Source organism: Astatotilapia calliptera, chromosome 7 (assembly GCF_900246225.1).
Source record: "Astatotilapia calliptera chromosome 7, fAstCal1.2, whole genome shotgun sequence".
Lineage (NCBI taxonomy): Eukaryota > Metazoa > Chordata > Actinopteri > Cichliformes > Cichlidae > Astatotilapia > Astatotilapia calliptera.
Genome location: NC_039308.1, coordinates 12,343,900 through 12,415,525, shown reverse-complemented (window position 1 = coordinate 12,415,525; position 71,626 = coordinate 12,343,900). Strand labels below are relative to the sequence as shown.

The following is a 71,626-nucleotide window of genomic DNA, read 5'->3' as shown; positions in this document are numbered from 1 at the left end:
CCTTTTTAAAGAGTTTATGGTGTGTGAATATCATACATGGATACACATTTAGTTTTAAGCAGATGCATGTTTGTGTGCGTGGTGTGAGTTTTTATGCATATATTTAATTGAATTACTGTGCACTATAATAGTGCACAGGCCTGCAGTGTGTAACCATGGCTTAAGTCCTTTTGCGATGCTGCAGTAACAGAAAATATTGTCAAGGCGAGCTGTGTGGTAGATGGTGAGCAGACCTGAAATGCAGAAACCCTCAAATAAAAGTAAACTCAAAGTGCAGCTTTTTTCTTTTTTTTATACTTAAGATGAATTATTCTTGAATGAAGATATTGATCTGACACATTTGTTTCTGCATTTTGCTTGTCAAGTTTCTTGCATCTGTTCTGCACTTCCTCTAATTTTGCTTGTTTTTCTTCAAGCTATATATATATATATATATATATATGTACAGGAACATCTGTGCCGAGTACAACCTGGAAGTCCCGAGGTCAAAATGGGAGATGCCCCCAAGGGTGGTGGAGAATGACCGAGCTAAGATCCTGTGGGACTTCCAGATACAGACGGACAAAATGGTGGTGGCTAACCAACCGGACATAGTGGGGGTAGACAAACAGAAGAAGGCGGCCGTAGTGATCGATGTAGCGGTTCCGAATGACAGCAATATCAGGAAGAAGGAACACGAGAAGCTGGAGAAATACCAAGGGCTCAGAGAAGAGCTCGAGAGGATGTGGAGGGTGAAGGTAACGGTGGTCCCCGTGGTAATCGGAGCACTAGGTGCGGTGACTCCCAAGCTAGGCGAGTGGCTCCAGCAGATCCCGGGAACAACATCGGAAATCTCTGTCCAGAAGAGCGCAGTCCTGGGAACAGCTAAGATACTGCGCAGGACCCTCAAGCTCCCAGGCCTCTGGTAGAGGACCCAAGCTTGAAGGATAAACCGCCCGCAGGGGCGTGCTGGGTGTTTTTTTTATATATACATATATATATATATATATACATATATACTTGTATATATATATATATATATATATATATATACACAAGTCACCATCATGTGCGGGATCTACCAAGGAGATGCTCTGTCCCCACTGCTGTTCTGCATAGGCCTGAACCCCCTCAGTGAGATCCTGCGGGCGGTTTATCCTTCAAGCTCGGGTCCTCTACCAGAGGCCTGGGAGCTTGAGGGTCCTGCGCAGTATCTTATATATCCTTTCACATATTTGCATTGCACATTGAATGTCACCTCTCCGGTGGGGAGGGAGCCTGAGATTGTGTAAATTGGAGTCTGTTTTATACCAAATGCAGAAAAAAATGTTTTAAGAAAGCAATTAAGTTCATGTTCCAAAAAATATGATTGTTTGCTTGCAGGACACCGGGAGAGATGAGTCCTCCGTCACAGATGGTGTGGTCAGTGAACACTCTAAGAAATGATACATTGATGTTGCTAGCATTATGTAAACGTTTTATGTTAAAATTAATGTCACAATTGATTTTTAACTCCAAACACAAGGATATTGTTTTGATTTTAATTAATAACACTGTTTCTACTCTGGTCGAAAGAATCCATGCTCCGTACTGATGTCCACAATTCTTTTATTCCTCTCACAATCATGGAGCACCGTGAAAACTAGAAACAAGTAAAATAATATCAATAGCACATATGATATTCATCTCAGCCACTTATTTCCTTTCACAAGGTGCACAAGTGTTAAACAAATAACAGCATAATGAATTTTTACCGTGTACGCCTTGTAAAACCAGCAGTAGAAAAGTTGTATATTCCGAAAAGTCCGCCGTGTTAACGTTCTGTCTTGTCTCTCCCGCGCACAACTTCCGGTTCCCGCAACTCACAGGAAGTGACTACTTCACAATAATATTTTAACAGAAACATTTCTTATAAGCAGGATATATCACTGGATTCATAGATTACCTTTCCTACTGCAAATGTACACAAGCATGAGAAGCAAATAAAGAAAACAAATAGAAAACAATAACGATCTCAGATTCACTTTGGTGTTGTCATGACAACCCACACAAACATTTCAGCGTCAGCTACAAACACAATATTTCAATACAACAAAATGCAGTACATTTAATCCAACGTAAAAAGTTCATTTAAAATGAACAGCACTTTAATTTGAAGAGGATTGTCCTAACAGGCTCTCCGTACTTCTCAGTTTGCACATGTGCAGTGTGGAAGTTTGAACAACCGCCATTTTCAACCGAAACTTGCATCATGCTCAGAAGCCTGGATAAAATCCATTGCCATTTGAGGATTATTTGGTAAGTACAACCATTTAAGGATGACATATTTGGTTAATGTGTACTAAATGATAAACATCCGACATTTTCGGGAGTACTTCTGTATGTTTTATTTTAAAACAAATGATGTCTGGTAAAAAAAATTTTTTAGCATTCTAGCTTGTATGCCTCTCACAGGTGTTATTAGTCAGGCATTTAACAAATATTATTGGGCCCACTTCGGTGTAATTTCCCAAAATGTTTTACGATTCATGTTAAGCTGCAACTTGCCTACTAAGAACTGCAGCTTTAAAATTACTCCCAACATCTACCGCGCATGCTCCCTGGTGTCAGTAATGAGCACCAGGAGCGCCAGCGATCCTATCCGTTTGAAGAATGAAATACAGTGGGGCAAAAAAGTATTTAGTCAGCCACCGATTGTGCAAGTTCCCCCACCTAAAATGATGACAGAGGTCAGTAATTTGCACCAGAGGTACACTTCAACTGTGAGAGACAGAATGTGAAAAAAAAATCCATGAATCCACATGGTAGGATTTGTAAAGAATTTATTCGTAAATCAGGGTGGAAAATAAGTATTTGGTCAATAACAAAAATACAACTCAATACTTTGTAACATAACCTTTGTTGGCAATAACAGAGGTCAAACGTTTACTATAGGTCTTTACCAGGTTTGCACACACAGTAGCTGGTATTTTGGCCCATTCCTCCATGCAGATCTTCTCGAGAGCAGTGATGTTTTGGGGCTGTCGCCGAGCAACACGGACTTTCAACTCCCGCCACAGATTTTCTATGGGGTTAAGGTCTGGAGACTGGCTAGGCCACTCCAGGACTTTCAAATGCTTCTTACGGAGCCACTCCTTTGTTGCCCGGGCGGTGTGTTTTGGATCATTGTCATGTTGGAAGACCCAGCCTCGTTTCATCTTCAAAGTTCTCACTGATGGAAGGAGGTTTTGGCTCCAAATCTCACGATACATGGCCCCATTCATTCTGTCCTTAACACGGATCAGTCGTCCTGTCCCCTTGGCAGAAAAACAGCCCCATAGCATGATGTTTCCACCCCCATGCTTCACAGTAGGTATGGTGTTCTTGGGATGCAACTCAGTATTCTTCTTCCTCCAAACACGACGAGTTGAGTTTATACCAAAAAGTTCTACTTTGGTTTCATCTGACCACATGACATTCTCCCAATCCTCTGCTGTATCATCCATGTGCTCTCTGGCAAACTTCAGACGGGCCTGGACATGCACTGGCTTCAGCAGCGGAACACGTCTGGCACTGCGGGATTTGATTCCCTGCCGTTGTAGTGTGTTACTGATGGTGACCTTTGTTACTTTGGTCCCAGCTCTCTGCAGGTCATTCACCAGGTCCCCCCGTGTGGTTCTGGGATCTTTGCTCACCGTTCTCATGATCATTTTGACCCCACGGGATGAGATCTTGCGTGGAGCCCCAGATCGAGGGAGATTATCAGTGGTCTTGTATGTCTTCCATTTTCTGATGATTGCTCCCACAGTTGATTTTTTCACACCAAGCTGCTTGCCTGTTGTAGATTCACTCTTCCCAGTCTGGTGCAGGTCTACAATACTTTTCCTGGTGTCCTTCCAAAGCTCTTTGGTCTTGGCCATGGCGGCGTTTGGAGTCTGACTGTTTGAGGCTGTGGACAGGTGTCTTTTATACAGATGATGAGTTCAAACAGGTGCCATTCATACAGGTAACGAGTGGGGGACAGAAAAGCTTCTTACAGAAGACGTTACAGGTCTGTGAGAGCCAGAGATTTTCCTTGTTTGAGGTGACCAAATACTTATTTTCCACCCTGATTTACGAATAAATTCTTTACAAATCCTACCATGTGAATTCATGGATTTTTTTTTCACATTCTGTCTCTCACAGTTGAAGTGTACCTCTGGTGCAAATTACTGACCTCTGTCATCATTTTAAGTGGGGGAACTTGCACAATCGGTGGCTGACTAAATACTTTTTTGCCCCACTGTATATGTATAGTGTATTTTAGAAACATGCATCAAATAAGTTGCTACATTGTTTGAAGGAATTCTACCCCGTGTTGATATCTGGTTTAGTGTTAATATCAGTGATTAAAGTGTAAGACATGCATTTATCTTGTGTCATTAAAATGCAGCATTATGTGTAATACAGCTATATGTAATGCATTTAACTCCTTGTATCAGTTCCATTGATTATCAAAGTGACAATTTGTGTGTTCCCCCCTTCATTTTATGTTGGTCAGCTAGTTCTGTCTGTCAGTAGATGCAACAAAAGTGGCTCAGATGTGATTGTGGTTACTGTTATCTTTTATTGTAACTCTTGTTATCGTAATAAATACCAGAAAATATTGTGATAGGATTTTGAATCCATATTGCCGAGTTCTAATCTTCTATTTCATTTTAACATTTTTAGGGGTACAATTAATAATTATATTGTTGAACAGTCTAGAATTGATTAAAGCAAAAGTGAAAGCTTTCATGTATTGTCAAAATTGAAAAGCTTCTAGTTTTGTGTTCATATATTTGTTGATCTGACTCAGAAGAGTCAGTGCCTAACCAATCATTAACCTCACTGAATGTCACTAATGTGAGTTGTCAAACATTGTTTAATTACTCATCGCTAATCACTCATCTGTTAATATTTTTGACTTTGGTTTGGGAAGAGGTGGAAAAGAACCAAAATCTTGTCTCACATTGAGTTCTTATCTCCACCAGAATATCAGCATTGATGTTCGACGGGAATGCGTCCTAAAAACTATCTGTGTCTACTTAAATAAAAAGCCAGATGACCTGTTCAAGGAATTCTTGGTAAGTTAGAAAAGGGGAAAGATCAGTTTGTTTGTTTGTTTTTTTTAATTTGGGATAGTAAATTGAAGGTGGGCTCATTTGTTCATATGTATCTATATGCAAGTAACTTCCCCCCCCCCCCCCCCCCCCCCCCCCTTGTTTTCATTTTAAGGATGTGGATCTTAGTGCAAGAAGAGAAACGGAGCAGCTGACTTTAGGAGTCTGCGTTGTCAGACATGAAGGAGCAGACTCTGAAGATACACCTGAGGACATTGGTGTCATCATAGAAGGATACACTGTGCTGAAGGCTCTTAGTGATGTGGCAAAGGGGTGTGCCCTCCTGCTTGGACTAATCTACAGTCTAAATCTGAGGTACCCAAAGCACCTGAAATACATACTTGAATTTCTTCAGAAGGTGCTGATGGAGTTGGATGGGAACAACCTATCCATGAATGTGCAAGTTCTGAAAAACAAACTGCTTGAGTGAAACAGCCTGCACTGAACTATAGAGGGCACTGAACTGGTTACAAGATTCTCAAACCCATCTCCTTGCACTTTATAAACTGTTCAGTTTGAATTCCGCAAGAACTTCTGCAAGGCCTCATACTTTTTGGCATGCTTTGTTCATGTTGAACTTTTACCACCATCCAGCTACATTGAACAAGACTGCTCCTAAGTTTGGACTTCATTTTAAGTTTTGGGGGAAAAAAAAGGTTTTTTAAATATGGACAAAAATGCCACTAAAGTCATTTCTACTTGTTGTTTATAGGACTGTATTGTGAGTTTTCCATTGTACCCGAAGCAAGTTTAAATTAAGTCATGTTAATGTTAAAAATGTTGGAATCACAACACTTTCCGGTTTTAATAACTTGATTTTAACATTCTGCATTATGTCTTCCTGTACTTAATATGCACTTGCATATATGTGAAGATATTTTTGTTTAGGAAAAAGGCATTGATCTAGAATTTTGAACAGCTCAAAGTTTGCTTCAGCACATTTTACACCAAGTGTTATTAAAGTTGGGTTAACTGAATAAAATTGTGTTTGATTTATTCAATTTACTTTATTTTATTTTTTTTTATTTTTTATTTTTTCTTGTTTCTTCTTGCGCAGCAATAACTTTAAGTAATGGTTTTCTGTGTGACTCTCATATGGTTGTTTGCTCTTTTTTAAAAGATTCCTTCAGTTCATTGAGGTTTGTGGACATTTTCTTTAATGCACACCTCTCTTATGGTTTCACTGCAACATATATAATGAGTTGAGGTCTGTTTAACGCAATTAACCCATCTCAAAATCCCTGAAATGTCTCTGTCAATGCATTTCGGGCAGTTTGTCCAAAGTTTGTCCATTCTGCACTCCAGATTGAGTTAAATGCGTTAAAACAAATTTTTATTGCATAAATCTAACATGTTAACATTGACAGCCCTACTTAAAGTAGAGAGGTTGTCTGTCTCCTGAGTCAAAACTGAAGTGCTGTGGTTTATTCTGATTCAAACCTTTAGAATTCAAATTCTTTGCAAACCTGGGCTGTTTCCTCCTGGGAAACAAGCCATACATGAAACAAGCCATACTTGTTTAGTCTTTTTCCATTTGCATTGTCATGACATTTAATATGTAACAGACTGACAGAGTCTGAGATATCGCTCTTGGGTTCTTTGCAGTCTCTCTCAGCATTGCATGGTCTACCATTGGGGTCAGTTTGCTGGGACATCCATTCCTGGAAAGACTGTGGCATTGTGTTAACACACACCTGAATTGTGCTGCTTTTATTGAGGCGCTGACATTTATTGACGGCTAATTAATGAAGAAAATCAGATGATCCGCACCTGGCTGCTACTTACCATCCTAATTCCTACAGAATCAGTATGGGTGTACTTGGTCTTTCACAGGACTAGATAGAGTTTTGCAAAAGCTTCATATTTTTTTTTTTTTTTTTTTTTTTTTTTTTATTTATTTTTTTTTTGCCTGTCCCGTTTGGCTCTTTTGCCATCAGAATTGTTGTCTAAAGGCAAAGAAAGATGCCCAACGGATTTACTTAACCAAATTGACCATCCCAGCCTTGCCGTAATGGTCCATTTGATTCACCTTTTATTGTTTCTTTTATTTTCACTTACTGAATACGGGACAGACTTGACTGGGGGAAAGAAGGGGAGAAAGAAAGAGGGAAAGAGAAACAGCTGAGAAGAGGGACGGGGAGAAGGGCAAAAGACAAAAACCAACAGAACGGGCAGAGAAAAAAAATGCATATATCAATCACCTGGATCACCTGCTGAGAAAGAAAAAAGAAAACAAGCAGAAGAGAACAAGAGCAACAGAACAAACAACATCACAATGATATATGGGAATATGACAGCAAATACCAAATATTAAACATCATTGTGCAGCACATAAGATCAACAGAACACAGTGTGCTTTGAGGTAGGAGCCAAAAAGGGTGTAGTTTGTGGGTGTGATCACCCGTGTGTACACCTGTGAGCATGGACGCGCTTGTTTTTTGTTTTTTAAAAGGTTCCTTCTTGTAATAATCTGCTAGAGGGTGTGGGGGGGCCACAGCCCCGTCCTCCAGGGCATGAAGCAGGTATGGAGGAGATCAAAACTCCAGACATCCAGAGGCCCCCAGAACACAAGAGACCAAGGAAGACCAACAGAGGGGCAGCCGCGCCACTGTCCCAGAAAGAGCTGAGGAGAGTCCCAGATGAGGGCTCACTCAGCAGCCGCGGAGCAGAAGCCAGGGGGAGTTGCAGTGACGCGCCCGTGAGCTCCGCCGGCAGCCAGCCGCGCCTGAGTGACCGAGCCCCAGGCCGAGAGGCCGGGGGCACCCCACTCAATTTACTTTAAATAGAGTAAGTAATTTAATCCTATAGTTTCAGTAGAGCTCGTTTAGGGTTAGTCAATTTATCAGATGTACTTAAAATTTGTTGTTCAAATTAAATGTGTCATACATTTTAGATTTCACTAACCCAGTTGTGTGGAACCGGTTGACATAACTGGGTGGAGTAAATGCAACATCTTATTTTATAGAGTAAGTAGGGCTTGTTTTGGTTGAGTAGATTTTATTTAGTGTTGTCAATTTAAGTCAACATGTTAGTTAGATCAACATTATGATATTTAGTTAATACAACACCATTCTTGTGATTTGCATTTAATTAGCCAAAGCTTGACAGATGTACTTAAAATTTGTTGTTCAAATTAAGTGTATCATACATTTTATATTTCACTAACCCAGTTATGTGGAACCGGTTGACATAACTGGGTGGAGTAAATGCAACATTTTATAGAGTGAAGATGGTCGCCTGCAGGTTCAAGCTCATTGCATCTCCAACCCACATCCACTGCCACTGTACTTAAGGGAAGTTAAAGACTTTCTTCTGCACCTACATTTGGATCACCTCGATCCATGATAGTCATTCAGGCAGTAATGCCTGGATTCGAAACAAGCCATCCATAAAATATTACAACATTCCAGCTCATGTGTTGGAATACAAAGCAAATGTGTTGTTTAAATCAGAGACTGCACTTGTGAACAATAAATATTTTATTTTGATTATATAAGTAAGTACAAAACAAACTTGTGGTAGGCCTAAACTTATTTTCAGAATAATTACATCTGAGACTTTGTTTCATTGTAAGATAACAGTGATGGCAATATAACTGTTTGTTGTTCAGCAGAACAGTGTCCAGTATGTTGGCTGTTATACTTTGTTGTGTTTGAAAATAAAAGTTGGGCTCATTTTAACATCCTTACAAAAAGTGTTGTTAATTGTTTTTAATCATATTCAGGTTACCACAAATAGTGTATAAGTTGTCCTAACAGTCATCTTAAGTAAGCTTTACTTGTTTTTTTTTTGAGGCAATGAGTTTCCTTAATTTTTTTGAGTTCTGGGAACTCACAAGGCTTTACAGTGTACTCAAAATGAGTAAGTTGCCCTAACTTGGTCAACTTACGTAAACTTGATCCAATTTTCTTGAGTTCTGGGAACAAATGAGCTTGTACAGAGTACTCAAAATAAATAAGTTGTCCTAATTTAGTCATTTTTAGCTAAGCTTTACTCAATTTTTTTGAGGCAACGAGTTTCCTCAATTTTTTCGAGTTCTGGGAACTAATTAGATTGTTAAATTTAAAGAAAAGAATAAGGACAAACATTTTATTGTTTTTGATTTAATAATAGTGGATGTGGAGGTTAATTTAACTTTATAAAACACAGAAAAAGTGGTTGATACAAAACTAAAAACAAAAACTATTATACCTTTTCTTTTCCAGGGAAATAACAGTTTAGGTTATTTTACATTATATTCCAAACTTGGTCCAGTCATGCACTGCTTTGCTAAGAATAATCACATACGATCTCATAAATATGAGATGGATGTCCATGTGGCCAGGGTCACTGGGTAAAGTTAGAAAGTTCTCACAAAGGCAATGAGTCATGGGTGTCCTCAAAAGCTGAAGGGTGTATTCATGCTAGAAATGGAATAGATACGTGATCTATGTGCACAAGTAGCAGCTGGGCTATTCAGACCAGAAGTGAAATTTCTACATGGTCTAGTAGTCAGTTCACAATAACCCAAGGAGTCTGTATTTCCAGTGGCCTTCCACAGCTGAGGCAACATCCTCCCATACCAGTTTTCTCTCATTTGTCTTTGCAGTTTCCAAGAACCAGTTTCCAATCTTCTATTTAGCCATTTTACAGTTGACAGAAAAAATACACAAAGAATAAATTGGATGTATTATTTTGAAAACGACTCTGGTTAAAATGACAGGTATTTTGAATTGTTTTATGTCACAAAGAGCAGTATACATGGAAATGTTGACTGTTGACTCATTTAGTAACAATGTCAACCTTTCAAAGAGATGCACAAATATTGCTGTGGGAGGTTTGCAAAAAAAGAAAAAAAACTGGGACATATGGTTGGAGAGCGCTTGTGCAAAAACATGAAGTAGATGGGAGAAAGATAAATGAGACAAATGTTGCAAGGGGGTTTTGTTGCATGTCATCATCTTTCCAAGTAGAGCTGCACTATGCTGAGGATCCCTCTTTATTAAAAAAAAAAAAAAAAAGAATGAGGCCGGTGAACTGTGAAGGGACTCTGGAGATTCCTGCAAGACGGCTTTCCCTCCCACTCCTGCATGCCTCACACATCAATAAACCATTGTATGACTCACAGCTGGGAAGTCCTCGGGTGTTGAATCTGGCTGTGACTGTATATCTTTACTTCAGCACTTTCTTCAGCTGAAAGGTTAAATGCATGAACACATAGACTCCCTTAACAAACTGCTATTAGTTGTAAAAGCTAAGAATGTAGCCCTATTAGTTTCCATCTGGGTTGGGGAATACCATTAGGACTCCTCTTGCTGTATTTAGTGTGTAGATAATGTTCTCCAGAACCCACTGCAGCCATTACTGTCCCAGTATAATCATCCACGCCTTTAGCTTCATAATCACACAAATGAGCACACTATCAGGTGATTGGATGGTGTGTGTGTGTGGTGGGGGGGGATTACAACCAAGAGGTCTTTTAAATGTAGGAAAGTCTAAAAAGTTTAAGTTAGGACAGCTGCAACCAGCCATACAATTTCAGCAGTGCTCCAAATCATTATCCACCTAACCATTTCATATCTGACCTCACACAAAAAAAAATCAACATTTTATCCATTTAGTCCTGGATTCAAGTCCGATTTTTGAAGAGAGAGTCTATTTAAATAGCAAACAAATGCTGCCCACAATATTTCATGACTAATGCTTCGACTGCCAACTGTTTAGAGAGGGTCATAGAAAAAAATCTATGCTACAGAAGCAGCAAGAAGGCAGAGGCCTTTTTGTGTGGAGCTTGCATGTTCTCTCTGTGTCTGTGTCCAAACCTTTGCCTGTTAGGTTAACTGGTCATTTTAAATTGGACATCTTTTTTTTTTTTTTTTAGCTCTGTGACTATAGACTGTTGACCTGTCCAGCATGTACCAGTTCCAGTTATTGCAGAGTCTACTATCACCCTGCAACTACTGGCATAGGCTGCTAGTAAGTAATCAGAAAATAAGTGGGGAAAATAGCTGGTTTGGATGAACTAAGAGTGACGTGGGAGGGAGCTATATGTAATGGAGACCGTATGAAACAGGTGTGTGGATGAGTAGTGTTGGTTAGAAGTCAGTGTCTTGCTCTATATAACTACAAAGTGAGCACTATTTGAAATTGCTGGTTCTATTAGCATTCCAGCAACTTTATCAGCATCCAAATGAGCTTGACAGAGCATTTTAACATCTTTTTTTCCCCCTGAGTCATCTCTTTTAATATATGAAAACTTTCTATAGTGATGTGAGTGATCTCCTCCAGGATGACAATACCTCCTTCAGCAGGACTTCTTTGAATTATTTGATGAGCACAAAAATGTTGTGAATCATACAATCTTGTGAAAAAGGTTTTACATGTGCAAAGTTGCATGTGATCAAATCATAAGACTTCAGGAATAATGTCTTTTGGATATATGAGACCAATGTATGAGATAGATGAGACCACAACCGCTTTGGGTGGTGATTTGAGCTTGTTTTACACACCGGACATCTTGCAGTCAGAATGAACAACAAAGTCCTCTGTATGCTAAAGTATTCTAAATTCTTCCACAAAAATGTGAGAGATGGATAAAGTTCTAAAATTATTGCTTGAAGTTACTTAAGATGGTCCTATTAGCTATTGAATCACTGGATGAACATAACCCTGAGAAAAACATTTTTTTGCACATCACTATGTGCCAAGGCGTTCACAGTCACTAAATCTAAAAACTGAATGAAGAACTACTAGGGTCTGGGAATCTGATTTTCCTTTGATTTGTCACCCAATTTAAGTGTTTTAAAATGGAGGAGATGAAGCGTTTTTACCAGGCTGGGTTCAAACATTCCTTGGATACTCACTGTATGATTGTTACTATTACTCTTCATCTATGGTGCAAACAATAACTGTATTTACAGATTCATGTCTATGCTGTTAACAATCTTGCACAGTGTTGTGAAGCTGTCGACTGGTTCCCTTTGGGCTATTTGCCTCAGTCTTTTATGTTATTTAAACCTGAAACTATCTCTCTGTGCACTGAATAACAGCCTGCAGATCACAGTATTTTTAGACTACTTGGTAAACACAGCACAGAGTAAGAAACTATTAAATAATACTCAGATACTCCATATAAAATTGCAGTGTTGAGATAATATGGTTCTTTATTGCTCTTCTTTTTTCCCCTTTTTCTGACTGAACTAAAGATCTCTAAAGGCAGACTTCATATTCAGCAGCTCCACCTCAGATGCCTCTTTCTCATAAGCTATCAACAGCCTTTTGAAGGTTAAGAAGCATCTTCAGTATAGACTCATGTAAACGATTTAGCAGATATTCAGACTGAATATGGATGGGGTGGAATTTTCAGGCAACTTTCTTTTTGTCAGTTAGTCAGCACAGATCTGTAAAATCAACAGCTCAGTCATAATATGAATATTATTATATTAACACTTCATATATGTATTAATATATATTAATACTAATAATACTCCCATCCTCTGTCACTGCGACAACAAGTGCTACAAACACTGTTTTTCTAAGACCTAGCCTTCTATTTGAATACAAAATGAGAGAAGGACACCTAGCTCATGTTTGCAACAGCAATCCATCTTATGTAAGAGGTACTCCTGCTGTGGTGCATTAAACCAGACTCATAAATAATTTCAAGCTCACTCATGCTTTACCTTTTTGAATTATTTAAAGATTCATCTGCTTTTTACTGTTTAACATGTAAGCCAATAAACTAATTATTTACAGGCACGGTCAATCCTGGATTAAAAATGAATGCCTTTCTTTTATTTAAATGTGGTTTGTTTTGAAACATTTGCTATTTAATAAATAGGCATTAAAGTCATCTTGTGGCTACAGCTGGCTATTGTCTCTAAGTGGGTTTGACTCTGCTTGACTCAGAGCCATTGAAATCTGTACTGTCTGTCATTTCAATAGGCATGTACAAGGCCCATTTACAAAGGCTGGAGATAGTAAAACTGAGGGGCCAGCAGTTTTTTGTGGTTGTTTGGACATGCAAATTGTTATGATCGGTACTCTGTATGGAAACATAGCTAGCATTAGCAAATAAAGTCCAGCAAGCAAGTAAGGATCAGATTGGCTGTGGTGTTTATGCTCATTTGGTACTAAGGGGCTGTCGCAGCAGGAACCAAGATCCATCAAATCAGGCAACTTTTTTTTTTAATTCTCCAATTTTGGTGAGCCCATTTGAGCCAGGCTCCTTTTGTTAGTTACGAGGAGTGGCACTGATGTGTTCTTCATCTGCTGTAGCCCATCTGCTTCAAAGTGAAAAGTGTTTTCTTCAGATATGCTCTTCTGCATACCTTGGTTGTAATAAATGGTCATTAAGTGTGCCTATGCCAAAAGGCATACTTATTACTATTGCTCGGATTTATTATTATTTGAGTTACTGTTGCTTTCCTATTAGTACATTCTCCTCTGACCTCTGGCCTCAACAAGGCACTGTCTCCCAGCTCACTCACTGCTCACTGGATAATTTCTTTCTGTCTTTTTGTAATACCAGTAGATCTACAGAAATAATTTGGTTGACCAAATATAAGTTTAACCAGCTGTTTTCCTAATACAAAACCTTTTTTCATCCCCCTTTTTAATTAAGCCTACACACAATTTTATAGAATATGATGCTCTACTGTAGACCCCATAGTCTCTGTGGGGGGTTTGTTTGTTTGTTTTGTTTTGTTCAGGGTTTTTTTGTTTGTTTGTTTGTTTGTTTTTGAAGCTATAAAGATTGTCTACATACCAGTTGTCAGAAAATTCCTTTGCTTTTATAACTGCTATAACTGTTAAACCTCTGCAGCACTCCATCTCAAGCATGCCATCTGACACTGGATAAAGCTGACATATATGGATTGTGAAAAATGTATAGCATATATGTCTGTATACAACTCTCCGTGAGCTGAAGATTCTTTTAATTGGGTACAATTAAAAAAATATTTAAAATAGTTCAAATCAGACAGCTGTCAAAGTTACATCCCTTTTATTGTGAGTATCATGTGTTTTGCCTGATAATAATGGTGCTGCTGGTAATTTGAGAAAGGATACCTTGGCTTTGAAATAAATATTAACTGACAATTTTAAGCCATTGCAAGTCTGTTATGCTTAAGTATGAAGTGTATCGTTTAAAAATGGTTAGGCTATAAAGTTTTTTTCTGTACAAATTTAGTACAGACCATTTTAGTGATTAGACTGCCTGGTCAGAAAGTTTTCAGTGAGAATTCTCCATTCTCACTGTCATAAAAAATGAAGGATGTTCTGAAAGGCCAGACATTTAATATAAATAAAATTTTACTTATCATCTCCAAAGGATATGATCACTCTTCTTGAGTGATCAATCTGCATCTTTTGCTATCCACAGTTTAGAACAGTTAAGACTTGAAGATAAATGGTGATCCTAGTCTTTATTAAGGGTGGCTGTAGCTCAGGAGGTAGAACAGATCACCTACTAATTGGAAGATTGAGGAGGCTGCATGACAGATGTCAGTGGGCAAAACACTAACCCAACGTTGTTCTCCGTGCATCCATCAGAGTGTGAATACTTGAAAGAAAGCGCAACATAGGAACCCGTCCACTTACTATTATGTGTTGGATATTGAAGTTTTCATCAATGATTGTTATTTTTGTTTCTCTGCAGCACCGACAGAAACTATGGCCTGTTTTTCCAGACCTCCTGCACTCCCCCAGTTTGGCACTCTTATGGGCTTGTCTGTTTGATGTGCGCAGTATTTCTCTGCCGTGTAAGTGGGGAGCCATTTTCACTCATGCGGATGACAATTATAATTCGACTAGAAAGAGAAACTGCTGAGTTGGCAAAGCCTGCCTGCCTTGGGAAGGTCAAAGCATTCCTGTGTCACTGACAAATGAGCTATATTTCAGGCCACTGCTTGCTACCGTTCTGCTCTGTTGTCTTTAAAATAGGAATGGCATGAGGAGGGGACACAACCACATGTGCTGGCATAGTGTAAAAAATGTACTCTGTTTATGTTCCTCGTTCTCGGTATTCAGTGCTTTACTCAGACATGCTGCATCCTTAATAGACAACATGCAGATTGATACCTAAAAATATTTCTCTTTATGTTAAGTCATATCAAATCAAATAACCAATGAAATTTGATTAAACAAGTTTATCAAATGAAAATGTTTTTCTTTCGGACAACATTTGATTATTGATGGGTTTAGATTTTATTATTGTCATTTGTATTAGGAAACATTTAACCATATATGCTTAGAGGTGTATAATCAATTGTGTAGTGATAGGATGTGTGATCTTTAGCAGGCTACAAAGGCTTGGTGTGTATTCCACACTGGAATGCACACCTACATCCTAGGAGCATGAGAGAGGTCGTACCTTGTTTTATTGTTTTATGGTAGGATTAACGTAGCTACGTCTGTTCTAGTCTAAGTGCTTTTTGTTTAGATGAACTGCTGGACTTCTTCACCATGTTATCTAGGGTGAACCATCTAGGGTGAGGGGGAGGCTACCTTCTTCCTGACCAAGGATGTTTGCTTTTGTGCTTTCATGTTATATGACCCTTTGATCAGCAGTACCACACACACACACACACACACACACACACACACACACACACACACACACACACACACACACACACAGTATTCTTTGTTCACATGTATACGTATGCAAGATGCTATATGTTAATGACCCTATGCATATTCATGTAACCACAATAAAAGGAGTGCTATGGGGAACCTGGCTGAGAGTCTGACAGAGGTCAAGTGGTGGGACAACAGTTAGCTCCAGGCAGGTCTCCCTCATGCATGAGTAAACCAGAGAACTTTGGTGCCTTGTCTCTTGCTTTTTGCTGCGTAGCAAATTGTCCTTAACGTTCCAGCGAATAGGTTCAAGCTACAAACCTATCATTTATCTTTGATAAAAGTCACACAATTGACATTAACAACCCCAAAAGGAATGTTACCGGTACATAGATGTTTTGTCATTTATTCAAGAAAATGATCAATATATGTATTATTCTTCTATGGGAGACGCAAGTACTCCCTTGACATCAATTCAGTTCAATTTTATTTATTTATACAGTACCAAATCACAACAGTCACCTCAAGGCGCTTTATATTTTAAGGTAGACCCTACAATAATACATACAGAGAAAAACCCAACAAACTGAACTATGTCACTTTCAGCATTATAGATGGTCTGTAACCACATGTTTCATTGTATCTTGATACTGTTTTTCTTACTGGTTTGAGTAAAATGCTTTATATTTATAAATGTTAGCATTACATTTATGTGGTCTATGTAACTGTTCAGTTCAGGACTAAAATGGTATGTGGGGCCTAAAATAAGATTTTGAGGAACAACCTCTGATCTTTTGTTGCTTTATTTCTTCCACAAGCAAAAAAATCAATCCAAACTCACTCTTTCTTTGCCTCTTTTCCGTATTTAAAGAAGAGATGCCAACTCTGTCCCCATGTAGGTTAAAACAAACCAAGTAAAAGATGGCCTTGATTTAAACATGTCATCTGTCATAACTGATCAAAATATTTTTGCAAACTTTTGTTCCTTTCATTAATATAAAAACATTCAATCAAATTCTTGGCTTGAATTTTTTTCCTTCTTTTGTAGCTAATTCATTTCTTTAAACTCTCTTAGCTTTAACAACACTTAGTTAAACTTAGTAAATTAGTCAGCAGCAAAACAGTAGGCAGCAAGTGGTAAATAACAGGAGGCAAATAGGCATCTCCATCTCACATGAGTAATCATGCTTCTCACGTGAAATAGCGCGACGGCTGGGATACTGCCATGCTTATTACAGCACCTGTGAAAGAGTGTCTCCACTGCGAGGTTTCACACAGTTCAGTGGCTCAGTGTATCCTCTCACAGGAGTCAAGCTTGATTCTGTAAATCAATTATGGAAAGGGCTTAGTAACTGTGGTTTGACAAAGTACGTTAATGAGTGACTGCAGGTGTGAAAGACTGAATGTGTGTGTCATGCCACCTCGGGCTTTTGGTTGGATTATCAAACAATGAGCCCGAGGGCACAGACCACTAATTATTATGAAAATACAGCATCTGGATCAAGCAATTTACTGCACTAAATCACTTTCGTCATTGCTTTCCTCTAATGCACGCTGTATTCTTTTTTTATTTCATATCTAATTTATAGATTAAACAAAAAAGGCTTATTTATAGTGCAATATGTGCAATAGTGCTGTATTTCCTTAGTATAGGGGAAATAGGCAGAGCTGATAAGGAGATGTTGAACATATACCCTACTTAACCAAACTACCACACTGCCTTCTACTGGTCTCACCTAGCAAAGACAGGTGCTTTCCTCCAATTGAAATTGGCTTCTTTAGTTCAGTATAAACTTCTTCAAAAAGTCCATTTACACACTTACTCATAAACAGCTCAACAATGAGGTTGTATTTTAATGCTTTAAACCCTTGATATACTAATTTTGTATTTTTAAAAAATCCTTTACAACTCCAGTTAAAGTTACAGTTAAAATCATAAAGAGTTCATTTGCAGGCCCCTTCAACATTATTACTAATAAACAGTTGTGTTTTACTGCTATTAAGCAATGCACAGCTGGATTTGAATGGTGCTATATAAACATCAAATTATAGTAATTATGATTATTTCACTTGTGACAGTATATTTACTGCTTTACTACATAATGGCATGTGTTTCAATTATTTTACCCACCATAATTTAAATATTTTTGATGGGACAGCATTTAACAGCCACCCTCCAACTAACTTTGACCAGACACACAATGCTGTGAGCCAGAGGGAATAAATAAGAGAATAGCAAAAGTAGAGCAACAGCGAAACTTATAAGCACAACCAATTGACCAAAGGAGGCCAACATAGTGTGGAGCGTTTTCATATAGATCTTCAGCTCTCCCGTGAGGCCATTCTTGCAGATGTTAGAGCAGAACTCTGACTAGACACATAAACTAGAAACAGACTGTAGCAGAGGGTGGCCACTAACTGCTCCAGACTTCAGACTTGATAAATAATACCATTCAGATTTCACACAGCTTCTGGTAAAACTCTCACTGACTTCCAGGAAGTAAACAATGAATTTCAGTATCTTTACATAAGTCTTTGATGTCACCTGACATTTAAAAGTGATTTTCTAAGTACATGAAAAGTTCTGGTCTTAAAGAGCTTTGTGCTTTAAACAACCTAACATATGTAATTTAAAAAAGTATGCAAAGCCCTAAAACTGCAAAAGCTCAAACTTAATTTTCTGCATGTAGCAATCTGAAAAACCATGGAAGCCCTTTATGGACTTGAACTTACCCCACCTTCCCTTCATATGCTTTATACAACATCTCATGCACCAGTTTGTTTGTTTTTTCCCCAACAATTAACTGCTTTTCATCTCACCAATCTGGAGCAACTCATGGTTCAGTATCTTCTCCAAGTAAACATTGGCATACAGACTGAAGCAGCCAAGGTTTGAACTACCAACTTTCCAACTAGCACATGGCCTGCTCAACCTCCTGAGCCACAGTCACAGTCACCAAAGCTACAGTACAGTTTACTACAGTACAAATGTCATACCTTAAACATAATGACTCAGACATGTCAAAACCTGTTGCAGTTAACCATTATTGTGGTTAAACAAGCAACAACAACACTCTGAAAAAAGTGTAGGTTCAGAGTGCACAGGCAGTGAGAGTGAGCTGGGCGATTATACTAACAATGAAGAGAAACTATGTGAAGAGCAAGTATAAGAAGAGTAATTTCATATTAGACAGAAAAAAACTGAAAAAAGTGAATGATGATGGTCATGTGAAAAAGAAAGCTTTCACTGGTGAAAAACTCTAATGCTTTTTTCTTATTTTCTCTGAAGAACCTTTCCAAGATATCAACTATACATAGTCCGAGCTGTTGGACCTGTATGGGATAAATCCACTCACCCATACACAGAGATAAAGAGAGGGAATTTTATCTGTTATCTACACCATAGACCACCAGCAGAGGGCACGCAAGGCAGATCATAGTCTGATCCAAGCCTATAGTCCGGCCTTCTGAACGAATTATTGTGCAAGAAATGCAACTGATCAACAATCACATCCGTATGGAGAAAGTTTCTTTGTGACAGTTAAACCACTGGTTGTAACAGGAAGAAAACTACAATCAGAGCTACCAAACAACCAACTGCTAAAAATCTCATGCCTTTTTAAATCTAATACTTTCTTTCACCTCGCTGAGAATAAATATTCCTGCCCCCAGAGAAGTGTGTGGCACCTGATGGAGCAGCTGTTTCCTTCCTTTTTACCCACTTGGAGCTGCTGACCCACGAGGAATATTCAGCTCAAAAGAGGATGTGATTTAATCACATTACTGCATGATCAGCCCTATCTGACTCGTGGTTCTAGTTCTTGACTCCTCACTTCTTAATGACTCACAGATTCTCCAAGTCTGAAATAATTAGTATGCCCCATTTAATCATCAGCTGAAATCCTCTCTAGTAAAACAACATGTTACAAACCCTTTCCCAGACCAGACCACCGAGTTGGCCAGCGACTGCCTGGATTTTCAGAGACTTAATATGAAAAGAAGGGATTGGCTTGTAGAAGCTCAGCCACAGCTGATTTCACTTGTAAAGTCCAATACTGCTTTTCTTACACATTTTTTTCCAATGAAAATACTCAGTTCTTTCTGTCTCACAAGGTTAAACTACAGATAAAAATTTAATTGTGCGAACAGAACATATGAAAATAAATGCTTTAAAATGGCTCTGTTAAAAAGATTGCGATAAAATAATTCAATATCAGAAATTTATTTCTATTGAGTAAAGACTGATAAGCAAATTCACTTTACTGTAATGACTGCAGCAGTGAAATAGCTGTTGAAAATATGTCTAAAAGTTTAATCTTCCTGCCACTCAGATTTTTTCCTCTAATGGAAGAAAATAGTTGGATTGTGCTCCTAACAGGAGTCTTGTGGTTTCGAAGTCTCATGGTTTCATGAAAATGCATCCAACTCAAAAAAAAACACCCATGACATGGTTCTTTTCTCCTCTCCTCTCCTCTTTCCTTCCCTTCCCTTCCCCTTCCTTTCCTTTCCTTTCCTTTCCTTTCCTTTCCTTTCTGTAACTGACAAAACTGCTGTTTGAATTTCACATGACAAGGCCTGATAGTCTGAGATAGATATATTGCCTAAGGATTATCATATGACTCAGGGTTGCCATAAGTACAGGTCTGTACAGGCTTATATTAAACAAGAACAGGAGACAGGGGGAAGGGATTTCTTATGAATGAATGTGTTATTCAATGTGGAATAAGCAACTAGAATTAGAGTGTTCAAATTCAAATTCAAATTTTATTTGTCACACACACAACCATACACAGTATGACATGAGGTGAAATGCTTGTAGCTGTGCAGTGCAATGCCCGACCATTAAATGACAGTGGTTTTACAGTATTTACAATTTACAGGTTATACAAAATTTACAGATTTAACTTAGAAATTTACAGTAAAAAAAAATGTGAAAATAGCAGAAAGAGATTATAAATTATAGGAAGTGTGCATGAAGAAAAACCAGGTGTGTGTGGTGATGTGATGTGTGTGAGAGTCCAGTTATATAGTGATGTGATGTGTGTGGGAGAGTCCTACACCTGGCTCAGGGCCCGAATAGCCTGGGGGAAGAAGCTCCTCATTCTCTCTGTTATGACATTAAATATTTTATCCAGACTATTTTGTTTTGTATGTTAAATTGTATTTTCTTCATTGGGCTGTATTAACTAATTATCTTGTTAAGGAAGACTAATCAATTGAGGAAAAGTATAATGTATTTGCATCTGATTTACAAGATAATAAAGGCTAACTATACAATATATTAAAAATATCTGTGATTAAAGCCTCAACCTTGTTAAACTTATTAAAAACTTTTTTCTCCTCAGCACACCTTAAGCTATTTTCTTTTCTCGAACTCCGGAGTGTATTTTTTAGCCCTTCTAAATGTATTTACAGTAAGCTACTATAAAAGGTGGGCGGGGCCTGTTTCCAATTTAGGAGGGGATTTGATGACGTGCTTCAGCCAGCGCCCCTGCGCACCACACAATTGAGAACAGGCGCTCTAGCACGAACCAAGAGGAAGCCCCAGACGTCAGTTGAACATGGCGTTGAGCTGGATAGCTGTCAAAAACCTACCTAGGAAAGAAAGCGCTGTAAGGGTCACGGCGTTTTTCTGAAACTCTACTGCGGATTAGTCGTAAATACTGAAGCTATTTTGAACACGTTTATCTGCTTTTCATCCGAGTCTCTTATTTCTGGGACTCAGTGAACGCTGAAGAAAAGGGCGGTAGAGCGGTGTTGACAGCTAAGGTACCGGACTCAGCTAACGTTGATCTCTGTCAGAAAATGTGTTGAAACCTCCTTTGCTAACTAACGTTTACTAGCTGGGAGCTAGCTGTTGATTTTGTGTGTCCTAAGATATTAGTCAGTCGATAAGAGCGCAACATGGTTCTATAAACTGTTGCTCGTTTTTTCTTTCTTTTTTGGTTTTGTTTTGTTTATTTGTTTGTTTTTTCGGGTCCAAGAAACTGGGCTACTATATTGTCATTCCAAACCTAACGTCATATGCCAGGTTTGTGTCCCCGGTGTTAGTGAGATAGGTTACGAAAATGTCAGATAATCAGAGTTGGAACTCCTCCGGTTCTGAGGAAGATATAGAGCCTCGAGAAGAGCCTGGACATCCCATTGGCATCGCCGAGTTCAGCGGATACCTTAGTAAGGTAAGTCACGTTTGAAAGCCTTTTTTATGTATTTATTTTCCTCGCTCAGTCTCGCTGTCATGTCCCGTGGGTCTAAGTGGCACAGCTGTGTCCGTATACGTATCAGGAAAAAATCTGGGTAATGTGGTGACAAATCGTGGTATGTCTCCTTTAGGAAAAGGTTATCCAGTGAATCCGCCCAACAACATTTCCATCAACGTTATAGCTATATCAGACCAGTAATCCCTCTGAAGTAAAAGGAAAGCCCCCAGTGAAACCAGATGACCAGCTTGTGTAATGCACAGGTCTTGTAGCCCTCAAGCTACTAGATGTAACATTTATTTAAAGCCTGTACTGTAAAGCAATTCAACAAAACGTTTGCTTAGTATAACTAGACTAGTATTGTTGTTCAACTGTCCTGATTTTCTTTAGTAAAGGGACTGTTAAGTCTTCTGGTAGACAAAGTCTAATCTCTGTAACCTATTTTGCCATATGGTTTTGCTCATGTGTGTCACCCTTTTTTGGGCAAATTGAGCAAGGTTTTAATTTGTTAAGCTGCTGACAAGCTAATGTGGTAATCTCACTGTACACAGGCTGTCTCTGAACAGATCGCACGCTGACCTGCTAACCAAGCATATTGTGCGATTAAGCAGATCTGTAACCAGATGAGCTCACCTGTTAAATCGAACTAAGCTATACATACGTCATAGGTCTTGAGGTTTAATGAGTCTAAACCTTAGATTAAATTCTATGTGTCAGAATGTTTTTCATGGAAAATTTAAGTTTGTTTTGATTTATTCAGTCCCCTACTGTGAAAATGCTTGCTGTTTTAGTGCAGTCTAATACCACAGAAACTATCTTGTTCAGATGGTACCAAACAGCAGTACAACTGCCAGCATCAGTATCTAGCATTTTGGCTAGATCACTCCTCATGGAGCCAGAACAGCTCAGTCCCATCTTGGGGTATGATCCACAGATCAGTCCATCCCACACATGCACAATTGGACTTAGATGCTTGGTATTTGAATTTTATCCTTGAACAGTTTTTACAGTTTGTGCAGGTAGTCCGCAACAGTGTTAATGCACGTGGTAGCTGTAAAAGTAACATCCTTATTAATGGACCTGAGGTCTCCAAGGAGAGCATTATGCTTCTTAAGCCTGCAGGCCTTTTTCCTAAGTGCATTCGGTAGGTAGCAGTCTCTTCCCCAGGTAAACAGCTCACCTGGCTGTCCTCATGAAGTAAAAGAAAACACAATCTATTAGGGCAAGTCACCTTGTTCAATTGCTCTAGGGTCCAGTTCTGGGTGTTTTGTGGTTGAAAGTGGTCAGCTTGGGCACTTGGCTGAAAAGTAGCCATGAAGTTTTCAGCAGTTTGTGCTACAGTAGCTCTTCAGTAAGGCTGAAATTCAACCTCACATAGATCAGCCATAATGAGCCTTGGGCAACTGGGAACCGAGGTGTTAAAAATTTAATTTTATTACTAAATTGCACATGTGTTTGAACTTTCTTGTCCCCCAGTATAGAAAAGTATTGACGCTGCTAATTTTTATTTTCAGTGGACAAACTACATCCACGGCTGGCAGGACCGTTGGGTTGTGCTGAAAAACAACACACTGAGCTACTACAAGTCTCAGGATGAGACAGAGTATGGCTGCCGGGGTTCCCTCTGTCTTAGCAAAGCTGTTATTACTGTGAGTACTGCATTTGTAATTTACCAGAGGCGACTGATTACTGACCAGCTAAAGTTGTGAAACTTGTGCAAATGTGGTTCTTACAAAACATCTTGCAAGAATGGCTGCTCTTCTAACACTTCACTAAGAACTACATCATGTGACTCTCATTCTTGTGCAACTGTAATTAGGATAGACCAAAAAATACAACTCCAAGCTGTTAGAAGCAGAGATCACCATGCTCATCAGATCTTTCATATAATCCTGTCAGAGAAATTTATGTTCCCACTCTTTCACCTTTCATCTATTCTCACTGGGATCTCGAGGTCAGCTCTTTCTGACAGGCTCTTTCCAAACAGTAACAGGGGAAATGAATAAGTTATCGTTTCTAGGCAGCGCTTTGCTATTAGATCTGTTTGTTCAGCTTTAACCATTCCCAGCACATCTAAAAATTAACTTTTGCTCAGCACTCTCTAGGGAATTAGCTTCTCACTCCAGTGAAAACACCCCATATTTTTGGAAAAATAGCAGGTGATGTCCATTCACAGACAGTTATTGCAGTGTAGTGACAGGCGTGTTACTTACTTAGTGTATGTCATCTATTGAGTAACATGCTTCATTGCATTGAATCAGTTAGCCATATTTACAATCACACCATACTCACCGGTCAAATGTTTACAGTTTTCTGACTTCTTCCTTTTGTCATTTCTGTTATGGGCTCAAAATCAAAATTTTACATTGGAATAGAAACAAACTGAAGGTTAAAAATGTTCCACATAACAAAACATACATGAATGTCATGTCTGCATACTATGGCTGCAACTAAAGATTATTTTGGTAGTTGACTAATGTACCAATTTGAAAATAATCAAACGTATTTTTAAAATTACTCAATAGAACATCAGAACAAAAATGAAATAAATAACATTAAGTAATACAAATTACAGTGCTAGTAGTATTTAAAAAATAATAATGTGCAAATAGAAAAGTAAAAAAATGGCTTCTGTCAATAAGCTTAAATAAAGCTTCAAATCAAATAAAAAAGATTTTATTTTCCAGCCCAAAATAACAAGTTTCCAAAGTTTCCAGATGATTCAGTTCATGAATTCATGAATGCCGTGGATGTGCTCTGGAGTGAGGCTTGCTCTTATCTTTGAGATAATGTTCCCAGCTGCTGATAACAACCCTAAAGATGCTCTGTCATGACTTCAGCCATTTGAGAAGTGCATAAGCCTCTTTACAGGACAAACTTATCTATACACCTGTGCTTAATACTAGTAAAACAGAATTAGAATAGATCAGTACTAGTCACAAATCTTGTTTTAAATCATAGTTTCTCAGATGGTGTAGTGTTCAAATATGGTCCAACCCACAAGTTAACGACCTAATGTTAGCTGGAAGAGATTTACTATTCAGAATAAATGCTAATATTATTGTGAAGGGGAAAAAGGAGGGGAAAACTAGGAGACAGTGTAGCTGCTTCTGTTTAATGGTTCAGTGTCATCAGTTATGCAAACTGCATACATATTATATCTTTATTCCAGAGGGAAGTAACGGAAGTCTATGTTGCACTCCTAATAGATTTTATTCAGGGTAATGACAGTTAAGAGATTTTGCTTAATGCATCATTTCGTGTGTGTGCGTGTGCGCATGTGTTTGAGACTATTTCTCTCTTGGGGTCAGTTTCCATAGTATCAATATTAAGTTTTGGGTAAACCAAACAAGACTCCTCCAATAACTCATCAGCTCATTCGTAGTGTTGGCATTGATTCTTTGGTGGTGTATAAATTATAGTTTGTTATAAATGCTTTGACTATGAGAAATTCTCAAGCAGTGAAACTGATAAAGGCTTACAGTTAAATCTCTGATATTAAAGTATTGTGTGGAAAATGTGGAATTGATAAGGAACTTCTTCTATTATCCTTTAATCACCTGCTAACTTTTATTAGCTCAAGATTTATTTCTGAGTCGGTCTGTTTTCTGTTTGTTGACTTGGTCCTGAACTGTTTTGTCATTTTGTTCCAAGTTGTGGTTATAATGTGATTGTAGGATAAGTGTATCTACAAAGGCTGACATGACCATTGCCATTTTTAGCTCCATGGTCAGTTAATAAGCACACTGGCCTACTTAGACTCTCTCACTGGAACTGGTGAGCAGTAGATGTTTTCGTCTGTATGAGGTAAATGCAAAAATGGATGGTGATATCCTGGGTCTTTCTGCAATGGTATTTATGTCACAATGAACCACTTGAAAGAGTTGGAGAAAAAGAAGAAGTTAAATAGACCAATGCCAGTGAAGCTTTGCAAGGTGCCTTTAGCCAGCAAGTGTGTCTCTTCCTGATAGTGTGTGACTTCCTTCACAGTGAAGAAACATGTGCCTTATTGTGTAAGTAACTAAGAAAATGTTCATGGCATCATTGACTCTTGCTGATTTAGCTTTTCTTTTCCCTTTGACCACTTGGTGAGTCAATGCTTCCTCTACTATGACTGTAAGTGAATCCTGTTTTGGTCCCAGACAGATGCAGAAAAATGTTCCTGGCACTTGGTCTTAGTTCAGTGTTGAAGGAATAAGAACATATTATATTGTTATATTGTGTTGTTATATGTCTGAAGTTCATTTAGGTGGAGAATTAATATATTGTTTAGATTACATTTAGCTCTTTCAAAGTTTAGTAGGGTGTTTCAGGGTTTACTGTGGTTTCACTCCCTCCTCCTTTTTTTTTCTTCTACTGAATTGTTGTGACTTCTTTTCTTGTACTCCTATTCATGCAGTTCGGGAGATTGTGACTGCAGACACGTACACAAGCTAAAAAGAGGTTAGATGGGAGAGGACAGAAGGGGACGCTTTTTGGTGCTTTGTAGGAAGTTTATATTTATAAGAGAATAGAGACAGGGTGGGGCTGTTTTGCCTCATCATTTTCATGACCAAACCATAAATATTTTAGCTGTAAATAAGTTCATAAAATGTAGTTATTTATCTACCGTGCTGGGTGGAAAACTACCAAACAAATAAGATTCATAGACACAGCCACTTGTATAATAGTCTCTGATACTAATTCACACACACACACACACACACACATAGATGGATGGATGGATGGATGGATATCTATAGCTAGAGATAGGTGCGTGAATTATAAAGTACAGTAGCAATTCACATAAAGGCAGGGATTGTGGGGGATGCTGCCAGAGGCCTTTGGCAGCAAACACAGGCAAGGAGAACGGCACAATACCCTGAATAAAAAGAATCAAAAGAATCGCTGAAATAATCACTCACTAACACTCCCTCTTAAAGGCATCACTAATGGTCACAATCTGCTATTTTTCCCAGATAGATTTCTAAATATCTAGGTTAAATAGTGAAAGTAACATTATGAGGCAAAGAGAACTGCATGTTTGAGCCAACCTTTATTAGATATTGGCCTTTGAAGATGTAAAAAAAAAAAGTATCGATTTGTCAGGGGACCTTCAGAGCTTTACTGCAGTCACATCTAAAATATCCATCCCTTTGTTTAATGCCTGTTTGTTCTGTCCATGGTCACAGGGGACTAATAAGGTAATGGACTCTGGACAACATGTATTCACTAGGCCTTCATATTCACTTTGATAGTTAATTCATCAAACTGCACAAATAAACTGACAGAGAATAAACAATCCATGCACTTTTATTTAATTGTTTTTTTCGTCTGCTTGCCTTTCTCATGTGGCTGTGTTTGTTGTCAGCATGCCATGTCATCTTGTGAAAGAGCATGTCAGAAATGGATTTTTTTTTTTTGTTTCCCTTGGATCCAAGTAACTTCTCAGACTTGGTGCAGGTTCCTATTTGCCATGATTATCTGTTAGTAGGCCAACATCCAGCAACCAGATGTCACCAGAATCCAGATTTATACACTTCCAAGTTTTGTGCATGACTGCAACCAGCTCTCTCACGTGTGTTTCCATAGTTTTAGTATAGTATAGTTGTAGTAGATAAGCAATATTTGTAGTAGTGGGGGAGCTTTTAACAAGTGATTTTTCTCAAAAAGAGTGGTCATTGCTTATATGGAGGTTAATCTCCCTCATTTAGATATATGAAAAATGCAAAGACAACAGCTACTTGTGATTTCTGTAGGTTTGAATCCAGTCCTTTGTTTCTTTTAACTGATACAGGGTCAAGGATGCCACATGCTTACTTCCTTCCTTGCATTTGTTTCCTCTTCACATGTGTCTCTGTGACAGCTGTTGGTTTTATGTAAGTGCTGCTGGTAACTCCTAAATGAGCGTTTGATTAGGAGGGCATTCAGTATTCACTCAGATGCTGTGGTATTGACATTGAGCATCTGCTCTTGGCTCCAGTGCTGCCCAGATGCCAGGCAATATAGTCAAACCACACTCTTCCAATGAAATCTACTTAAATTCCCTGTAGTGGGCCATTTCTTACTCTGCCAATGGACTCAAGCATTCTGCAGTTAAGCTCAAGCCATCTCGAAGCGTATTAGATCACACAAGAGCAAAGTATGGCCAGTAGACTGTCTTAGACTGGGGTGCTATGTGATAAAATCAAATAAAAATGAAATCCACAGACCAAAAATCATGTTAATGGTGATTTCAACAAATCAATCCGTCTTTGGTTATTTTTAACGGAGAGGTTATTATATGGAAGAGTTGCACATTAAATCTTGTTTTACTGTGAAGAGGGACAATAAAGGAATCCTATCCAGTTCATCTGTCCCTTGGACTGTATGTTTCAGTATCGCACAACATGCCAGACTGCCAGTCTTGGATTGTCCCGGGACATTAATATTCTAGGAACGTGTTGATGCAGAGCTGTATTAGGGTTGAGTCTATCAAGACAAAAGAAGTTTGATTTTTTTTTTTTTCACTGGAAAATATTTGACTGCTCTTTGGAAACAAATGAAACTGTCTGCCTTGAGTTCACATTTATAACATAAGTGTATGCACACTAAGTTTCATTCATGACGTGTGCAGTGGTACATATTTGACAATCAGTCCGATATAAACTACTTTAGAAGTTGATGCACCATGTAATCGTTTTATTTAAGTAATCTCTTCATTGTGACGACATGTTTCAACTCATATGTCCCAGTGTGTTGCCCTTTGCTTACTTTACCTTAGTATGAACTATTTCAAAAAAATAAATAAATTGCTCATCCTTGTATTAGACAGTGAGCTCATAATTGCTCGTAAATGTATGTAGCTCTATGTAGCTTGGTTCACAGAATTAAAAAAAATACTTTATAGTAGTGTTAATGTGTTATAGATTAAATGGAGGTTCATAGATTGGAATAATCAATTAAGTAAAATTACAATGTTTGCCCTCACAAGTTGATATTGATTCAGTAACCCAGGAAATCGATAATTGCATTAATTAAACACTAAAACTGTTAACTTCAGTCACTTTTTCTCCCTGGAAAAAAAATCATGGCAATGAAGTCTTTGCAGTGTTGGATCCCCTTATAGCCCTCCATTATAAAGGACTAAATTTGTTATATTTATTGCAAACACAATAAATACAGGTTACAGATGTGTTTATTTATTGTGGCGAGCATACGAAAGTAGAGATTTTTTTTTCTTTCCTTCTATTAAACTGCATTTCTGTTCATTAAGAATTTTCATTTCTCTGTGCCCTCTAACCTCTATCTGTGACTCTTTGAACAAGCCAGGCTTTTACTCATACTACCCTTTGCAATTAGACGTTGAAAGCAGTTTAGCTTTGGGACTTAACTGCAGAAGTGTCTTTTCACAAGGTCTGATGCTACATACGTAAATACCATCATTACCTCTTCCATTACTGTCACACAAAGTCTGGTTGCATGCAACACCAACACAGTGGATTTGCAGTTCTGACAGTATACTGGAGAGCTATTAGGAGTGTGCTCCATTGTGCAAAAATGCTTTACAAGTTATCTGCCACTGCTCCACCTGTAATACACCATTTTAAAATTGAGACTTCTGTGCCTGTCATGCACTCTTCTTTGTCTTCCATCACTTTGTGATATATAGATTGGTCTAAACTAAAGACAGGCTATTATTAAAGGAAAAGCAGGAACAGATTGCTGCCCACCATGTAACATACAAGGGACAGCAGTTTGCTTTTGGACTGTCTTTTTAATAGCTACTTTCATGGGTGACCACCCCTCACATATGCCTTGCTGTGCTCTCCTAAACAGGAAAGTCAGCTGGTTTTCCTGTTGGATTGAAAAGAACATGAAAGCAAATTCTGAATTTTATGGCTATATCACTACAGATATCAAGTCAGCTTGGTTCCCATAACTGGCCTCATTTACCAGAATCTCACACACTGATTAACCTAGTTTTTGTCCTATATTCTTTTTCTGTGTGTATATTTTTTTTTTTCAGCCTCATGAATTTGATGAGTGCCGGCTGGATATGAGTGTAAACGACAGTGTGTGGTACCTCAGAGCTCAGGACCCCGAGCACAGACACCAGTGGATTGAATCGATTGAACTGCACAGGGTAAGTCTTTAATACAGCAGACCATGAACTGGTGTTATCAAAAGAGATCAAATTCTTGTCATATTTAGAGATGTCATCTCATTCAGAGATTTGTAAGTGTGTGTTTATTGTTTGCTTGTGTGTGTGCTTGTATGTATTTCTTAGAGTATCAGAGAAGGGAGGAGAGAGAAGGGAGGAGTCCAGGGAAGAATAATCATCCCTCCACCACTGGTGCGTTTGTTGGCAAGACCAAAGGAGTGTAGGAGCTCTTGTGCATTTGTCTGTAGCACAGTAGTGTTACAGCACGTGTTTCTGTTTGCACAAATTCATATTTATTTATTTTTATCCATAATTGTGTACTCTGTGTGGGCACTTTAATCCTAGACGGTTCTCTACTGGTGCGTAAGGGCTTTTTAACAAAGTAGGTATACATAGCTCAGTTATTCTAACACTGGAGTTAGCTGAGGCTTAGCATGATCCTTTTTCAAACACAGACACTGAACACATAGGTAACTTGCTGAGGAAGCTGTTTGAAGAGCACAACTAAGATTTGTTTAAATCATTTTTGTTGACATTACCCAGATATCTCAGATAACCCATGACTATGCAATCTGTATTTTTTTTTTTTTTTTGCTTTGGCATCAGTGGCAGAGTGAATTTATACACTTTTAGAGTAGAAGTTTGTCATTTACATGTTTTAGTGCATGGAGAGCAACAGTGGTAGCCAGCATATTTATTCCATGGATAAAAGACAGTAGTGGCTTTGAGGACACTCTTATGTTTATGCATGTACATCCATATTACTCAATGTATGTCACATGTGTGAATATGTTTTGCATTTTTTGCCACAAAGATAATTCTTTGTGGCATGTGTGATTTAGCATTTATGCCTGTGTTTAAAAAAGGCAAGAAATCACACAAACTAATTTTTAAATAGAGATTTTGTGTGTGACTATTTAAAGGGGCCCTGCTACACTCATTTCAAATGCAATATTCCTTTACCACGCCTTCTGCCTCTCTGCTTACACACATGCTGCTCACACATGGTACTTGATTTTAGGAAATCCCCGCTCTTTACCCTCCTCCTCCCCGTCTTCGATCATCTAAGCACCAGTGACTCGGACAAAGAATAACAAAGAATGAATCTTCAGCATATACAAGCATACCCGGCCTTCCCACCCACAATGAGTCATTGCCTAAAACCCTTCTTCTTAGAAGGCCCCGCTTCCCTGTCTAAACTACATTACTCACAGCACTTAGCAACCAGCGTCTCCAGGGAGACACAACACACTACAAGCTCAGGGATCAGTCATCTTACACTTTGAAAAAGTGACACATCCTAAAATGAAGCAACTCTTGTTCCTAGGATACTGTCAGTGTTTAGATAAACTATGTTTGTTTTAAGTTCTGTATGTTCAGATATATGGCCTAACGTACTGTAATCTAATATATTGTGTCTGCCTTATACAATTATTTTATTATACTTATTCATTATTAGAAAATGATAAAGTCTGTTTCTGCTCAGGCAGAAGGCTTTCTATGAGGACCAGATGTTGCATCTTCTTTTTTCCAAAGAGCATGTTTATATGTATTCAGTGGGGCTGTAATCACCAGGCACACTAAATATTTGTACACCTATTATTTACCCTGCAGCATGCAACCTAATGACCTGTGCATGTGTGTGGGTCTTATTGACAAGGCATCCAACATCTGATACTTTATACTGTGTTAATTTGTATTTTCAGATTTTTATCCTGCCATGGATAGAAACCCTCTACTTGCTTGGATAGTTACTTTTTTGTCATCAAACAGGTTAAAATGTCTTTATATAAACATTTAGCAAGGGCCATTTGTACTGGTTAAGTCAGTGGGGCAGCAGAATGTTGGCTAAAGGGCAAGCAGCAGTGACAGAAATCCATCTGAACACAGGCAGAGCTACTTCTGGTCACTGACCGACAGTAACCCCAAGCTCTTGTGCCTGTCATGTGCGTTTACGTTTCATGCCCTCTGCTGGCTCAACTTGAAACTATCTTTTAAAGGGACAGGTACTGCAGCTCTTGTTTCTCGTCAGTGCAGCTGAACCTTTTCTCTGTGTTGTCATTACTGTCTATTTTGAGGGCCAGTCTATTATGTAAGAGGCAAATTGAACCAGCCTGGCTTACAGGAAGCCAGCTGATATTTCAGTTGTGCTGTCATGGTCACTAAAACCTTGTCACGTGCTGCTGTTGTCATGGTGTCTGAAAAATTGTTGTACCTGCTTGAATGTAATGTGAAAAGAATTTCAGTGTTTACTTACTGTATGTTGTTTTTCAAAGGATGACAACAATTTTTATTAAAAAATTGACAACAATTTTAATTTTAATTTTTATTAAAATTGTTGTCATAGAATAGTAGGACTAATGGTGACTACATCTGAATGCTTTATAAGGAAAAAGCTAAAAAGATACATATTTGTTTTTATAAAGAACTTGGTTAGTGTCTCTGATTTTTCTTAAAGGGGACCTATTAGTGTTGCAATATGCTCATATTAAACATGGCTTAAGTGTCAAACTGATCAGTGTATTTACACATAATTCCCAAGCTTTATGCTCATATCCTAAAAAGTTGATTCTGTTCATCTGGACGTAGTATTTTCAGTGGGAGAAACATGTTGTTGAAGAAGTCACTTGGATGACTTGAGACTAAACAGAAACAGATGAGTCATGAAACGTTTCTCCCACTGAAAACACCACATTAGTACAATATAGTTTATTTATTTATTTTTACAGATTTTTTTAGTCTTTTATAATTAACTGTTGTTTTCTGTATGTGTCTGATGTATTTGTTTGTTTGTTTTCGGTCTTTTTTTTTTTTTTGTCCTCCTGGAATATAGTTGCTTTGCTTTACAGCTCTCCTATTAAATAATTACAATCCATTTTCAAAGGTGTTGTAACAAACTAAATTGTTTACAGTTTGCTGTATTTATTTTTGCAGGCTGATTCTGGTTATGGCTCTGAGTCCAGTCTGCGGAGACATGGCTCCATGCTGTCTCTCACCTCAGCCACCAGTGGCTACTCTGCCACCTCCACATCTTCCTTCAAGGTGAGTTTTCCTGGTACTGTTTACTCGAGCTGAGGAAGTCAGTGGGTACAGTCTTGGATCTGTACACATGAGGGCTCTATTTGTGATGTTTGGTTAGTTGTAGATGCACAGGCTGATCATTTTTGTCTGGTTGCATGTTGATAATGTAAACTAAGGTTTATAGCTAAATCTGTTGTTTCTTCAGAAGGGTCACAGCCTGAGAGAGAAGCTGGCCGAGATGGAGACGTTCAGAGATATCTTGTGCAGGCAGGTGGACACACTCCAGAAATACTTTGATAGCTGTGCAGATGCTGTGTCAAAGGATGAACTGCAGAGGGATAAAAGTAAGAACCACAGCCACCCACACACCTACAAAACCATTGTTTTGGTGATCCAGTTTGGATATATATTTTGTCTTTTTAACATTTGAAAGAGAAAAAAAAATCCACTTGGTCAGAGCGTTTTAAACTTTTTAAATCAACTTTCTTTTTATGTAGCTGGATTTAAATAGTTGATCATTTCAGGCAAAAAAAACCCAAAACAAACATTTTCGTTTTCAGCTTCTCAAAAATGAGGATTTCAGTTTTTTTTTTCCCTTGAATGTATTCCCTTCATTTTACCCAAACTTTAGCATTCATATTTTACCTAGAACTGATGATAAATATTTGCTTAGGAGAAACTTGGGCTGGGTCTGGTAAGGAATGTGTTTATGTGGTGTGACTCACCCACCCCTCATACTGTCTTGGCTGGCTGAACATTTGTTCACGGCAGCCTGCACTGGGCACTGTCGTTGACCGCAGTGAATAAAGCTCTGCTTTTGTTCTCCTCACCTCCCTCTCTGCGCCTCTTTGCCTCTCTCACCCTGTTTTCATTCTGAAGATGAAACCGGACCATTGTCATGTTGTGCAGCACAGCAGCGATCTGTCAGTCTGATTTTATCTGTGCTGCAGCTTAAGTTGCAAATGGGCCACTAGGTGCTTTCCTGTTCTGTAGCCCTCACAGGGTCCTGAAAGAAAAGACTTGCCTGTAGCAACACAAATCTGTTTGGTTTTCTTGTGTTTCCCTGAACCTTTCTTATGTTTTTTCCCCAGTTGTGGAAGATGATGAGGATGACTTTCCCAACACCCGCACAGATGGAGAGTTTCTGCACAACAATAATGGCAGCAAAGAAAAATGTGAGTATTGCGGGCACTCTTTCAGAGAGCCTGTGAACTTGTTTTTAAATGTATTTCTGTCTAGATCACTGAAAAAATACCTAATATCAGGTTGTGATATCACATGTCATTTAGAGTTATCAAAGTTATTTGTTAAAATATTAAAAAATAACTTGTACCAAAAGCTGTTAACTTGCATATAAGAAAGCTCTGAGAAAGGGTAATAGCAGCCAGAGACCAATAGCCAGCATGCTGCAGGTTGTGAGTTGTAAGTTTCTACTTTCAGATCTGTATGATGTCACTGAGAAAGGAAAGCTTTAGTATGGTCATCTCTGCTTTAATTGAGCCCATGTATTGTGAAACCTCTAGTAAGAAGAGGCTTTAGGAAGTCTAAAGCTTGCAAAATAGTTACATTTACACTCAACTTTTTAAGGGGCAAAGCGATAAAGCCTTAAAAATTATGTTTATTTTTCATAGCATTTACTGTACTTCCTCTGCTCCTCTGATTTGCAGTGCTCCAGTCCTTGAATCCCAAAGGAATCAATGGCATAGATTTTAAGGGAGAGGCCATTACATTCAAGGCTACAACAGCTGGAATCTTAGCCACTCTGTCCCACTGCATCGACCTGATGGTGAAGAGAGAGGACAGCTGGCAAAAGAGACTGGATAAGGTTTGTAATCTCTGGCTCAACAGTGTCCAGATGAGTTTCATCTACAATTCTTGCTTCTTCAAATTTAGGCTTATTTTCTGTGTGTAGGAGATGGAAAAGAGAAGAAGAATAGAGGAAAGCTACAAATCAGCCCTCAATGAGTTGAAGAAAAAGTCTCACTTTGGAGGTCCAGATTATGAGGTAATGTGTAAATTTCATTCGCAGTACAATATTAATAATGGCTTATAGGAGAGCCTTTCAGTTAATGTTCTCATTCTACTGGCAGGAAGGTCCAAACAGCCTCATCAATGAGGATGAATTTTTTGATGCAGTGGAAGCTGCTCTTGACAGACAGGACAAAATAGAAGAACAGGTAATCTAAATATCAGAGTACAGTTTACCATCAACTATTTAGATACACTAATTATACACTTAAACACTGTCAGGTCTGTGATTAAAAACACCTGTTTCTGTTTGTGTTTAGTCTCAAACTGAGAAGACAAGAATACAGAGATCTGACGCCGTTTCTCTTGGAGATGCCTATTCAAGCTCCGGCACTCACAGATTCTCCAACAAGGTTGTTAAACCCTTCACTCAGATGTTATTACTTGTCATCATCTGTGGACTCATTGTTTGCCATGATAGATTGTCGAATCCTCAGTAAATATAGATGCCCACTTCTTGAACAGGCATTTGCATTTACTGAGGATTTACTAGCAGCATGAAATGCTAGCTCTGATTTTTATTTGTGTCCAATGTAAGACTTGGTAGTACGCAGAGAAAGCGCAAATGGGCTCTTAATGTTTTGTGAAAGAAATTCTGTGAATTTTAAAAAAACTTTAATGTTCCAGATTCTATCATCTTTAGCATTTAGAGGTTCGATTAATTTTTGTTCACATTTCTCGTTTGACTTTTCAATTTAATTTCCTTCATTTTGCTAAGGTGTGCCTGATTTGTAGATGTAGGCAATCCAGCATTACTACTAGAGAAATGACACAAAGGAAAAACAAGCCTGTGCTCTTTAGTGCAGCAGGCAAATCAACTAATCATCCTCTTAAGAACGGATGGAAACTGGTAAATGGGCTGTGTGGGTTTTCCTGTTACAAACATCGATCATCAATAAGGCAGTTTTGTGGTTTCAGGACACTTTTCTTCATTTCCACTAACAGGGTGCTGTTCTGGAACCTTTTTGAGAACCAGAGCACATTTAGTGAATGTTACATAGCATTTCTAGAGGTTGGGTCCCTTCCTATTGGAAGAAAATCATGGTGGGCAGAATCTGAGAGTGACCTTTAATAATAATTGGTGAACTTGTTGTGGTAGCCCCTCACATATTGTTAAAAAAAAGCTACTCCTTCCTGAACAATACCCAAGTCAGTCGATGTTTTTGCAGACTGAAGGAAGGCACTGTACAGCTGTAATCAGTTTCTATTCATATTAATGATAATGAATTATTTCCAATGTTGATAAATTTTCTAAAAGTAGGAAGTTAATATTTTGTCTTTTAAGACATGGTTTTAAGTTTTTGTCCACATTCGGTTTTTATTAGCCATATATTTACTCTCAATCTTTTCAAACTGATCAGTATCATCTTTTCTTTTCGCTCCTGGCTTTGTGTTGTAGGTGGAGGAGATGGTGCAGAGTCACATGACCTACTCCTTGCAGGATGTTGGTGGAGACGCCAACTGGCAGCTGGTCGTTGAAGAAGGTGAAATGAAGGTATGAGGAAGATCTGAATGTAAAATGGTGCTTGCATGCGTGTTAACTTATTTTGAAAAGGTTATTGTAAACTGAATTTGTTCTTAACGTAACATTTATCTAAACCAGTTTATTGGATGACATGTGTTTAAGCCTCGTTATATAAGAAAAAGTGATTACACATAAATGTGCCTTATGTATCCAGGTATACAGGAGAGAGGTAGAAGAAAATGGGATTGTACTGGATCCGCTGAAGGCCACTCATTCAGTAAAGGGGGTGACTGGTCATGAGGTGTGCCACTACTTTTGGGACACTGCCTACCGCAGTGACTGGGAGAGTAAGTCTGTGAACTTAAAATCAATTCAAGTCTAATTTCAGACAATTGTTGCTGTTGTAGTGGTGTGTTGTAAATATGAAAGTGAACTCTAAATGTTCACTTTCATATTTATTTATTTTTTTATATACTCTTTGATCTGTGATTACAAAGAGAGTGGATATGAGATATGTGTGCTTAAGTGGTCTGTGTTTTCTTATTTGGTGGGTGTATCAGAAGCATTACACTATCAGCAGTGACAAACACCGCCATATTACAAGGAAAAGAGGATCCCAGTTTACAAGAAGCAGCCAATCAAAAGAAAGCTGGTTGAAAGGGAAGGGGGAGAGAAAATGATTTGTTTGAGATTGAGGCTGAACTTGAGGGCTGCGCCAGAGCTCAGTATGAGATAAATAATCCTTATTTTAAACTGAATTGTGCAACACTAGTCCAGTAGACTGTGGAGGTGGAAACGAGTATAATAAACCCTCTTATAAATGTTATATTTAATGGGTTTGATGTAATACTGCTATTTTATTTTATTTTATTTTTTGCTTCCTTTAGCTACCATTGAAAACTTTAATGTTGTGGAGACGCTGTCGGAAAATGCAGTTATTGTATATCAAACACACAAGGTGAGAGCTACAAGCTGAGTATCAAACACTGTATGCAGTGAAGTACACTGTTTTAAGCTACTTAAATACCTCACCATTGATTAGAGCATGAATCATTCTTATCACATCTGAAACAACAAGAAAGAATTTGTGTTGCAGCGGGTGTGGCCTGCCTCTCAGAGGGATGTGTTATACCTTTCTGCCATGAGGAAAATTATGGCCAGCAATGAGAATGATCCAGACACCTGGCTGGTCTGTAATTTCTCTGTGGATCATGAAAATGCACTGGTGAGCAGTCAAGCCTCCTGAAATCTGACACAGAGCTTCTTCTTTTTAAAAAAATAAATGTGTAATGCTGACACATTTGTTCATTCTCTATCCTATCGCTTTCCACAGCCAACCAGCAGGTGTGTGCGTGCCAAAATCAACATTGCCATGATCTGCCAGACACTCGTCAGTCCACCAGACGGAGATAAAGAGATCAGCAGGGACAACATCCTTTGTAAAATCACCTATGTCGCCAATGGTGTGTGTCACTGTTTTAGCCACAGCTGATGTTAGCAGTCAGGGTGCTGTTTAGGTTGTTTAGTGGGTTACTGTTGTTGTTGTCTTTCTGTCTTTTTGGTTATTATTTTTTAACACAATTCAATCATTAGGGGGAGACTGGTTTGTGGTTGCGCATCGCTGCCGCGAGAGATTGTTCAGTCCTTTTCAGTGGTGTTATCTCCAGAAACTTTAACTTCATTAGATACAGTTTAATTATTTGATCCCCTGCTAAATCTTTAAGTTTGCTCACTTATAAAGGCATGAACAGTCTCATTTTTATGAATCTGGTGTCCATGAATTTTGCATTTTCATCCAAACATTTAAAATCACCATTTGAGTTAGAATTTGAGTTTAACCAAAATAAGTGATTGGTACCTTCATTTAAAACAGCCAATAAATGGAAATTTAAAAAGTAAAGAGATGAAAGAATCACTCTTCAAAGTGTCTTCCCTTTTTGGCAATACATGCTTAGAATGCTACAAAACACAACAATCATCAGATCTGAGTAGAGAAGGGCGTGGTGTAAACAAGTTATCCATGACTTGTACAGTAAAATAATAAGTCCAGTAAGTGCACATAGTAAAAGTGAGGGAAATCGCTTTATGTTTGGTTTGTTTGAAAGAAAAAAATATATAGTATTTGCATTAAAAATCCCATATAGGTCGGGCTCTATTTAAAATTGTTAGTTTGTTCATTTACTTTACAGCCTCTGGACATGGCTGAGCACTTGGCAATAGCAGAGAGGAAGAACTCCTTTTTTTAACAGGAACAGAGTTGTGGCTAAGGGAGGAGCAACAATCTGCCTTTTTCATTTTTTAACATCTCATGTGCCAGATTTTTATGCCAACATCTTACTGCTGGGGCTCAGGTTTTTCCCTCTTTAGCATTAAGTAGACTTTCTGCCAGCGGGCCCAAACAAAGAGCCATGCAAACGTAGTGACTTTAAATTGAAAGCTACCTACATATGTTTACTAATTATGGTAGGTTATATCAATGTTTAATGTATGAAAATGGGGTTAACCATGATTCAGTGCTCTTTCTTTACTGTATGCTTGAAGCTGGAAATAATCTTTATGTCGTCTGTGTGCAGTGAATCCAGGAGGCTGGGCTCCTGCCTCTGTGCTCAGGGCCGTGGCTAAGAGGGAGTACCCCAAGTTCCTCAAACGCTTCACCTCTTACGTCCAGGAAAAAACTGCTGGCAAACCCATCTTATTCTGAAGCACACAGGCAAGACATCACACACAAGTGTTCCAATGTTTTGTGTGTGTGTTTTTTACCACTGAATACTTGTTGAATACAAATGCAACAAATCAACACAAAGCATCTCCATTTTTTTCAGTGTTGAAACGCAAGGCCAGAACTTCACCTGAAGCTTTAAGCACACACTGTAAGCAAATTGTCAGCTGCTCTGTTGTCCTCAACAGAATTTATTAAAGTTCCCCTCAAAAAGGGGTTAAAGGGCTCCCACCCTTCCTGATTTCTGAATTCAAATAAAAATATGTTGACCTCAAATAATATAATCTCTGAAATGGGACTTCATTTAGAAAATGATGGCCTGCAGTCATTCAGACTTAAACGATTGTAACCCAGAAAGGATTTCCAAATGTCTCTCTTGAGAGATACCCGGCCAGCTGTGAGGCAGTTAGTTCTTGTCCCTGCAGCAGCACTTAATGCTATCTTTAACGCTATCAGGTTGTCTCTGTTTAGAGAGAACAAATGATATAAATCTATGTTCTGTAAGGTTGTAAAAATAAACAGAAATGTTAGATAATTGAAATTAAATATTCAGCTCTGGTTTGATGTTTATTTTTTCAAATACCTAACTCGTACATTTACAGCTTTCCTTTAAGCTGCTCACATTTCCTAGTAAAACAACATGAATGATTTGAGCCAACTGTAATCTTTTCTAAAGGTTACAGAGGTCCAGAGGGCTGTCATTCACACATGACCCCTATGACATTAAAACTTGATCTGACTTGTGCTCTCTGATGAAGACGCCTCTTTTTGGTTCTGAAGGAGGGACAGGACATCATGTACGTTACCTGTATGGCTTTATAGTTACATCACTGTTAATATGTTGGAGTGTCTTTGAACATATTTCAAGTGTTTCATGAATTGTAATTAGTGACATTAGCATTTTTGCTGAAGATCTGCAAAGCTTTTTATTTTTTATTTTTTACTTGAGCCCAAATGCCTTAGTTTTCCAGCAAACTGTAGATCCAGACTTGGATAAAGAGGGTGCTCTTAGTGCACCCTTTGAAATCACTAGTGAAGTGCCTCATGGCTATGCTCCCCTTGTTAATGTTTAATTAAAGCTTGAATGAACCATGTGATATGTTACAGAAGGCTGGCAGGATGTTTTCACAAGTATTCTGAAGATTTCTGAATCAAATTTGGATTAATTTTACTAGAAGCCATCAACTTTTCTGTCAGTATTTCTGGGATTTGTTACAAAATTAATCGGTTAAAATGTCTTTGTATCATGTATTTTCTGTCTGAAGATGTCGATTGTACATGTACAGGACTGTTAAGTCTATAGAGTTAAGTAAGACTCTGCTTAGCTTAAGTAAAGTTTTTCTTATTAGTGACGCACCAAAATATCGGTACCTCCTGATATTGGCCTTGTTGGCTGATATAGTGACGTCATTTGCCGATATTTTCCCGTTATATAACGCGGTGTGATGAAGAGATCCATGACTTTAAAATGGGTCGGTTCTTTTTATAATTGTTTGTTTCCCTGGGCAGAAGGGGAATAAATAACCAAAAAGACAAACTGCTGGCACCAACCATTGCTGTTGGCCATATTGTTTTTGGTTCACAAGAAGTGCATCCCTGTTTTGTTTTTTTTTTCTAGGAACAGTTTTCATGCAATACACTGCTAAACATTTAAGTAAATGTAAAAATGTAAATGTTAAAAGCCAAGTTCTTTTTGTCAAGCACACAGGATGGATAAAGATTTCTTTTCCCTACAAGCTTCAAATTTAAGATATCAGTATTGTTGCCAGGGTACTTCTTTTTTTTTTTTTTTTTTTTTAAGTTGCATTTTCACCTGTTGAGAGCATAGTGGTTTTTTTTTTTCTTTGTTTTTCTGGGGTGGTGTCATTGGCAGATTTGTAGCTGTTTCAGGCTTCACTCAAAAGCATTTAATTTTTTTCAAGCTCTTTGCTGAAAAATGTTGGCGATATAAAATGATGCTCAGCCACGCAGCTAAGAGTAACAACACCATGCTGAAGCTCATTCACCTAAAACAGGCATTTGTAATACAGGTTTGTCAAATCCGAATGTAATTTGATTTTTTTTTTTTTTTTTTTTTTTGTAAATCTGTTTATACTTATGCTGTGGGATCAACTTATAAATGTACTGTGATAACATGGCTCTGCCCTGTTTTTAAAGTGGAATAAATAAGTTTATCCTCCAGTTTGTATTGTTTGGGGTCATTTGTTGCCATTTTTTGTATTTTGTATGTGTATAACATAATTCTGTTGGCTCCATAATGTAGTGGGTTACACATTTGCCTAACGAGTGAAAGAGTCCTGATTTGATTCTTGGAGGAGACACTAAATCCCTTCGGGGTTGTATGATGAAGGGCATCCACTGCATTTAAAAAAACAAACTGCCCATTTGAACATAAAATTACTTTTCATTTCAAATGAATAAACTATGTGCATAGAATCTCCAGTTATTAAAATAACTTAGCTTTACCCCCATATTAGGTTTTTAAAAAGCTTTTTCTTTTCTCCTCCGGGAAGTCTAATGCAGTCTTCTTTACTGTGTAAGAATAGATTTCATGTCAGGCTTCTTTAAGTGCCTCGTCTCTCTCTTAAGCCTGTATTTGACTCAGTTTGTTCATCTGCTAACTGGAAAAGGCCCCAAGTGTTGATTCCAGTCTTGTTAATGTTAAAGAAAGACAAACACGGTATTGTCAACAAAAACTTGTCATTTATTTTTTTAAATAAGACAGTTAAGTTTACTTTTATCATAATTGGTTATTCTAAAGTGTGCAGCACAAGGCTCAATTTCTAAAACATACTGTATGTAAGGGCACTTCTGAGTGTCACTGCTTTCTGAAAATGAGCAGGACCTGCAGTCAGTGATAATTTATACCCAGTCCTTCAGTTCCACAGATGACAGTGTACCGTAAAGGTTTAATTATTATGGCTTCCAATTTTCCTCAAAAACTTGTAGAAGTAGTTGATCAGAATCTGAACCAAACACATCCTTCTGCTGGCAACAGCTTCATTCATTGAAGCGAGAATTCCAACACCCACGGGCAATCTACAGTATACACAGTATACAGTAGCACCTTCACTCAGGGAGGGATGAGCATATCTACGTAGTGGTGCCTACAACACTGGTAAAAACACATTTGCACATAAAGTTGACTTTCAGAACCTGAGCACAAGCTGCCCACTACACTCTCTCAAGCAAGCTTTTGATAAATGCAAAGATCCATTTGTCCCAAAAAATAAAAATAAAAACGATGATGATGACTGCATGAGGATCTCATTTCATTCAGCTCATGTAAAAGCCATTCGGACATCCCATCCATCCTTTGCGACCCATCAGAGGCACAGGACTCTTGTAACTTGTGCAGCACGATGGATTTTACTTGTCTAAACACCATCAGTCTCTTGCACTTCTCTCAAAGATCAGTAGCAGAATTAACAGGTTCTCAAACAATATTACAAAGTTCAGATGCAGAAAAATGGCACAAATTAACAACCAAAACTTAAGGCCTCAGCTCACAAACCAGTGAGGTAATAAAACAAAGCAAGCACATGTTGGCTCTGTTCATTAACACTCTGATATCTGGATGTCCACAGGTTCGCTTTTAGAACCGCATCACGACGGCCCATCGATGTTAGTGTCACGCCGTATTCTCTGAACACAGGTTTGTTTTCGATCTAAGAGACAAAAAAAGAGAATTTCAAAGTGGACACAATAAAACACTAACAGATATCAACAAAGGAAAACTTAAACGGTGATACATAAGTATGGGCTATTTTGGATGCACTTTGGAAAAACCAGACTTCAAAACATTTTTTAGGAACAAAATGTAGAGACTCTGGATTTTACATTTGAAAACAAGAGACTTTAAAGATATGACAAAACCTCATGTGGCATGTCATGTGATCTGTGTATATCAGGTGATTTTGTAAGGTTTTGTAAGTGAGAGGGATGTTACATGTAGTTTTAGACATTTAAATGCACAAAAAGGTTTTTGAAAGAAAAAAAATTGCCTGATTTGTGATGTTAAATTTAAGTGTGTGTAGTAAACAATCACCTTTTTTCCAGGTTTGGATGCATTTGTTAAAAAAAAAAGTTTTACTTGTGGTCAAACTGCTTCGTATTTCTTTGTGGATTGGAGCACACATTTGTGAGGCCTTTGTAATCCTTTTGAGGCAAAAATATATCCTTCTAATAAGTAAACTGAATTTCTTTGATAACTTATCCTGGAGGGCTAATTGTAAAAACTACACAACGTATTCATTTAGCCGAATACACAATTGTGATCACTCAGTCTTCACTATGAAGCTCTGACAGTGACGAGTCCGTTGACTTTACACGGGCAGCCTGTCCACGTTTTTGATTGGTCAGATGCTGACAGCAACACACCTTTCACAATAACATTCACACAGCTGTATTGGGAAACTCTGGTTTGACTAATTGGACCTTCGTGTGAATGCTTTGCTCTCTGTCAGTCAGGGTAAGTAAAGCCATATAATGAAAGGAGATGCTGGTTATGGTACGCTTGCTTCTTAGAACAGACATGTCAACTCATTTTCCTAAAAAACACACGACATGAAAATAAAACGGCACAAATTCTCAAATCTGACCAGGCATTGCTGTAAAAAACCCAAAAGAATGAGACATCTCACCTGTTGTGGGTCATGTGGCTCTTGACTAGGTGTCCAGCAGCGAGAGCAGCCATCAGGGAGAGCTCTCCTGCCAGAACAGTGGCACAGACTACACGGGCCAGCTGACGGGCATTGTCACCTGGCTGGTTGGGATTGCTAACACCAAGCATCTGCAGGTACAGAGGTTTGGTGTTAGAGGGGAAAAAATATCCTAAAAACGCATCAACAAATGGCAGCTATGTTACATGTAGTTGAGACTACCTGCAGACAGGCCTGCTGTGGCGACAGGTTGGTGCCTCCTCCCACAGTGCCGAGCTCTATAGAAGGCATAGTGCAACTGATGTACAGGTCCTCCCCACCTGGACCGACAGCCTCCATCTGAGTAATGCAGTTAGAGCTTCCCACTGTCTGAGCTGGGTCCTTAACCGCAACACAAACAAATACTTGTTCTTTAATAATATGTCTTTTTGTTGGATCATATACCATGCCACAGACATAATGTTTCACTATTTAAACCTTTTTTTAAATGTATTTATTTTATTTTTTTGTGTTAATTTAAGGTTCTATTACTTGTCCACAGGCAATGTAGATAGCAGCGACAATGTTGGCAGCATGAGCATTGAAGCCACCTATACTGCCAGCCATGGCTGACCCCACCAAGTTCTTGTTTATGTTCAGGTCCACCAGAGCAGCTGTGCTGCTCTTCAGCACCTGGGGAAACATTAAAGGGTGATTTTACAAACTGCAGAAAAACAGAAAAACTGGAGGGGAAGAAACTGTGGCCGCTGTCATTAGATTTCTGTCAGGATCCAGCTTTGAATTGTTTTTACCTCTCTCACAACTTTAGCAGGAATGGTGGCCTCGCATACAGCAGACTTGCCTCGGCCCAGAATCCAGTTGATTGCGGCAGGCTTCTTGTCTGTGCAAAAGTTGCCACTGAGCGAAAGCACCTCTACGTCTGGATGCTGCTGCTGGAGTACATGCAGAGCATGCTCAGTGCCCTGAAGAAAAAGACAGAAAGCACTCAGCACTGAAGTCAACATTTAAATAACAAGACCGAATTACAGAAGACTTCTCATACCTTCGAGAGCATGTTCATACCCATGGCATCGCCTGTTTGAGACTGGAAGCGAATGTATAGGTTTCTGCCAGCTATGCCCACCAACAATTTCTCCAGACGAGCAAACCTACAAAGAGTACTCACTAGTTATCATCTGTGTACCAAAAACACAGTCATCAATCAGTCATAGCTCTTCCACTGACCTGCTGGTCTCATCAAACGCCTCTTTAATCATGCTAAATCCGTCCGAGGTCTCAAGCCAGACTTTGACCTCTGCAGCCCGGCACGCTGAGGGCAGCCTGACCAGAGGACCCCTGGTCATGCTGTCAGCTAGAATCCGGCTGATGCAACCCCCACTCAGCTGGACAGGAAAGAAAACACTGTCAGCAGGGAGCACACACAGAAATAACAGCAGCCAGAGTTGGATACAATAATTTTCCATTGCAGTGAGGATGACCTTTTTTATGACCTTACATCCTCTAAAACTGGCTGCATATAGGAGGGCGATAAAAGTCCAAATCAGTTTCACTACCTGCCAATGAGCCATACCATTTTAGTTTTGGTTCATAAATTGTTTGGGGTTTTTTACCCAAACCACACTTTATGTTTTTAGATTTAGGTTAGTTTTTAAAATAACCATCTTTCTTGAGCATTGTAGTGACATCACACAGACCCAATAATTAAGGGCAAAGTGCACAACACCTCTCCAGGGTTTTGCCACAATGACTCACATGCACAGATTCGCTAAGTAAAAACAACATCAACTGAACTCCCAAGCCTAGCAATTAATTACTCACCTTATCAGCTGAGACCATTTATAGAGGATGGACGATAGCCACACTGATATCAAAAATCTAGTTTTATGCTGAGTGCTTTCACAATTGCTGCCTTGATGTTTTGAAATGACTCAGTCAGAAGAGAGCCACACCACAACCTATAAACTGCTTTAATCTCTTTTTTTTTTTGACTGCAATGGAAACCTGCAACTGAAGCTAATAACTCCTCAGGAAAGTCTTTACTGAGGTCACAGATCAACTAGACAATCAGATTCACTGCCACCTGCTGGTCATTAGACAGAACGCAGATTAAAGGCCCTCGCACTTTGGCTTATCAAGACTTGTGACTTATTCACAAGTGGCCAGACATCAGACATTATATTCCTGGCACGCCACAAATTTACACATGACTTTCTGGTCAGTGATGTTTCCTCCGCCCAAACACTGAAGTATTATTTACTACATATAGAGTTTTTTAAGTCCATGCTAACTGAACCACATAACCTTCTATATTATTAATCTTTCTTGACAGCCATTGCCAAATTCTATGACTTGTCAGTTTTTCCATGAATCTACAAACCCTGTAGATTTATTTATTTGCATCTACTGAAAAGATAGTTACTCTTCCCTCAGGGCTCCACACGAGACACACTTACAAAAAGTGCCCTGCATCCTCGGTTGGCGCTGGCTACCAGGCAGCCTTCTGTGGTGGCCAAAGGAACATAAAACTCCTTCTTGTCCAACAGAAGAGGGCCAGCCACTCCCACTGGCACTGGCATGTAGCCAATGACATTCTCACAGCAAGTACCCATCACCTAAAAGGCAAAGACAACACAAACTAAGCACAACTAAGAACAGAGTAAAGGAAAAAATGAACATAAAAACATTTGATTTTTTTAAAAAAAAAAAAAAAAAAAAAAAAAATTATATATATATATATATATATATATATATATATATATATATATATATATATATATATATATATATATATATATATATATATATATATGATTTAAAACTGACAACTGAAGATAAACATTTTTCCCAAGAATAAACAGGACTACACTTTAAAAGGACTGTCAGTACCTGTGAGTAGTTGTAGTCTTTGTAAGGTAGAGAAGCCAAGGCAGTGGGAACAGGAAGTTTGGATGATAACAGTTCTCTCCTGATGGCCACGCCCCTCTCTGGAGTCTCAAGGACACCTTCAAGTTTATAATTCATAATCTTGCGCAGGGTTACAAGATTCATCACCTCTGCATCACTCAGCAAATGGGCACCTCTCTGGAAAGAATCGTGGGCAAAACAGTGATATTTTTGAAGAATCTGAGGAACACAGAACATCATATATCTAGCTTTGTATTGTGCTTCCAGTATAACCTGACAACTTACCTGAGAATCTGAGAGGATGGCCATACATTCCTCCAGACTTCGGGGCTCCGACGTACAAACACTTGGAGGAGCACATTGTGTCTGAGCAAGAGAATCCCCAGAAGATGTACCACAAAATGCATTCTGAATCACATCTGCAGCAGAGGAATCACATGAAAAAACACAGCAGTTAGATCATCTTCATCACTGGGTACACGCGTTATCAAAGCTAGAAGCACCCGCTACGAGTCTCACCCTCTTCTCTAAATGATATGTCAGCTTCAGAGGAAAGTTTCACGTCTGAAGCAGCTGCTAAAGAGGTAGGGATGGTTGCCAAAACACTATTAGATGTCTTCTGGGGTTTCAGGGCTGGGAGGGACCTCATGCAGCAGTCCTCTGTCACCCAGGGCTTCGGACTGGGAGTGGAGCTTATAATGGTACTCTTGAGTGAAAGCGAGGACTCTGTCTCTGCTTGCTCAAAAAATACATACTTTACGGCCAGAATCAGAGCAAGACCGAGGGTTATCACCTGTTCCAGGTCGATACTGGAGAGAGAAAAAGTCATATATCAGTGGACGCAGGAATCAATAATACAAACATTGCAATATTCCATGGTTTACCTGGTGAGCTTAAGAGGCAATATGGTGCTAGGAGAGTCCAGTCTCTTTGCTACAGGCCCTTCCACTGTGCGGTTTTGACCTGAATGTTCAGCTGTCAGTCGAGTGTGAGCATGAACCAAAGCCAATCCCAGAGACTGAAAGACAACATCACACAGGCATCATCGTTCAGACCTAAAAATGCTTTATAATACACAATGTTGAAGACTAATCTAAATAAACATCCCCACCATAGATGATGGGAACTCACCATTATGATTTTAACCCTTTGAGTCACAGGATTGGGCTTGTTATCCTCTTCCTCAGCTAGCACACGGGAGAAGTGGCTCAGCTGCCAGATGGGGCGCCCCTCACGACTCTCCCTTGACAGCTACACACAAATATGCAGGACCACAAAAAATATTAATAAAAAAAATATATCACAGTTAAACTCTAGCAACTTGTTTCCTTATCTTATCTGTGTTTATTTCTCCAAATTGTTGCATGCACATCTCACCTCCAGCACCAGAGAGACACAGGCAGGGAAGAACGTCATGAAGACAAAGTAATTGGCCAGAACAGACATGCAGCCAAAACAACACATGATCTCCAACTGAGGCACACCTAGAAAAAAGGAAGAAACACAGCTGACTTCTGCTTTTCTACTCGATCAAGCATAACCACAATATTTCTAACACACAGAGCATCACTGATGATGCTTATAGGTGGAGAAACAGCAGTAATCCTTACCAGACATGGTTCCGATTCCTATAACCAGACACTCAACCACAGCATCCAGGGTGAATGTTGGGCCCAGGATGGCCATGCCGTGAGAAATGTTCTCCCTCACCTCCTCCTATTCCCAACACACAAGACCAATTCGTTAGTTAAGGATGCTTTACACTTATGTCCCCCATATGAATAAAGCCACATTTCATACATATGGTAAGACCAAATATGTGCGAAATTACCTGAGAGTTTGAGCTGAGGGCAAATTTAGCCAACGCACAGGCTCTAGACAGGTCAATAAGCAGGAGGAAAAAGGGCAGCGCTTCACTGCAGGGAGAGCAGACAAGTGTCAGCCAGGGAGTGACCTGGAATACTTTCCTTCAGTGTCATCTTACAATTACAGATCAGTGAACTTAATCTTACAGCTGAATTAAATCCTTGTCTCTAATGCAAAGGAGCTGCAGAGCTTCAAATGTATTGCCCTAAAATTGTGAAACAATGTGTACATCACCCTGCTGGTAAATGTTAACTATTTTGTCTACCTGATCTCACTAGAACATTAGCTGCCTCTTATCCTGCTACTACCAACTGTGTTAGCTACGCAACTAGTTTTACATGGATTAGTGATTTTAAAAAAACCCTCTCACTAACAATCATTTGCAGAAAGAAGGCCTCCCCTATAGTCAACACAGAAAAAGTAATAACTTTTGACAACAAAGTAAGCTGGCAGCAAGTTAAAGCTCTGTAAGATCAGCCTCTTCTGAGGAGGAAGTACAGTGTAATGTAACATCAGTCTAACTGAAACTCTTTGCATAACCTCGAACAGGGACAACATGTATATCCTTATCCTTACTTATTTTCTTACTTAGATTTATTATTGCTCATTAATAACACAAAGGTGTTTCTTACTGGATTAACTATGTTAATCAACAGAATAATAATTTAATAGAATACTTAATTGCTAAAATAATCCACTGCCTATGTACACTCTCAATATGTCACAGACCACTTTAAGAACCACTCTCCTAGCGTATATGTGAGTCCATTGGAAACACTTACTTCAGACCTGTCAGCTCCTTCCCAAAGAAATGGATGACGACTGTACTGAAGACAAAGCTGGAAAATACTGTAAATAATCCAGCAATACCTGGAGACGGAGGAGAAATGGAATGTTGGTGTATTTTTATGATAAATTTGCTAGCCAGTCATTTGTTTTTCAGTCTAAATGAAAAGCAAAGAAACAAACCAACCCAAGTAGTTTGGGGTTAAAAATGTAATACATTAAAATCATGTTCTATATTAAATCCACTGACAACATTTTATGGCAATTCAAACAGCTGAAGCTGGAAAGTAGTAAAAGAAAAACTGTGGCCACTAATGAGTGGTGATTATACAGCCAAAACAAATCTGTATGATGTGAGAAGAAGTGTTTACTACTGTCCAAAACTGGGGGAAAAAAACCCAACAAACATCTCATGATACTGACCTAGAATATATTTGGATCCAAGCTGTCTGAGATTCTTGAACTGGAAATAAATATAAATAATGGCCATGCACCGAGTGACTGTCAGAATAACTGCATCACTGCTCTGGATTTTCTGCAAGAAAAAAAAAACAGACATTAGTGTAGACCCTCAGGGGCGATCGTGGCTCAAGAGTTGGCAGTTGGTCTTGTAATTGGAAGGTTGCTGGTTCGAGCCCCGGCTCGGACGTTGTGTCGTTGGGCAAGACACTTCACCCGTTGCCTACTGGTGGTGGTCAGAGGGCCCAGTGGCCCCAGTGTCCAGCAGCCTCGCCTCTGTCAGTGCGCCCCAAGGCAGCTGTGGCTACAATGTAGCTTGCCATCACATGTGTGTGAATGTGTGTGAATGGGTGAATGACTGAATGTAGTGTAAAGTTCTTTGGGGTCCATAGGGAGTAAGTAAAAGCGCTATACAAATACAGGCCATTTACCATTTTACAAAACTCCGACAACATTTCTTAGAGAGTGCCACACCAGCCTCACCTCCTCCTCAACTTTGGGGCATTGGTTCCACTTGCACATCTGGTTGCTTGTTGCCAGGCTGTTCATAGACACGAAGCATACTGTCAAAGCCAGGGTCCCCACGATTACCTCCCATGGGTGCGAGGCCACCAGCAACCCATGAAGTCTAAATAGACGTGCCAACATGGTCTCAGGATATCTTCCTACTACACAAGATCCCAGAATCACCTGCGTTACAAGAACATTGTCCAGTCACTGGTAGTTAGCAAGTCTGACTTCTGTACGGCTTTAAAATCAAAATGCAGCTTGTGTGATGATGGCGAAATATAGTGAAAGACGATCGTCAAGTTTAATATACACACTCGGTCGCCGCAGTGCTGTCAAAAGGATTTAAACAATAGGATTCACAAAGGTATCATTACTCCTGGTTAGCATTACCTAGATGTTAACACACTGAGGCTATATTAGCGCAGCTTAGCTAATGCTAGTTACCGTAACATCGGTCAACATTAGCTACGCTGACTAATTTTACAGCCTGTCACCAAAATAACTTAATCCCCCTGGCTCATTACATTTTAAGTACTACTCTGCATTATACGGAAACCTGTAAACATACAAAGAGTTTCTTCGTGGTCAGAGAGTCCTTTCCATAGCGACAGTGCCCTTCCCACAAATCGCTTAGCCTGCTACATTGCCTGATCTGATGTAATGAAACTAATATGGCGATCCGGAAATACTGACGTCAATCCGCTTGTGAAGTCCTGACGTATGAACCCTGCTTCCGGCTCCAAGCTCCTGCTGAGTTAATAGAGGCTGTTGCCGTTATACCGTTTAGTAGTTTAGTAGTACAGTGTATCTTATTTTATTTAACACAAACAAGCCCTCAAGAATAATCAGTGGTCGTTGTCTGCATCTGTGGCTTTTATCAGCGCTGTTCATGTGGATCACGTCTCTGCTTTTTTTCATTCAAAGACGAAGGTAGTGGCCTACTTTTGCCCAGCGAGATTTTTTTTAAAAAAAGTATTTGTCCGCTTCCTGATTTCTTAGTAATCAAATAAATATTAGACAAAGATAATCTAAGTAACCAAAAATGCAGTTTTTAAATTATGATTTCATTTATTTATGGGAAAAGGGTTATTCAAACTTACCTGGCCCCATGTAAAAAAAAAAAAAAAAAAAAAGCTTCCTAAACCCAATAACTGGGTGATAACAATGACAATGGCAATGTGGAAGAATCTTAGCCCACTGGTCTGTATAATTGTTTAAATTCACCTACATTAAAGGGTTTGGAGCTTAAATAACCTGTTTAATGTCACACCAAAGATTTCCATTCGTTTTTGAGTCCAGACTTTCTTTAGGTCACTTTAAAACCTTCATTCTATTTATTTATTTATTTATTTATTACTGCGGTATTTTGGATCTTTGTCCTGCTGCATAACCCAAGTGTGCTTCAGCTTTAAGGTAGAAACTGATGGCTGGACATTCTCCTTTTGCAGTTTCTGGTAAAGAGCAGAATTCATGGTTCCATCAATTCACCCAGGTCCTTAAGCAGCAAATGATGCCCAGACCATCACACTACCACCACCATGTTTGACTGTTGATATGATGATCTTTTTCTGAAATGCTGTGTTAGTTTTACCCCAGATGTAACGGGACTCAAACCTTTCAAAAACTTCTCATCCTTTCAAAAACCACTTTTTCTCATCCGTCCACAGAATATTTTCCCAAAAGTCTTGGGGATCATCAAGACATTTTTTTGTAAATGCGAGACTAATCTTTGTGTTATTTTTAGTCAGCAGTGGTACTTTCCTTGGAACTTTCCCATGGATGCCATTTTTGATCAGTGTCTGTCTTATTGTTGAATCATGAACACTGACCATACGTGAGAGTAGCCTGCAGTTCTTTAAATGTTTTTCTGGGTTCTTCTGTCTTTCCAAGCATCCATTGAATGGACAGATAACATCTGATAACATCCAAAGAGAGGACATTTGGGTAGCATTTCTGCCTTAATAAATGAAATCATAATTTAAAAAAATATCATCCATTCATTCTTTTCCACTTATCTTTGTCAGGATCACCCATCCCAGCCACCATATCACCAGTCTGTTGCACATCTAACACATAGAGACAGACAACCATTCGCACTCACATTCATGAGTTACCAATTAGAATTACCAATTAACCTAACCCCACTACTGCATGGCTTTGGACATGTGTGGGAGCTGGAGTGCCCAGAGAGAACCCACTCTTACACAGAGAGAACATGCAAACTCCACACAGAAAGGCCCCAACCAGGTGGTGGAATTGAACTCAGAACCTTCTTGCTGTGAGGCAACAGTGCTAATAACCACACTGCTCCATTTAATTTTAAAAACTGCATTTTGTATTTACTTGGATTATGTCTGTATAATATTAAATTTGGTTTGAGTGCGAACATTTATGAAAAAACAAAGCTATGGAATCAGGAAGGAGGTAAATACTTTTTCACAGAGCTGTAGCTAGATGCTGAGTTGTCTAATACGAGTTTTTTTTTTCTCATTCATTGCCTTCATTTGCCTACAAAGACTGCCTCAACATTTTTTGATCAAATTACTCCTTACGTAATTACTTACCTACTTACTGAATCTGTCATAATCGACTTTTAGTCCAAGGATATTTTGTGAATAAGGCCCTTGATCTAGCTGCTTGAATCAAGCTTCAAGACCTGAAATATTTGTGTTTATATTGTGCTCACATAGTGGTCACTCCTACATAAAGCTGTGCTTATGTATGAAAACCTGGAGCCAGGCTGGGAACTTGGCAGAGACAGAGTGTCCTTTCACAGTGTGCAGAAGGTGGCTCTTGGATAGGTTTACAGCAGTCTAACAGCATTTTTTTCTTTTTCTTTTTTTCTTTTTTTTGTTGGCCCAACCCTCCAGCTCCTGTTATGGCTCCTAATCTGACTTTTCTTCTTATATACAACACTAGCAGGAATATTTTCCATCCAAAGGTCTCATTATTAATTTGCATCCAGTATACAGGGAGTGCAGAATTATTAGGCAAGTTGTATTTTTGAGGAATAATTTTATTATTGAACAACAACCATGTTCTCAATGAACCCAAAAAACTCATTAATATCAAAGCTGAATGTTTTTGGAAGTAGTTTTTAGTTTGTTTTTAGTTTTAGCTATTTTAGGGGGATATCTGTGTGTGCAGGTGACTATTACTGTGCATAATTATTAGGCAACTTAACAAAAAACAAATATATACCCATTTCAATTATTTATTTTTACCAGTGAAACCAATATAACATCTCCACATTCACAAATATACATTTCTGACATTCAAAAACAAAACAAAAACAAATCAGCGACCAATATTTCTTTGCAAGGACACTCAAAAGCCTGCCATCCATGGATTCTGTCAGTGTTTTGATCTGTTCACCATCAACATTGCGTGCAGCAGCAACCACAGCCTCCCAGACACTGTTCAGAGAGGTGTACTGTTTTCCCTCCTTGTAAATCTCACATTTGATGATGGACCACAGGTTCTCAATGGGGTTCAGATCAGGTGAACCAGGAGGCCATGTCATTAGTTTTTCTTCTTTTATACCCTTTCTTGCCAGCCACGCTGTGGAGTACTTGGACGCGTGTGATGGAGCATTGTCCTGCATGAAAATCATGTTTTTCTTGAAGGATGCAGACTTCTTCCTGTACCACTGCTTGAAGAAGGTGTCTTCCAGAAACTGGCAGTAGGACTGGGAGTTGAGCTTGACTCCATCCTCAGCGGCTGCACGCTTGACTTTTCTCAGTTCATGGGCAGTTATTTTGCGCCTTGGTTTTTCCACACACTTCTTGCGACCCTTTTGACTATTTTGAATGAAACGCTTGTTGTTCGATGATCACGCTTCAGAAGCTTTGCAATTTTGAGACTGCTGCATCCCTCTGCAAGATATCTCACTAATTTTGACTTTTCTGAGCCTGTCAAGTCCTTCTTTTGACCCATTTTGCCAAAGGAAAGGACACCTGATATAGGGTGTTGATGTCATTAGACCACACCCCTTCTCATTACAGAGATGCACATCACCTAATATGCTTAATTGGTAGTTGGCTTTCGAGCCTATACAGCTTGGAGTAAGACAACATGCATGAAGAGGATGATGTGGACAAAATACTCATTTACCTAATAATTCTGCACTCCCTGTAATCTTACAACATATTCACAGCCACAACATTATAATCATATAAACCAGCTAGGCGTAATTCCCTTTCACCTTTATTGTATTTAAAGAACATTTCTGAGCAGAAAAGACTGTAAGATAGTTAAAAAATGATTGTCCTTTCATCTTGTTGGATGTGGAAATTTCATATTTCCAACAAACAGTGTCAAACTCTTATGAGAACTTTTATGAGCTTTTCTTATATGAAAATATCGTGGTAGTGTTAAGCAACCACTGTTTGGTGATGACTGTAATAAATGGAAACAGTATTTGTTTTCCTCTCGCACATGCTCAGTGAAGCGAGGCTTATTCTCGGAAGACACACAGAGAGTGGGTGAGAGCGTGAGCAGATCCCGGTGGGGGTTTTAATTCTTCTTTTAATTTTTGAAAGTAATTTTTCTTTCATTTATAAATAGATTCATTGGTTTAAAAACAGCATTTGCATTGCATTTCATTTTCAATATTTGTTTCTAAAGTATAATAAAGCACGTGACTGGGTTTAATGGCTCTCTGTTAGTTGTGTCACATGTAAAACTAAAAAAAACAAAAACGCAAGTGGTTTCCGGTGTCTCTTTCAGTTTCTTTGTGTTTTTGTTTTTTTTAGGTTAGCTTCATAAAACCAACTTGAAGAGAGAAGAAACAAAAGACACACCTCAGACCAATATGCCTGCACACCTGCACGCTATGCTTTTTTTTTTTTTTTTTCAACAAATGCCTGGACTTTTGTTTTGCATGGTGTATTTAAGTATGACTTTCATGGCATTACTGATAATAATAACCAATCTGCATGACTTTGAGTTGACATTTATGACCCAGCAAAATCACCAATCTACATTCCAACCTGGCTCATATTAGTCACTCGTGTAGGTAGCATATAGAATTTTCACGTGTGTTTTAATAGGTTGATTATAGTTTAAATGCGTTTAAGCCAGTATCTTAGAATTCTTTTGAAGAATTAGTTTGCTTTTCTGTCATAAAGAGATAATCAGGATTGTGTTATTTCAGAACAAAGCCAAGTCACTGAACGACCGTCGTAGATTGATTTTTTTTTTATTCTTTCTCCACCCCCCACCCCCCAAAAACATAGAAATGACCTCACTGTTGAGTTTTCTCACACACCACCTCCAAGTTTTAAGTCTTGAGAGCTCCCACGATTGATACAGCTCTCTTCCTTCTCACCCTTCCCTTAGTGAGTTCAGATGACTCCAGACACGGGGTTTTAATTCAAACTATTTTAACCAGGTTTGTTCAGGAAGCAGTCGTTTCAGTAAAGCGCATTTGCAGGGGAAACCATTTTTTATTTGCTCCTTCCCCCCTCTTAAAAAAAGTTTTGTTTTTTTACCTACTACAGAGACAAACCAATGATTACACACAAAACACGTCTTTCTGCTTTTTCTTGCTTTTCAGTTCGTTTCTTTCTTTCGTTTTTTTTTTTTTTACTTGAGCTGTAATTAGTTTCCTGAACCCCTCCCTCTTTTCCGGGTTATTTCTCTGTCCTGTGGTCCTCAGCTCAGCGCGGTTATGACAGCTTGTCGCGCTTCTTCTGAACACGGTTTCCGCTGATTAACAACGTATAATCAGACATTCAAGTTTGCGTTGTCCACAGATGTCGCGACAGCAGTGTGGGAAAAGTGGAAGGGCAGGGAAGACGAATGCCCACTCTTTTTTCTGACAGGTAAGTTTTCATTCTTCCTTTTTTTCATTCTTCACTTTTGTGAGTCGAAGTTTTACTGTCGAAGCAGCGAAGACGGAACATTTGCATTGAACCCACGTTTTGACAACTTTCAGGTTTAAAAACTGCTTGCCAGGTCTTTTGGGGAGACCGGCACCAGCGTGAAGAGCAAGGTGAGGGCTTTTCACAGTATGGAAGGTATCCATCACATCTAAATTAGCTCTCCCGTTTGCTATATCATAGATGGCAACTGCCTCCCAATTTCACTTCTGTCTCTTTCTGTCTGCTTAAAGAGATGAGATCATATAAGCTATATATTCTGTGGTGTTCCGTTGTTTTTATTGAAGGTATTTGCAATGATAGTCTTCAAACAACAATAAACAGATCGCACGTTTAGAAGTTTGGAATAAGCTGTTTTGATCTTATTTATTTATTTATTTATTTATTTATTATCGTCCACTCTGAATTGGATAACTCATTTTAACTTCTTTTCTAGTGTATATTCACGTCACCTTTGTGTTTTGGTCACTCTTTTTAATGGCACACTTATAAATTTCAGACGAATATCTCCTGTTTTGAATCGGGAGATGTTGGGGGTTTTTTGTTTTGTTTTTTAAAACTAGGCCTATGAATTTTTAAAGCAAATGACAATGAGGCAACTATATCCATGTGAAATCTGTAAAACTAAATTTCCAAACGTAAAGGTATTTTTAATAGCAATTAGATGTCTCTCTGTGTGTTGTATACTTCTCATTATATAAAGAAAAAAAATCATATATGTCAGATCTGAATAAGACCCTGTTTTCTGTTTTATTTCGTGAATAATAACGTCCGCATATACAATAAAGAAATGCAAAATGTTACCTTTGTACTGTAGAAACTGTAAGTATTAAGATAAGATAAGATAAGACTTTATTAATCCCACAACGGGGAAATTTTTGCGTCACCTCAGCTCAGGTACAGATATATGAAGGAAATACAAAAACACAAATAAGTACAATCAATGAAAAAAAGTAAGATAATACACTATATTACAAGCGTACTTAGGAGTTGGTGAAATCTGATTCTGTGTTTCCTCAGAAATTCTTAAGTAAATAATTCTTGATAGAATATTATTTTATTTTTTTAAAACCAGAGAATTTATTGAACCTTCCCACCATTAAAAAAAATCAATTGAATGTAAATTTACATATATATGTATGCATTTGTATAATTTTTGCCACATCTATTTATTGCTTAAAAATAAATTAAAATCAGTTTTGTTAGGGAAAAAGTGATGAAGTCTCACAAACTCATGTATCAAATCTTGTGCAATTGGCGTTACGAAGTGACACTTTCTTTCTTTTGGACACTTGTCACATTTCTATGAAGGTAACACAAGATAAGATAAGAAAAGATTTTTATTGTCACTGTTACCAGAACAATGAAACACAGTTGTCATCTCTCCATTGGCAGAATGGAGAGCACAGAGAATGTACACAAAAAGGATATGCACAAGTTGTATACACACACACACACACACACACACACACATACATACATACATACGTACGTACATACGTACGTACGTGTGTGTGTGTTTATGTATGTTATACTGTAATAAATACAGTTTATAAATATAGTGCGAGTGTCCTTGAGTGTTAGCAGCACAGTTAACCTTCAATCAGGGTGTAGGTAGGGTACGTTTGACAGACTGTGGGTAGAAGCTTCTATTGAATCTGTTTGTCTTTGCAAGGCTTCACTGGATGTGCTAAAGTTATTGCAAAATAAACAAATATGGAGTAACCCTATTCTAAAAGAAACTGAACATTTTTTTAAGGTGGTTAGGTATTTCTGAAGAATAACATTATCAGTTGGGTTTATGTTCCTTCATGTTGTGTTTTCTCTCACTACAGAATGACCATGCGATGTTTATCGCTGCGACTAAGACGAAAGCAGTTCCTTCCTTCCCTCCTGTCATTGCTGACTATATCCATCCTGCTATTGGTCTGTGTCAAGCACAGCTACATCACTGAACCTTCACATATTGGTACGGACATGCAGATAATTCCCAAGTACAATATTGATTGCTCTGCTATTTATGACATGGACCCAGTGGAGGTGGGGAAATCTCTGCTGATCAAAAAGAAAGACGTTGTGGAGATTAAAGATGAAAGTCTAGCTTATCTTACCTCTAACTGTACTTTATTCAGAAAGTACAGGGGTTATGATAATGTGTGTGCCACAGAAGAGGAGCAAGACTTTCCTATTGCTTATTCTTTGGTTGTGCATAAATCTGCCTGGATGGTAGAGAGACTCATCAATGCACTGTACTCACCCAGTAATATCTACTGTATCCACTATGATCAAAAGTCCTCTGCTCAGTTCATATCAGCTATGGAGGGTTTGGCCCAGTGTCTGCCCAATGTCTTCATTACCAGCAAGAAAGAATCAGTATATTATGCAAGCATTAGCCGATTAAAGGCTGATCTCAACTGTCTGTCTGACCTTTTGGGTTCAGAAGTCAAGTGGAAGTATGTCATCAACCTCTGTGGCCAAGACTTCCCTCTCAAGTCCAACGTGGAGCTAGTGTCAGAACTAAAGCAACTGAATGGCAGAAACATGCTAGAGACGAGCCGACCCACACCAGCTAAGAAACAACGGTTCACCTTTCACTATGAGCTGAAAGATGCCAGCTTTGAATATCAAAAACTGCCAGTGAAAACAGAGTATGTAAAGAACCCACCACCACACAATATTGAGGTGTTCTCTGGAAATGCCTACTTTGTGCTTTCCCGGAAGTTCATTGAGCATATGAATGCCTCAGGTGTAGTGAAAGATTTTTTGTCCTGGTCAGAGGACACCTACTCCCCAGATGAACACTTCTGGGCAACACTTGTGCGACTGCCAGGTGTCCCTGGAGAGGTGGCTAGATCCAAGCCTGATATCACAGACCTGATGAGCAAAACCAGGCTGGTGAAGTGGCAGTACCTGGAGGAGCAGCTGTACCCACCGTGCACAGGGACACACGTTCGCAGCGTTTGTATATTTGGTGCTGCGGAAATGCGTTGGTTGCTGAACTATGGCCACTGGTTTGCCAATAAGTTTGACCCCAAAGTGGACCCTGTACTCATTCAGTGCCTTGAGGAGAAGCTGAAGGAAAAGCAGAAGTTATTTCAATCAGTATCACTGACTTGTCGTAAAGGTTAAACGATGGCTAAAATGGATCAGGAACAAATATTATGTTCTTTCAGTGATTTTTCAAATTTGACTGCTATTTCTTATACATCATTATCTTTGAAGTTACAAATCAACATAATTGATTAATTATAATGAGCTATAAGTAATAGCGAAGGGGACTAATCACTGTTTTCTGGTCTTTTAGAAACAAAAGTTTAAGTGGGAAAGACAAAATGCAGCGTTGAGATATGAAAATGGTGTTTACAGCTCTAATATGTTGCAACGTCGTTTGTTTAAGGAAAGCTGCCGAGCTCCGTTCTTTTCTCAGGGTGTTTCTGTCTCACTTGAGTCACTTGTTTATCTACAAAGATAATGTTGGTTTTATGGTAAATGGTAAATGGACTGATTCTTATATAGCGCTTTTCTACTCTCCCGGAGTACTCAAAGTGCTCTATAAATTTTATGTATTTTTTTTATGTATTCAGTTTTTAAGAGATTTATTTCTTAGATTTCTGTCTTCACAGAAAAGTCCAGTTTACCAAAACCACACCCACGAGGAACATGTCTTAGCAGAAACAGTCGTCTGCTTCTCATTGTGAATGGGGAAAACAGGGATAATATTTGTTTTTGTTAATTGGTTGAATGAAACTGTAATGAGAGGTAATTATACAATAATGACTGGTTACATTTTAAAAGCTAACATGCTCTTGCCTGTTTCTGACGGATTCCCTTTTCCTCTGATACATGTGTTAAAGTTTTACTACAGATTCAGTTTTCGGATCATTCTGATGGTGCTCTTGCAAACTATAATAACAAAATATTATTTCCTCAACACACAGCATGCTATCTGGACAGCCCCTTTTTCCATGAAATGCAATGGAACACACTGGATTGGTTTTTACACAGAATACTGTGTAAAACAGAGGAGAGGTCATCTATTCTATGTCATCTATTCCTCACAAATTAATCGAGAGCTAATTTGTTTGCAACAATCCAACTGGTTGATGGATACAAGCTGCTTTAGTAAGGGTTGATTCCAACTATATATGTAATGCAGGTTTGCATCAAACTATAACGTAAATTGGAAAAATAAACAGCCTCTCAGTGTTAGACTGTATATAAAAGATTAACAGAACTTGTTAGGTTATAAAAGTAAAGGTCATGGAGGAAACAAATGCAGTATGTGCCTGTTGATGGGGAAATAAGCCCGATGTTCATCTGATATGGCATTATCAAGTGACCTGCTTTAAACATGTCCTTAAATAGTTCCTTGTGATTTTCTAGTCTTTGATGCTTGAATTGAGTTGAACACAACAAGGTGTTCATTTTACAAATTATGGTCCTCAAATAAAGTGAAAAATGACAACATGATTCAGAATGGGCGTACTCTGTTATTTATAGCTAGTACTACTGAGCATGGATCGTTGCTTGGTTTCTCATTCAGATCCACCCCAAAAGTTATGCCTGGTTGGGGAAAAAAAACAAAACAAAACAAAAAACAGCAAAAACAAAAACCACAATAGTCAAAAGACTCTAAATAAAGGGTGGCCTCTTTTAATTACAGTTTATACTTTTCTTTTTTCTTTACTGCTTTCACACAGATGTTTTGAGTTTTACGATAGACAGGAAATGAACACTGCAAAAAAAAGTTCTGCTACAATTGGGATTTTGTACTGAAATACCTTAAATGGTTATTCATTTTAAAGCATTACTGCAACATGAATCGATATGCACACAAGAAAGTAAAAAAAAAAGAGGCTATCTCAAGAGGATCTCTATTGTTATCTGAGCTCTATTTACATGTTTACAAATGTCAGCAGTGGATAAACATAGGAACATATTGCAGCTACCACAACTCTGAGCAAAACAATAACTTGAAAAAAATGTGGTTCACATAAATCAACCATGGTTGTTTACAATTATAATTAGCACTGAGCTACGAGGCTCCTATTGTCGAGATTTCATCCTTGAGAACATAAACAGGAGAAGAGCAGATTGTCATGGTTCTCGCAGGACTGCTCTCTTTTGCATCCACTGTCTCTCTTTCTTGTTCTTTCGATTCTTAGGTGGAGTTGGGCAGGCGCTGGTGCATTGCGCTGACCCACTTTCAGCCAGCCTGCTTACCATTATCACATCACTTATGGGAGTAAAAGGGTCAGCAGAAACCTTACTCCTTGCCAGCTCATCTTCACCCTTGTGGTGGTAATCAGGTTCGCAACTTATGAGTGCCTTCGTTACCTGACCTTGTTCTCCTGTTTGTGCTCCGAGTTGATTCAGTGCCTTGGCTGGACTTGAGTTACCTGCAAATTGAGATGGGCAAACTAGGGCTTTCTGAAACAATGGAAAGTCTGAAGCAATTGTGCTGGATTTGTGTTGATGTTTTGAAACAATCTGACATCTAATCTATGTTTGCTCATCTTTAACGACATCATTTATTTACAGAACATTGAGCATGTCACAGATGGAGTCATGAAAGTTTATTCAATTACAGTAAATCATAGACTTTATGGGATGTTCCAGTTTTGCATATGAATAAAATGACCCGTATGAGAACACTACACATGTAAGGACAAGTAGAAGCTTGTTTTTTTTCTGCAAATCTATCACTGACACAATCAGCAACAACACCAAAACAACCCTCATGTTACTGTGGAAACTGACTTGTTTCGGCATTAACCCATGATATCTTACAGGTTTCTGACAGCAGGTAACTGGGAGAAAATCCTTATATACTGCTGAGGAATGCCAGTTACAAAAAAATTGTGCAGACTGGCAACAGCAGTTAATACGATGCAAACCAACCAGAAACACACAGATGAAAGGAGTCTGTAAAAGACTAATGGACAAGCTTTTTGTTATTGTTTGTTCTAATGTGTTTAGCCTACATGCTAATCTAATCACTCTAGATAAAGGTCTAACAGTCACTTACTCTTTTCTTTTTTTGTGGTCAGACTGTGTTATGAACATATTTCAAATGACAATTTATAGATGCTGATTGGCTGTCAGTGCTGCTGTGTAAGCTGTAAACCAGTAAACCAGTACTTGTAACCTGTTTGAGCATTATGCAGAAACGATACTTACCAAACAGAAAGTTTGTGCATAATATGACTCATCTTAAGGTATGCAGAGTGTCTATTGAAAGAATGTCTCTGACAAAATGTACAGTTTTCACAATCTTCCCTTTGTATAAGCTGTAATAATATTTCACTCCCACTGACATCTGAGGATTTGATCCCCATAGTGCTTTGCTGAGATAATGTACTTAACCTGGCACATCTCATGTAACTACTTCAGCCCTCTACTACTAATTCCTAGTGCATAGCCTAGTAGTGCATAAAAACTCAGAAACAGTATTTCCCAGAAATGTCACAATTTTCTCCATATTTCTGGTTAAAGGTTTGTATGACTTGCACACTGCTCATTTTAACTTTCCCAGTAACTGTATTACATGGGCTCAGACTCCGAATGCTGACAAGTGAAGTGCCAATTTTAGTTTCCTGTAAGAAAAGTGTTAATGTTTCTGGTCTGCAGTTCCTTTGAAATCATTTGCTTTTAACCCACAATTACTTTTCAGTACTTTTTCTTTTTTTCTTAGTTTTTCTTAATTTCTTTTTAAACAAAGCAGTCATTGTTCTCTACACATACTTTTTTCTTTAGAGTATTAGTTCTTTTCCCTCTTTGCTTTTTAAACATGAGTTATGTGTTAGAAAGTGTAGTTTCTTTGACTCATCCCTTATTCCCAGAAGAACTTAACTCAATTCAAGCTGCTAAGGCTTTTGCACACAGAGGCAGTGGTAGTGTTCAGGAAAAGGTCACAGTAAAACCCTCAAATAGCACATGAAATTGTAGCCCCTCACTTACCACATGTCTGAGAGGTGTCTGATTTCTACCAGGGCTGCGTTGCTCTGTTTTGAGCATAAAAGTTATACTAATGTTTATTTTGCACATCATGAAGAGCACACATGGTATGACAGATGAGGTCAGCTTAATTCAGATTCTAAAATATAAAAGAGGTTTTGTTTGTGCAGTGGTGATGCATCTTGGTCTTATTAGGTACACTGTTAAGTCAGCCAAAGAAACCCCTTGGCCCCTGTTCAAGGGGGTGAAGTCTTCTAATGGAAATAACTTTTAAGCCTCAGTGAATCATTTCTTAACAAGCCTCACAGTTCAGCCTCGAAGAAGAAGAAGTTTTACTTCTCAGATTCGCTGAGGTATTTTGATGAAATAGCATTACAAAATGCAAAAACAATGAAGTTAAAAACGTTAAAAGAGATTCCAATGATTTGAAAATAGTACACAGAACACTCTTTCTGTTTTAAAACAGAAATGTATTTATTTATTTTCGGAAAACAAGAGGTTTCTATGAAGAGTGTCTGGCCTCTCCCTTAGGGATAGGATGAAGAGTTCAATCATTTATGAATGGCTCTGACCCAAGACAATTTGGAGAGATTATATTTCTTAAGGCTGGAATGAGAACGCCTTGGTGTTCCCTCAGATACACTAAAGCAGGTGATTGGGGAAAGGGAAGTCTGTGTTTTTCTGTGGTGGAAGCTGCCCTGGAAGAGCATAAATGGACAGATGGATTCGTTCACTATGTTAGGACATGTGGGAACAAGGGCAAATCTTTCATGTCCTATTTCTCTGGAAAAGGCCCTTTGCTTGCTCAGCTACTTGCTAGTGGAGCCACAGGCTACAATGCCAAATAATACTTGCCTGTAATGTGCTTCACAGCATTGTCACAAGACATAATGTTCCCCTCTGTGATAATGTTTATGATGCACCTGAGCCTTATGAGGACCCAGAAAATCCTCCTGCAATCCCTCTGACTAGGGAGATGCAGCTGTTCAAAATTACTCTTAAGTGTTTTGTTCAACTAATCAAGTTGGTCCTATAAATTCAGCATTGGCACTGCTGGTGGGTGTCAGGAACCATTATGATGTATTTGTAGGACTGAGTCACAATGGGCTGGGGTGTTAGGAGGACAGCAGAGTTAGTTAAATTCAGATGGAAGAAGGCCAAGTCAAGAAGGGACCATGCTGAAGCCAAAAACACTCAAACTGGTGACAAATCTTACCAGAGCACAGACTACAGAGATATGGTCCTTAATATTATTGGAGGTGCAAACTGACAAACTTTGCATGGGATTCAAAGTACTGTAAGGGATGCTGAGCCCACAAATGTAGAGAAAACTGATCCAGTTCTTTCTAATGAAGAGGACACACTTGTTCTTGTTGTGGACAGTGGATCAGCTCTAGTAGAACCAGCATCTACTGCATCAGAAGGTATCAAATAAGGCTTAAAGAAGTCTTTGTCAAAGACAGATAATGATGATGATTATGTTACATGGTGTCAGGCTGGCGTCTGGTTCCTGGTCCCCGCTTCGATCTCCACACCTGCTCATCATCACTCACCTGCTGCTCATCATTCATGATTGCTCCTGCCATTATTTAAGGCCACACTGGAGTGCTGGTTTTTGCTGGGTTGTTGTACTCACCTTGGTTAGTGTAGCGCCAACTCGCTTTGTGAATCATATCGTATCTCATTATGTTTCCTGGTTTTCCTAATGAACGTTTCTATTCTCTGTACTGACCCTTAGACACTGAGTGAGTGTGACTGAGTCACAGACTGTGTGAAGAGGAGTGTCCTGGACCTGCCCCTGGATTTGTGTTAGAGTCCTGCCCGACATCTGTGACAACATAGTCTTTGAAATTGTGTAACTTATTTTTTAAAGAACACCTTCATATGCCATATTGTTTATATTTATTAGTTGTTTAGTCAGTGGACTGAATGTTACACAGAAAGTTACCACCAGAGCTCTTCTTTGTAACACTTGAAATAAACACACTTAAAAGTACTGTGTGATTACTGTTCTAACTGTTCTCTGTAATATTTGAAAAAATGTTTCAGTATTTTAGACTTCTTTTTTTTCTTTTTTCCTTCTTTTTTTTTTTTTTTTTTTTTTTTTTTTTGAATAATGAGGACAAAAGTAAGCCGGATTATGTGAGCCATTGAAAACCAAGGAAAAACCGAAAGCAGATGATTTTTATCTGCATTACACCTTTTAAACAACAGGGCCCTGAGGATTAGGATAGGCCAACAGTCCTTTTAGGCATTCTAGGTCACTGACTGGAGCACCAGTACAGAAGAGTTGAACAAGGCTTTGCTGTATAGTGTTCCAGGAAATGAAGTTATTCATGCCAGTCAGTTCAGTTAGTCGGTCAACCATTAAAGTTGGTTTGAGAGCAAGTGAACTTGATTTATGGAATGTCTGATCCCAGGAGAAGGGTAGATCTTAGATTTGAACCTTTAGATTTGAACCTTAATTGCACACGCACACACCACTTGAAGAACCAAACAGAACAACATAATCTGCAAAAAGCAAAGGTAAAATCCTGTAGCCACTAAAGTGGAGACCCTCCACCTGGTTACATCTGGCTACATCTAGATATTCTGTTCACAAAACCTATGAACAGAGTCAGTGACCAAGGGCAGCCCTGGTGGAGTCTAGCATTAACCGGAAAACAAGTCTAACCTCCACAGTATACCCACATGAACCCGGTAAAACTACTTCTCCAAGTCCACAAAACATATGTAGACTTTTTTACAGGTTGGGCAAACCCCCCTACACCCTTGAACATCTTTGAGAGGATAAAGCCGTGGCCCATTGTTCCATGGCCAGGTCAAAAACTGCATTGTTCCTCTTAAAGTGAAGGTTTAACTAACAGATGGACTCACATCACTAGTACCGAAGTGTAGATTGTCCCGGGCTGAGAAGTGTGATACACCTATGGTTGCAGTACACCTTCTCCACACCCAAGGCACCGCCCAGATGTCCAGGCAACATTGCAGAGACAGGTCAGTCAGGACAACCCTACAACATCCAGTCAGTGCAGTCGGTGCTATCAGTACCAGACTCATCATAGAAGGTGTGATTATAGGATTGAGGAGATAATCAAATCTGAATTTGACATTGGCTGCATCCCACCATCACTGTAAACAAGAAAGTCCTGGGTTCACATCCAGGCTACAATTTTTTATTGTGGACACATGCACACATGCTCTCCCTGTGCATTAACTGGTGACCCTAATGTGGTCATGGATGGATGAATGGATGGACTGATGCTTGAATGGATTCCTTTTGGGGTTTTCTTTTTGTTTAGTTTTCTTTTCTTATTTAAATAGGGTTGTAATGTTCTCAACTTAATAATAATAAAACTAATAAAACAAGTAAACATATAACATACATAATTTCCTAATCAAGTATTCTGATGAACCTTTTGTTAAATATGTTTCTGCTTTGAGGTTTTGACTCCAGTTTACACAAGGCTGCATTAAAAGTTCACGAGGTGAGCAAAACTCTTTCGTTAAGTGAAACTCTCGAATCTATTAGTGGAAAATATTTGCTCATGCGATCTACAAAAGCAGTTACTCAAGGTGTGGTTGTGTAAAAGCATTTGTAGAGCAGCCTTGTGAAGCAAAGTAGATGTCAGAGTACATTACAAGCCTATTTTAGACAGAAGGTTTCTAGTAGAGTTCATTAAGGGGCTATTTAAGAGGTCAGTAAGTTGACTTTAATTGCAATTAAAAGGTTATTTGTCACAGAAAAAAAAGTACTATTTTCAAAACGTAGGTAAATTAATTTTTGTTTTGAAAGTTTGATTGTTTTGCAGCAAAAATCTTTATATCATTGTGGAGGAGGACAAAAATACCACATTAAAGTGAAAAGTATCATAATAAGAGGCAAACTCACTGAGAATTATCTCTACTCTGCACTTCTCAGTAGTGCGGAACATTTAAGCTTATTGTTTTTGTCATAACGGCTGCAAATGTACTTTTTTGGTTCACTCACATGAGATGCAGAAGGCTGTTTTCACTGACTAAATCTTTGTAAACCCCCCCAGTACAACACCTGCCCAGTATCAAACAGCAATGAGGCTTTTGCAAATGAACATTGACTGGCATCACTTATTCCTCAGCTTATCATCGTAATCGCCAGCTCAGTGTTTATATTACTGGATTTTACTAGAGTAGCTTTACACGATTAACAGTTAAAATAATCCTTGTTTATTTCACGTACTGGTCTTTGGTGCAGCCTGCCATGTCATACTTTGTCTGAAACAAGCTGTTTTAGTTTCCTTCCCTTGCCCAAGAAAATGTATTACTATTATTATTTATTTATTATCCACTCTTCATCACAAGGATGACTAAACATATAAGCATTACTTCATTATTATGTCCTCATTAAGGACAGAGTTGTTGACTCTTCACTGAGGTGTCCTTTGTCATCTGCTTCTTGCTTTAATGCCTACAGGACCTGACCAGGCATACAGCCAGAGAAGACATCTGCCTACACGCTAGGTTGGTCACAGGCATCGCTCTAAGAGCTGCACTTCCCTAAAGGAAGCATGAGAATCACCTTACACAGGGAACAGGTGGGGGATTAAGATAAGATAAGATAAGATAACCTTTATTAGTCCCACACGTGGGAAATTTGTTTTGTCACAGCAGGAAGTGGACAGTGCAAAAGTTATGACGCAAAAATTAGAATACAATAAGAATAAATACAGTACACAGCTGTACAGAATAGAATAAAATAATATACTATATACAGTAGAATAAAATAGAATAAAAATATACAATAAGATAAAAATAGAATACGAATGCTATATACAACTGAGTAAAAATACAACGATGCCAGAAAAGATTATTGCACTTAGTGTTATTGCACATGTGTGGATGTGTGTGTTTGTTCAGTTAAAGTCTTTGTTGTGGAGTCTGACAGCAGTGGGGAGGAAAGACCTGCGAAATCTCTCCGTCCCACACCGTGGGTGCCGCAGTCTCCCACTGAAGGAGCTGCTCAGTGCTGTCACAGTCTGCTGCATGGGGTGGGAGACGTTGTCCAACAGGGATGACAGCTTAGCCGCCATTCTCCTGTCACTCACCACCTCCACTGGGTCCAGAGGGCATCCTAGAACAGAGCTGGCCCTTCGGATCACCCTGTTCAGTCTCTTCCTGTCCCCAGCAGAGATGCTGCCGCCCCAGCAGACCACACCATAAAAGATAGCAGAAGCCACCACAGAGTCATAGAAGGTCTTCAGGAGTGGGCCCTCCACCCCAAACGACCTGAGTCTCCGCAGCAGGTACAGCCTGCTCTGCCCTTTCCTGTAGAGGGCGTCTGAGTTATGAGTCCAGTCCAGTCTGTTGTTCAGATGAACACCAAGGTACCTGTAGCTGTCCACAGCCTCAATGTCCATACCTTGGATGTTCAGTGGTTGCAGTGGAGAATGCTTGTGCCTGCGGAAGTCTACCACCAGCTCCTTGGTTTTACTGGCGTTGATCTGGAGGTAGTTCAGCTGGCACCAGTCCACAAAGTCTTGAGTCAGTCCTCTGTACTCCTTGTCGTCCCCATCAGTGATGAGGCCGACTATTGCAGAGTCATCAGAGAACTTCTGCAGGAAGCACTGGGTGGAATTGTGGGAGAAGTCTGCAGTGTAGATGGTGAAGAGGAACGGAGCCAGAACCGTTCCCTGTGGGGCCCCCGTACTGCAGACGACCCTGTCCGACACACAGCCCTGAGTCCTCACATACTGTGGTCGGTCGGTGAGGTAGTTCAGGATCCAGGTAGTGAGGTGATGGTCCACTCCAGAGTTCTCCAGCTTGTCCTTCAGAACCGAGGGAAGAATAGTGTTGAAGGCACTGGAGAAATCAAAGAACATGATTCTCACAGTGCTTCCAGCGGTCTCCAGGTGAGCGAGGGAACGATGTAGGAGGTGAATGACGGCATCATCCGCGCCAATGCCAGGCTGGTAGGCAAACTGAAGTGGGTCCAGTGATGAGCTTATTAGGCGCCGAAGCTGAGCCAGGACCAACCGCTCCAGGGTCTTCATCAGGTGGGATGTCAGAGCCACCGGCCTGTAGCTGTTGAGGTCCTTGGGGCGTGAAGTCTTTGGCACTGGTACAACACAGGAGGTTTTCCAGAGCTGTGGGACTCTTCCCAACCTCAGGCTCAGGTTGAAGAGGTGCTCCATCACCCCACACAGTTGGTCCGCGCAGGACCTGACGACCCTCGAGCTGATGCTGCCTTCTTGCCATTAATCCTCCTCAGTTCCCTCCTAACCTGGGTGGTTGAGAGAGACAGGCTGGAGCCTTGTGTTGAGTGTGTATTGGATGCTGTTGTTGGGGGTGGGGGGGAGTGAGCAGGGTGAATAGAGGAGGTGTGAAGTGTCTGAGGTGTCAGAGGTGGAACAGCAGCAGTGGGGGTGGGTGAGTCTGCAGCCGATGTTGCAGACTGCCTCATTATTTAGAGGAGATTTGATCCACTGAGTATTTAAGGTATTTCTCGTTGTTCATTTTATGGTTTTGAACCCCCTATGAATTTATTTGAAATCATTTTCACACTGTTTTTACTTATACACATCTGTAAGTATTAACTTTAGCCTTAGACGTTGCTGGTCTAAAAGCACAAAATGATAATAAACTTTTAAAAAAAAAGGCTCACCAGTGTTGAAAGGGTACCTATTCTGCACATTTCCAGCTCCACTTATTTATTCTTGAACTTAAGTTTTGAACGATTGTGAAACAGTTTTTGTCTCTTACTGGGCCTTAGTGAGCAAAGTAGAAGCTTTATGCAGCAGGAAGGTGGGGCTTCTGGGCTAACAGCCATAACTGTGTGCCAGGCATTACTATATTAAGAATACTTCCTCTTTCTGACATCGTAATGAGCTAAAGAAAACGGTCTAAAAAAGAACATTGGGAGGAGCCTGAAGTTTCTGGTTAACATAGATAACTTATTGGTAAAGTTTGGTATTGACAGAACAGCACAAGAGACATTACCGTATTGAAGCCCACTCTCACACTACCGACTTCATTTCATGAGTTCTTTGAATCTATTTTAACTTTTAAAACAAATTCTACAGTAGACCAGTGCTCATATTAAATCATGTTTTGACTCAAAATTACACTCACAGTGAGTTTCAGTTTGGTTTCACTGGTCCCTTAATGTGACATGCCTTTGTATTTGAATCATTTATTCCAGCAAAGAGCAGACTTTTTTTCAGTTGTAGTTTGTTAGATTAAACTTTGAGGCCTTAAATAGTGCCTTACATATTCATTATAGCACTTTAAAACTATTTATCTTGGCTTTAGTTGTGAGATTTTGCTGTTTGTGTTGATAGGCTTTAGTTATCTCACCTCCTAAAAAAGAAACGTGTATAGTGGCTTTAATGTGTCTTTATAGACCCACCACCCACATGTTTGATAAGCTAGTTCAGGAGTAGCAAAAGAATAAACTGTGCATATTTGGAAACTCATTTCAACACATCTGGCTCAGACTAGTCCCACTAGGATCAGTTATCTAAACAGTGGTCAGTGCACTAATTGACATTATAAGAGCAATTTATAATGTCTTATGTTTTAGAATGTGGTAGATTGCGTAGAATGTAGTTAATTAATTATTTTAGTCAAACAAAATGCCAATGATATTGTTACTCACACCAGGAGATTCCTTTTTCTGTTAAGCTTTCTATTTCTGTTATTCAAGACATCAGTCTCTAGAGCTCAAGAGTTTCAATTCTTGCTTAAAGGGAAAGGAAAAAAACTGAGTTTTGAATTTGTTTTTCCTCCCTTTTAACAAATTTTGAAACATGGTTTTGTAATGTTAGCTGCTCACTATTAAAAGATATGGTATTCCTGTGAGACATGTGTAGAGAACAAACCGAACAGTCACGTAGTTCTAAATATTCCAATAATTTCTTTTCACTTTTTTCCTTTCTGATCACATCTGTCTACTTTGTCATGTTGCTGACATCTAGAGATGCATGCTTGTTCTTATTGTAATTGCAAGGACATTAAATAATCCAATGGTGTTTCATAGGTTTGGGATTCACTGTTAGAAGTTTGGATTGTGGCGCGTGAATGATATGAAATAGAATATGAGCACTGTTTCTCCAATTCATCAGTTTAGTTTATATGCTCTACGTTTGATTCCTGCATTAAAAAGTAAATTCCAAAATGTAAAAACAAAATAAAGAAAAAAAGTTTTTCCGAAGAGTCCTTGAAGATTTTCAGGGTCAGAAATGTTGGACTCCAAAAGCATTTTAGATTCTAGAGAATCAGTGAATCTGGTATTTTTATTTTATTATATTTGAGTCACATTTGGGCTTTGAGAAAAGATTTTACAGTAAAATGTTCAAAAATTGAAAGGCTGTAGCAATTGGTGTCAGAATAGGATGTAGCAAAGTGAAAGTGTG

General features: G+C 38.9%; 3 protein-coding genes and 2 long non-coding RNA genes across 7 annotated transcripts; 4 read left to right on the top strand and 1 right to left on the bottom strand.

Moving 5' to 3' along the window:
* The first annotated feature begins 1,240 nt into the window (after positions 1-1,240).
* Positions 1,241-5,742, top strand: LOC113027264 (uncharacterized). Its single transcript, XR_003273008.1, has 4 exons — positions 1,241-1,401; positions 2,172-2,277; positions 4,971-5,063; positions 5,215-5,742. It is a non-coding gene; the product is annotated as an uncharacterized LOC113027264 (long non-coding RNA).
* Positions 5,743-21,150: 15,408 nt separating this feature from the next.
* LOC113025426 (collagen type IV alpha-3-binding protein-like) lies at positions 21,151-41,009 on the top strand. Of its 3 annotated transcripts, XR_003272792.1 has the most exons (19): positions 21,151-21,835; positions 23,371-23,505; positions 29,844-29,960; positions 30,105-30,170; positions 32,913-33,020; positions 33,205-33,343; positions 34,091-34,174; positions 34,667-34,824; positions 34,912-35,004; positions 35,090-35,176; positions 35,288-35,380; positions 36,427-36,522; positions 36,707-36,839; positions 37,380-37,450; positions 37,589-37,717; positions 37,826-37,955; positions 39,066-39,202; positions 39,315-39,362; positions 39,888-41,009. XR_003272792.1 is itself a non-coding variant. In XM_026173143.1 (18 exons), exons 1-17 carry the CDS (start codon positions 21,725-21,727, stop codon positions 39,191-39,193), a joined length of 1,875 nt encoding a protein of 624 aa, XP_026028928.1. In that variant the 5' UTR covers positions 21,151-21,724; the 3' UTR covers positions 39,194-39,202; positions 39,315-39,757. The 3 variants fall into 3 exon arrangements, 2 of the variants coding, with proteins under 2 accessions (XP_026028928.1, XP_026028926.1); XM_026173143.1 differs by lacking the exon at positions 39,888-41,009 and having other exon boundaries at positions 33,208-33,343; positions 39,315-39,757; XM_026173141.1 differs by lacking the exon at positions 39,888-41,009 and having other exon boundaries at positions 39,315-39,757.
* An 883-nt stretch (positions 41,010-41,892) lies between these two features.
* On the bottom strand, positions 41,893-51,101 carry LOC113025425 (3-hydroxy-3-methylglutaryl-coenzyme A reductase-like). The gene is made up of 20 exons (XM_026173140.1): positions 50,966-51,101; positions 50,371-50,577; positions 49,852-49,963; positions 49,425-49,512; positions 48,608-48,692; positions 48,387-48,492; positions 48,154-48,260; positions 47,908-48,027; positions 47,661-47,794; positions 47,296-47,585; positions 47,062-47,195; positions 46,759-46,953; positions 46,326-46,484; positions 45,097-45,254; positions 44,915-45,020; positions 44,664-44,834; positions 44,404-44,544; positions 44,095-44,253; positions 43,855-44,003; positions 41,893-42,879 (listed from the first exon to the last, which is right to left on the bottom strand). Exons 2-20 carry the CDS (start codon positions 50,533-50,535, stop codon positions 42,843-42,845), a joined length of 2,616 nt encoding a protein of 871 aa, XP_026028925.1. The 5' UTR covers positions 50,536-50,577; positions 50,966-51,101; the 3' UTR covers positions 41,893-42,842.
* A 4,939-nt stretch (positions 51,102-56,040) lies between these two features.
* LOC113025422 (glucosaminyl (N-acetyl) transferase 4) lies at positions 56,041-59,807 on the top strand. The gene is made up of 3 exons (XM_026173139.1): positions 56,041-56,222; positions 56,336-56,392; positions 58,115-59,807. Exon 3 carries the CDS (start codon positions 58,116-58,118, stop codon positions 59,406-59,408), a length of 1,293 nt encoding a protein of 430 aa, XP_026028924.1. The 5' UTR covers positions 56,041-56,222; positions 56,336-56,392; position 58,115; the 3' UTR covers positions 59,409-59,807.
* Positions 59,808-64,278: 4,471 nt separating this feature from the next.
* On the top strand, positions 64,279-65,232 carry LOC113025424 (uncharacterized). Its single transcript, XR_003272791.1, has 3 exons — positions 64,279-64,660; positions 64,732-64,876; positions 64,975-65,232. It is a non-coding gene; the product is annotated as an uncharacterized LOC113025424 (long non-coding RNA).
* The last annotated feature ends 6,394 nt before the right edge of the window (positions 65,233-71,626 follow it).

Bases quoted from the DNA above. Each gene is read 5' to 3' on its own strand.
- LOC113025426 (XM_026173141.1), top strand. From the start codon at position 21,725: ATGTCAGATAATCAGAGTTGGAACTCCTCCGGTTCTGAGGAAGATATA. The intron at 21,836-23,370 runs GTAAGTCACGTT...TTTTATTTTCAG, and splicing joins TCAGCGGATACCTTAGTAAG to TGGACAAACTACATCCACGG. The intron at 29,961-30,104 runs GTAAGTCTTTAA...TGTATTTCTTAG, and splicing joins AATCGATTGAACTGCACAGG to AGTATCAGAGAAGGGAGGAG.
- LOC113025425 (XM_026173140.1), bottom strand. From the start codon at position 50,535: ATGTTGGCACGTCTATTTAGACTTCATGGGTTGCTGGTGGCCTCGCAC. The intron at 48,493-48,607 runs GTAATTTCGCAC...TGTTGGGAATAG, and splicing joins CCCTCAGCTCAAACTCTCAG to GAGGAGGTGAGGGAGAACAT. The intron at 44,835-44,914 runs GTATGAGAAGTC...CTTTTTCTTCAG, and splicing joins GTATGAACATGCTCTCGAAG to GGCACTGAGCATGCTCTGCA.
- LOC113025422 (XM_026173139.1), top strand. From the start codon at position 58,116: ATGACCATGCGATGTTTATCGCTGCGACTAAGACGAAAGCAGTTCCTT.